The sequence below is a fragment of the Sebastes fasciatus genome, chromosome 10 (genome assembly GCF_043250625.1).
Source record: "Sebastes fasciatus isolate fSebFas1 chromosome 10, fSebFas1.pri, whole genome shotgun sequence".
Lineage (NCBI taxonomy): Eukaryota > Metazoa > Chordata > Actinopteri > Perciformes > Sebastidae > Sebastes > Sebastes fasciatus.
In genome coordinates, this window is record NC_133804.1 from 4,633,352 (window position 1) to 4,705,096 (window position 71,745).

A 71,745-nucleotide genomic window follows, 5' to 3' on the forward strand; every position below is an offset into this window, starting at 1 on the left:
CAAAGCTGATATTTGCCACAATGGCTGTCAAGTCGTATCCAGCTGTGATGTTTCTCAGTATGCTGCAATGTGTTACATCAGATCTGTCTGGAGCCATAGGTGTCTTTTGTTTCTTTTGGGAAGAGGTTGTGTTATTTTCTTTTATCTACTGTCATTGTCATTGAGGAGGATTCATCCCTGAAATTCTAAGAAACACTTAAGGTTTCAATGCTTCTACTGCTTTCAAGCAGCTCAGTTCAGATGTTCTCATTAGGACTGCAGGATTTCTGTTGTATTCTTTATAGCGTGCCACTTTTCAGGTGAGTGAGCTGAATTCACTCTGGGGAAACCACAGCAAAGCGACTTTGATACACAACCGGCATTTATCAAAATCCGCTCCCCGAGGCATGTATTTGAAAAGGTTCCCTTTGTGCGGGTGGACATATCAAATTCAATAATGCTCAGCAAAATGGCCGGCTATAATCATCCGACTGTGATTGTGTCTCCTCTCTTCCTCTCTCTTGACAATGTTTTGCCGAAGCAAAGGAGCTTTTTTAAAAAAAAAAAGAAAAAAAGAAAATAAAAGTCAGAAAATGCCAGAACCACTAACACTGGGATTGTGCCTCAGCTATGCTGACATTGAGTGGAGTCATTTAATTTCCATATCAAAGGGACTCCAGGAAAATCAGAAAACCTGCACAACCCGAGAAGCGCTGCTCTTTCGCTTTCAACGAAGCATCTGAAGAAAGAGAGAAAGGGGAAGGGAGAGAGTGGCAAAGAGTGATTAGAGAAGCTGGCGAGGCAAAGGGGGGAGACAGATATACAAGAAGAAAAATGAAGCGTTTTGTATCTCACATCCAAAAGGTGTCTCTTCCTCACACATGGTGTTTCTCTTTCATAAAAATGCTTCATTGCAGAGAGAGGGCCCAGGAGTAAATGAACTAGAGAGGAATCAGTGCTGGGACGCTGGGGTGTAAGGAGGAGGAGGTGTCTTGAGAGGGTTTTCTTGCTCATTTTTGTGATCCCATGTAGAGAGCGACAGGGGAATGTTGGTCATGTCACTTCCCTGTGGTCCTGACTGCATAGTAAGAAAGTGGGCTAATCCCAGTGCTGTGAGAGGTGTCAAGTGGCACACGTCAACCAGAGCTTTGTGACGTTAGAAGTATTAAGCATAAATATTAACAATATTAAAACTGCAACAGATTAGAGCATGATTGCTGATTTCTTTTTTTGTTTTTGTTTCTGACCAGCTGCAAAAAGTCAGCAAAATCTGCAATTAAAGGTTCTTTGCAAATTTAGAAATTGTACAATTTGTAAATTAATCAGAAGCAGTCATGTGTTCCAGGGTCACGCGGGCCACATTGGAGGCGTGAGCAGCGCGGCGCATGAGCAGCACGGAACGTCTTGCTTTTTATTTCGGCAGGGGCACAAGGCTTTTATTCTGAAATATTTGCAGGACAGTGTGGGAAATTGTGGGAAATGCAGTGACTTGCACAGCTCCATAAATTAATAGAGTACCGGCTTTTAATCGTGGATTATAACCATGATTTACAAATGAGAACACGCTTCTTAATCTTTTTCTGTCTAAAAATAAATATAAATTACATTTATAATGAAATGAAATGGCCATTATGAAAGGCAAACTCTATGTAGAAAGAAAGGGCTGACAGCAGCAGCAATGCTTTCAGTTTGGACGCCAAACGCGTGAGAGACGCAGCAGTTCAACGAGGTAGCCATCAAGCGCTGCTCACACATCCAGTGTGTTCTGCGAGGTTACTGTTGAATAGGTGCAGTTGGAAGAATCTTTCAATGTAGCCTTAATTAGTCGATACTCATACTGGCATTACAAAACCTAATTTGTCAAATTGTACTTCAAAGGGTAAAACGGTAATGAAAGGGTAATGAAAACTGAAATGAAATAACCAGTTTCTAGTGAAGGAAATACAAGAAGAGTAGTGTTGATGTGGTCGGTAAAGCCGAAGAGAATGTGTGACACCCATTCATTCAGTCAATCAGTGCCAGATCACACTCTCGTTAAAGTCACTCAGTTAATTTTAATTTGACAGTGATAGTTGGTAGTGTCATATGGTCAGAACAAATTAGGATTATCAGAGCTATTTTAGAGACCCCTGCATTGCAACAGACACGCTCAGGAACACTGAGACTCACCACAAAAATAAAAGCCAGAGTTATTTATTCAAATGCCTAGAATGGCTTATGGTTATGTACTCCTGACAAGTGACCTTTTGCGGCCATGCAGATAATGACAAAAATGGCAAAGTCGCCCAGCTATTTGTGGCTGAAACACATCAACGGCAATTTTGATCAACATATACATTCAAGGTCCCCAGAGGATGAATCCCAGTGACTTTGATGATCCACAGACATTTCATGTAGCACCACCAGCAGGTCAACGTTTTCACTCATCTGGTGTAATATCTAAAAAGGTAGATTAGGTAGATGGAAGATACATAGAAGGGACATTTTGTACAAATATTTATAGTAATTCTATCAGCTTTTATTGAGATGCTGACTTTTCATCTAGCGCACATCATTAAGTCAAAGTTTTATTTTTCTCAATATTTTGGTATATGAACACATATCTGCAAATCTAATGTCATTCCCATCAGCCTTAGCTGTACTTTGTGGTTAGTGCCAATTGAACTAAGCTAAGATGGTGGACATGGTTAATTGCCTGCAAAGCATCATCATGTTAGCATTGTCATTGCGAGCTTGCCAGCATGCAGACATTAGCCTTTAACTCAAATCACTCCTGTACTTAAATACAGCCTTGAAGAGCTGTTAGCTTGGCTGTAAACTCTTAGTCTTGTAAACGCTTTAGTTTCTTTCCTTTTCAGTCGAGGTGTGCGTTACACACCAGAGTCCATAGTTTGTGTGACATCTCCCACAAACAGTCAACAGTCACATTTTAACCATGACCCATGATCTTTCCCTGACATTAAAGGTCCCATATTATAAAAAAGTGAGATTTCATGTTTTTTTTATTATAAAGCAGGCTTAAGTCCTATATAAATACTGTGAAAGTATCGAAACACTCAATCCACAGGGAAATACACACAGCCTGTATTCAGAAACTGTGCGTTTGAAACAAGCTGTCAGGATTTCTGCCCATTTGTGATGACACAAATATAAAATATTTAGACCCCTTCACACAATTTTAAACATAAGCATTCTAAATGTGCCCCAGTTTATTCCTGGTTGCAGTTTATGTGAATGTCATCAGCTGACAGGAAGTACACACGGACCCAAGCTGTTGCCTAGCAACGCAATTCTGTTGCAATTCCGTCGCAATTCCTTCAAAATGCGCTAAAGCGGAGCATTTCAGACAGAGGGTAAATACAGGCATATTCAGGCCGACAGTATGAGAAAAATAAAGGTTTCTTTTTAACATTAAAGCATGTAAACATGTTCTAGTAGAAACACAAAATACAAGTATGAACCTGAAAATGAGCATGATATGGGACCTTTAACCAAGTAGTTTACGTTGCAAAAAGTTAAAGGTCTAATTGATAACATTTTTATGTAGACAACTTTTTTTAACAAAATAGTACATCCACAGAGCTTTTAGAAGGGTGCAAAAATAAATTTCCTAAAAAATATATCATGATTGTGAATTAACCATTTTTAAAAATGTTGACATGTCCAAAATGAATGTCTTGTTCATCTCTGGAAAATATACGACATTTGGTTCCCACTTAGAACAAGGCTTCTGAGATAATAGCATAACAACGTTGATATCACATGGTATCTATGTGTCATCAGCAATCAAGTTAGCCAGTTAGTGTGGGGGAAAAAAATGGCTAAGTTTCACATTAACTGCCTGGCAACCTCTTGTTGTGAAGTGAATGCAATGGAACAGGGGAGGAAATGTGGTCAATGCTGAATGTTATCAATAACACCTTAAATCAGACATTAACCAGGTAGCAAAACAGAAAGAAAAACTCATACTGTATGAGTAATTTTTTTGGAACGGTCATGCAGATAGTTGGGTAACACGCAAACAACTCAGTTTGTCGTGTAGGTTGTCGTTTAGATACGAGGACTCTGAGCACCATTTCACTTCCTATTTAAAGAGCCAACAAGAAAATGAGTCAACCGTTTTTCAGCTTGTGTAAATGTCGAAACTGAACCAAGAGGTCTCATAGCTACTCCAAAAGCCTCTGGAAACATCAAAATGCATACAACACATTGTCAGTTTCCCTTTGGTTCCTAAAAAGCAGGCATTTTTAAGGCAAAGAGGTCAGTCCTCTTCACATTCCAGTAGAGAGTCTGGCGGGTCTAACTGTCAAATCCCTTTGACTTCACCGCATGATGGAAAGTGGGTTAATCCCAGCACTGTGAAGAATCAAATGGCACTTTGACTCTAGTTTTGCAGAGGGGGAAAACTTTTTTTTTTTTTATACTTTCAGAAAAGGAAGGATTTTGGAGCTCTGGAGTTGTCCGGTAGCTATAACTGCAACTGTGTCACAACTCAAGTGTCTGGTTAATATCCCCTGGGTGAGTGTCAAATTGCACGTTGACTTCAGAAGCAGGCTTGTATAAAGTGGCTGTTTCACATGTCCCTGATGTCAGTTAAAATAAAAGGTTATATCAGGACTCGAGAAATAGTTCACAACATCTTTGGAAATGTCAAAATACACTGGCATTAATGCAAAGACTTGAGCGCTCACACTCACTGGAGAGACTCTGTTGGGTATTCCTGCTGTCAAATTCCAATGAGTTTACTGCGGTGGGATTGCAAGCGGGCTAATGTCACAAGAGTACAAAAGTGACTCTTAGTGACAATCAGATATCTGAGTTATAAAACGCAAACATATCTGTCAGCTCTATAGGAGGTAGATTTCAGCTCTATCACTTTTGACACTTTCAGCAATCAATTTTTTTCACAAAGTGCAGGCCAGGGTTCATGACACAGCTGAAAAAACATCGCAATTGTGTCAAGTCCTAAAATTCAAAACTATAAATCACCACAGGCAATGTTCTCCTGGTGACACTCATTCAAAAGGTCATGTGAAATGTCAACAGGGGCAACCGTAGCCTCGGGCCACGATCACATAGGAGACCTTTTTGAAAGTTTTCAGTAATAATTGGGTTGCAATGTTTGTCTCCTCAAAATGATGCATGTCATCTAAAAGATAAATCCAATTTATTACAACCACATTTGTGTAGTCTGGCCGTCATTCCCATCGGTAAAATTAGCATTACACCTTCCATGTTAATGTTGCTGAGATATGGGAACATGGCGACCTTGAACAGAAGAAGTCCAATTGGGGGATAAACATAAACTGCCAGACAATAATAGAGAAAATGAAGGTGAACTGTAAAACTATTGCTCAAACTATACTATTTATTTTATTTATTTTATTTATTTTATTTATTTTATTTATTTTATTTATTTTATTTATTTTATTTATTATTTTATTTAAAAGGGAGCATGTACAGTTTAAAACATAAATGTCACCATTTGATGCACCGTACCAGATTAATTCACATCTGTAGTCCCTAATACAAACATATACAAACATATACAAACATCCATCACAGTTTAACTCTGACCTAGGGTACTTGTCGTAGTTGTTAAGGAATTATTAGCATCGTTTTGGATCCTCTTGCTTTCGCTTTCACCAACGCTAAAGTTGGCCAGATAATCTGGCATGTTTGCAACTAAGAATGCATCACTCTGATCCATTTGATCTGCATCGACACCAATACTGACTTCATTAAGTGGCTCCAGTACCAGCCAGATGTGACAGGTCCACACTAAATGCTAAATGCAGTTTTCTGTTCTGCTTTGATTTTGACATATAAAACTACAACTAAGCGTTAGACCTTTACTGTGAAACTGCAAGGGTTGACAATGCCATTTGGGTTTAGCTGACATTACCAGTATTGATGTCATTTTTGTAACTAGATAGATACATTTGCTGCACTTAATACACAGGAAGTCGTTCTGATGCAATTCATATTAATACATGTTTAACAAGGTTTGATAAAAGAATGTAGCTCAGAAAACAATACTGACATTGCATCTCATTAACAACAAACTATTAGTAACTGGAGGACAGAGGAGCTAAATAATTAAGCTGGTAGGTTTTGGTTCATAAGGAAAAAGAAGCCACAATGTGATCACAACAGGTTAAAATCATGGCTTGGCCAGAGGTACGGAAATGAGATCCAAGCTGTAATAAACTGGAATCATTCTTTGAAGTTGCACAATTTCACGTTAAGTTAATTTGTATAGCCCAATATTACCATACAATGTCTCATTGGGATTTATATTTCCATATGAGCAACAGCCCAGCCCGGACTCTATATGAGGACAAGGAAAAGGAGAGGCAATTCAATTGGATATAACCCAACCAATACAATAAATCCAATATAATAATTCCAAAGAAATAAGTGCCGGGAAGTAGTTTCATGAAAAAGTACAGAAGCATTTCCTCACAACACAGGACAAGGGGGTAGGGAGTGGAGTTCAGCAAACTGCCCGACGACAGGTTATGTGTCGGGAAGGCTGTTAAATCGATTGATTTATTTAATCCCGATTAATTGCATTATTGTCCATGATTAATTGCGATGAATCGCAAATTAATTGCACATTTTTTTTATCTGTTCAAAATGTACCTTAAAGGGACATCAACATGGAATTGGGCAAACATGATTTTTCTATGGAAATGTATGTATATATTTATAGAGGTCTTAATGTTATGGCTGATCGGAATCCTTAAAAAAATTCCTGAATCTGGATCATGATCCGGATCGCCATCAAAATCGAATGGATTGTTCATTGTGCCACACCCCACCCCTCCAAAAAACTTCATTCAAATCCATTGTGGACATTTGGAGTTATCCTGTTCACAGACAAACAAACAAACCAACAAACCAACAACGGTGAAAACATAACCTCCTTCCTAGGCCTTCGGCCTTGGCGGAGGTAATGACAAATATTGTCCATAAACCCTCACAGGTACTGCATTTAGCATACAAAATATGCTCAAATCATAACATAGCAAACTGCAGCCCAACAGGCAACAACAGCTGTCAGTGTGTCAGTGTTCTGACTTGACTATGACTTTAACCAAAACTGCATGTGATTATCATAAAGTGGGCATGTCTGTAAAGGGGAGACTCGTGGGTTCCCATATAACCCATTTTCATTCACATATATTGAGGTCAGAGGTCAAGAGACCCCTTTGAAAATGGCGATGACAGTTTTTCCTTGCAAAAATTTAGCGCAAGTTTGGATCATTATTTGCGACAAGCTAATGTGACATGGTTGGTACCAATGGGTTCCTTAAGTTTATATGCTGTCAGTATCTTCACTCTAGCTTTAAAACTGAGCCTGAGCTACAACCTCTGAAAGATTGATTGTGTTAAAGAAATTAGTGGCATTAAAACAAATTTGCGTTAATTTGTTATTATCGTGTTAACTTTGACAGACCTAGTGTAGGGATTACCGTTTGGACTGTTGCCAAATTCAGCTGGGAAAGACATTTTGAGTTTACAGCTACATTAATTGGCTGATATTTGGAAAAAGTAAAGTTGATCTACCGATCATTAAGGAAGATAATGCATTGTTTTGAGATGCTATAGGCCTGGTCGTACATGCTGATAATTTACTGCAATGTGTGTATTGCCACTAAACCTATGGTTTATTGGCTAGTAGGAGTTATGTTTTGTGCTGGTGGGCCGCATTGTCGTAGGCTCTGTTGGTCTATTACCAATGTCAGATTAGATATTCTATGTGTGGGAAAGCCCTTCCAAAGCAAGCATATGACTTTGTTTTTTAGAGGAAATAACAAAAGATTTAAAAATAAATCTGAAAGACTGTCGCTCAGAAGTTAGAGCGGTTCGTCCACTAATCGGAAGATCTGCGGTTTGATCCCCAGCTCCTCCTCCAGTCTCCTGAAGGCTGTGCCATCTGTGTGCGAGTGTATGTGAATGATTAGATTAGATCCTGATGAGCACCTTGTAGAGCAGCTTCTGCGACCAGTGAATGAATGTGTGTGTGAATGGGTGAATATTGGCATGTAGTGTAAAGCACTTTGAGTTGGAAGACTAGAAAGGCACTATGTAAATGCAAGTCTATTTATCATTTACCAAAGGCGTGGGTATATGGGCCACGTTTGGGTCTTGGTTTTAGGGCCTGTGCAGTAAAGGAGGTGGAGCTAGATGGGACTAAGCCAACAGGAAAATGTTTGATACTAATAATTCAATTAAAATAATAATGTGCCCACCACAGGAACATTTCAGTGCATTCTATCCCTGAAATCCCCCCATGGTGCTGCTCAGTTGTCGACAGTAAAAGGGCAGTGGTTGTATTCTGCGACTCCCACGGGTGACCGTTTACAGCTGTATGAATGTGTTGAGGCACTGCTGGGAAAGAGCGTGCACGCTCAGCAGATCTTCTCAGAATAAAAAGAAATGTTTAAATAATGCATTTACCTTAATGAAAGAAGAGAAAGAAATTAAATTCACAACGATGAAAACTGGGCTAATCCCATCAGTGGAGACTTGCAGTTTGATTTCAAAGACATCAATACTATCATACTGTGTCAGTATTAAACTGCAGAGAAATATTGCTTTAATGGAAAACAAATAAAAAAGCATTGGGTAGATGCTTCGAATTAGGCTGGTTGATACTTTTTTCTGGATTGTCTGGGGAGCATTGCAGCAGCTGCGTGATGAGAACTGGGCTAATCTCATCAACAGGACGGGCTACCGTAGGTTTCATTAAACTTTGGAAGGCAGAATTAGAAAAAAAAAAAAGTACTCTTTGTTGATTAACCTCTATGATAACCTTCAAATTGACTGGTATCGAATCAAAGCAATTCTGCGTCTTTTGTGTAGAAGTGTGCCCTCACAGAGTATCATGTTTTATTAACTCTGCTACTTTTAAACTGCATATGTGGGCAAGAGTCTAAAAACATTCCTATTCATCATTGTTTTATCCACATCTTTTCAAATTTAGAGTATTGTGCTGCCGTCACACTCGTGGCCCAAGGCTTTCAACTAAAGAGAGAGCAAAATGTATCAGCAAAGCCCAACCTTGGCATTTCCAAGTACACTAATGAGAAACAAGTTATTTCTACACAATATGGTGCGTGTATATTGAGACAGTGTGGCAGACTTTGCCAGTGGAAAAATGATTACATCGCACAACAAGAGAGTTTCTTATTATGCATAGCCTCTGGTAAAAATTCCTCATATTTTCTGTTTAACCTATGCAGCGGAAAAGGTTTCATAGGATGTGTCAGAATATCTATGGAAATGCCTTCACTTGGTTGCAAACATGGTTGACCTTTTTGAGTTCTTTCTCTTTGCGGGAAGCACAAAATCAAATCATGTCCGATTTGACAAGGGGAAATTTGGGTTTGCATTGTTCCCGGTCATCATTTTCATTGGTCCAAACTTTTCTGCCTTTTGTGATCTGTTCTTGCAGTCTGTGCTTGTTCTTGGATCTTGCTCATGGTTAGTAAAAAATGGCAACTGTGCAGACGAGAGCTGGATTATGTGTCCAACTTTGCTTAAAGTACTCAGATTTAAAAATTCAGCCTCAGACATACAGACATTCACAACCCACACACTATATATCCTATTAGTATGGACAACATCAATCTCTCTGGGCATGTGAAGATGCTCCTATAGTGGATGCATTCATGCATCTCAGGTTGTTCTAGATGTATATGCCAACATAGAGTATAGTGATGCACAGCCAAAACTCTCCATTTTTGTAAAGCAGATAAAATTGGTTCAAACTGAAACTGGTTCATCTACAAATCCTCAGTGCAAATCAATTGAACTGCTTGATTAGATTTACACTTTAGATGTAATATGAGAAAAAGTTAAGGTCCCATATTATTCTAATTTTCAGGATCCTACTTGTATTTTGTGTTTCTACTAGAACATGTTTACATGCTGTAATGTTAAAAAAAAACTTTATTTTCCTCATGCTGTCGGCCTGAATATGCCTGTATCTACCCTCTGTCTGAAACGCTGTTTTAGTGCATTTCGACAGAATTGCGACAAAATTGCAACAGAATTGCATTGCTAGACAATGACTTGGGTCCATGTCTACTTCCTGACAGCTGATGACCTTCACATACACTGCAACCAGGAATAAACTGGGAAACATTTAGAATGTTTACATTTAAATCTGTGTAAAGGGTCTAAATATTGTATATTTGTGACATCACAAATGGACAGAAATCCTGACAGCTTGTTTCAAATGCAGAGTTCCTGAATACGGGCTGTCTGTATTTCCCTGTGGATTGAGCGTTTCGATACTTTCACAGTATTTCTATAGGACTTAAGCCTGCTTTATAATAAATAAAAAAAAGAAAGTCTCACTTTTTTATAATATGGGACCATTAAAATTTGAAGTAGTCAGTTGCCGCTCAGTTTAACTGGAATTGCAGCAAATGAAAAAATCTAAGTAAGTAATGCTATTTAATTCACATGCAGTGTTTTAACATGACAAAATAATCACTTTATAATATTACAATATCTGTAAGCAAATGAGGCCCTCATCAACAGGGTTGGTAGTTTGGTGGTGCTGAACATCAGGTCAGATTTTTGTCACTCCCAAATCTCAATTGTGCTGGAAATTGACTTGGTGGCTTTGTGGTACAGACATATTGCATCATGGCTCAAAATGAGGTCCTTTCTGAGAGGTCTTTTTTAAGGCAATTACAGCTAAAACTACACAGTTTCTGACAATATATTGTGAAATCCTCCTCAGTAGAGTGAAAGACAAAAAGTAGGGGGAGAGGAGACCAGATATGTTAGGTGACCTGTTGAGCAGGTAAAGCAGGTTGTCCACTGATCACAGGGTTGGTGGTTGGATGAACTGATAATTAATATCACAGTGGCATTGTTAGTCTCAACAATGGTGCCATTTTTTTTCCAATTAACCAATGACTAATTTGTCGCTCTTAGAAGTACATTTGAAATAGTAGTGAATTACTGGCTTTTTTAATGCTGTATGTAAACACACTGTGGGTCACTCTGGTGTTTCCTACCACTTGTAACTGTGACTAAATGTATCACACAGTTTCAGCACTGTTGTAAACATTTTGTCTGCAAAGTCCAGAGCTGTTGTATTTTATGTCATGTCTTTTCTTCATCTCATTTGATAGTGAATTGACTAAGCTATAGTACACAATTCCCTCCGGATACATAACACAAAGTTGGATCTCGAGTCTGGCAGATCAACTTTGCATTTTTGCAACACCGTCTACTGCTACTCACACATTATATACTATTATTCACTGCAACATATCCGCCATACCCTTGGGCAGTTTAAATAAGTAGACAGTGCTCTACTGCACTTGTTCTGGCATCCCTGCTGCTGTTTGGCTGACCTGAAAGTTCTGCTATAACTGCAGCTACCGCTACTACTGTTCATAAAGAATGTCATAAGCTTCCCCTTCCATCCCAGCATCCACTTGTAGGTTCCCATGTGGTTCCTATTGGGTGAAGTCGTATGGTCACTCCCCAATCTCTGCCGTGCTGAGTTCCGCGTATGCTGGCCGGGAGTGACGAGGTCAGAGTCTAGAAACAATAAAATATCAACTCTGCATTCACATAATAGTCCATTCCATTTGAATTGGCTCGGTATGTGGAAGTACAGTGGCTCCCAACAGGTGGGTCACGGTCCTAACTCTCCCCCTACCATTCTGAGTTTGTCACAAGGTTGTGTAAAAGAAAAGAAAAAAAAAATGAAAAAAGAAAGGAGCTAGTTTGTTTTAACACTACTTCTGATGTTTTTATTATTGTTATTTTCAAGCTCAAATTGCACTTTTATTGAGTTTTTAGCCGCAGTAGCTCTTTTACTGTCTCAAGCTGGGGACACACCAAGCCGACATCAAAGAACTAGCAGCGACGAAGGCCACCAGCTGCGTCGCCTCATGTCGGCTTTTGTCTTGGCCAAAAAAGCTGCACTCGAACACACCGCAAAGACTACAGCCGACGGTCAACAACGCCTGCATGAGATGCAGGTTATGACAATAGCAGGTTATCTGTCTGTATTTGTCATCCAAAAAGGGAAACCGGAAGACCGAGGACTGCGGATATACAAGCCGTTGTGATGAAATGTACATGAAATAAAGCGGCATCTGCTGCCGACCATTTTCGCACCACTCTCACTCACCACTTAGCTTCATTCCGGATTGCCGTATCGTTGTGAAAATATCTGTGTATTGGAATGATCAGATGAGATGAAGATGAAAAATGAGAAGAGCCTTCTGTGTTTTTCCTCGACTTTACTCGTTGGCTTGCTTTCCTCACATCCGTTTCTCTTCTTGTGCACTGATTTGTTCAAGCTGAACCGCCAATCGGAGTGTTTTCGCTCACCGACAGGCGCCGCCGACATGCTGAATCGGCCGAAAAGCTCTGACACTGGCAGACTAGAGGCTATGGTGCAAGACGTGACGAATGCTCACCGACGGCCCCAAACTGTCCGACGGCCGACCATCCGCCCGCTTGGTGTGCCGGGGCCTTAAGGGGAAATTTTGATGCTGAAGGAAGACCAGTTGGGAAGCATTGCCCTAGCAATACTAATGGGCATTGTTGTTTGCCAAAATTAAAAAGATAAAACCTAAAAATATTAAATCTGTTCAACAAAGTGCTATGGATTTCAGAGTGTTTTGAATCCAACAGACATATTGAAGATTTCATTTTTTTCATAGCACACCCAGTTTTCTGCTGTTCCTCTAAGCCTCTGTTCTCTCTCCATCTGCCAGACTCAACCCCTCTCACTTTTTGGTATGGACATATCAAATTGTCTTTACTCGACTCACAGTTACACTTATGTGCACATGTAAAAAAAAAAAGACTTGCAGACTCTGTCTCTCCCTCTCATCTCTACCTCTGCTTCCATCTGTCACCTCCTCCTCCCCTGTGATTACCTTAAAATAGTATTGGTGTGTAGAGCGTCAGATCCAAGACAAAGTGGATTTACTTACCTCCACTCTCTGTCTCTTCCTCTGCTCTCTGTATCATTCAGTCTTCCACTTTGCATCTTCATTCTGTAATTACCTTTTCTTTCATTAGTTGTCTCCTCAATTTGTCTTTTCCTTTTCTTTCATGTTCCTTTTCTTAAATCCTCCTCAATCTCTCTCTTTTTATTCACATTCTCCATATATACCTCCCACTTTTCCCTTTCCCTGTGGATCTAGTTTAAACCGAGCAGTACAAAAGGGAGAGAGCTTGTCTTTAAACGGACTATAACAATGTTTTTCTTTGTTACAGATGGGCATTACTCCTCCACTGATTTGATTCTACTTCATCCCATTTTCTCCCAGTTGCTCTTTCTCTAGAGGATGAAAAGACGGCAAAGAGCAAGGAGGGGGCAGGAAGGATCAAACCATGCCGTAGTTAAAGAGAAGCACTTGCCTTTTTTGTTGACTACTAAGTGATTAAATTATCTTTGTACAACAGAAATACAGTGTGGTTTTCACCTGTGCATTTGATATTTAATGTCATTCATTATTGTAATAGACAGAAGGTTAGGAGACCCTGACCACCAGCAATTACTACTGAAAATTAATACTGTCAGAAATGCACAGAGACCCTGTTGTCCTTCTATAACAGTATTTTTGAGGCAATTTTTGGTATGTCCAACATGAGACACGTCTGTCCCCACAGGAACTCAAATTTGAATTGCCTTACATCTTTTACAAGTGGATCTATAAGTATGAAGTGAAATTAAATGTGAGAGTCATCATTATACGATTTACCACCTCACCATCTGCCTCGCCAATTTCCCCCGCCTCAGTAATGAGGGTCAGGGTTTCCGTACCTTAGGAACGGATCAACTGTAATCTTTTCCCCAAGGAAAACAATCTTGGCATTACTTAAAGTGGCAGGAGGCAGTATATTTTTGGCATCATTGGGCAAAAATTCCATAATGACCTTTCAGCATATTGTAATTCAAGTGTTCTGAGAGATAACTAGACTTCTGCACCTCCTCATGGCTCTGTTTTCAGGATTTAGAAAATCTAGCTCGTGATGGGAGACTTTGACAAATCAAAGGTCATTTCATTGAAAGAGCGTTCCTATTGGTCATGTGACCAGAACTTGGCGTTCCTTCACCAGATTTCACAATGGCGGCGGCGGCGTCACAAACTTTCTAATTTTACAGCTAAACCATGCACTACAAGATGATTCTGAAAACATTTGAGGCGAGAAAATAAGCATTAACGTAACGTAATATTGATTCATATTTCATCAGCGCTGCCTAGTTTGACCGTTTGGTTGGAGTTTGCGATTGATTGACAGCTGGCTCTCATAGACAGCAGATGGACAGCAGACCTCAGATCAGTTTTACTGCTTCTTTTCCTCCGGTCGGTGAAATCTTGCAGATGCCGTTAGGAGCACCGGAGGCACATGATTTTTTTCAGGTTACCTGTTTCATGTACTACTGTCACGATATAGCGACCGTTTTATAAAAATAACTTTTTTTAATCATATTTTCTCCAACTACTACTTCAGCTTTAATCTGTTACTCAATAGGACACAGAAAAAAAAGACAGCAAACAAACGAAAAGATGTATGCTGTTTCACTACCTGGTAAAAGTGTAACATTTTTGTCATGTGACTGATTTAAGTTTAGTTTCAGCACTAATTCTATGTGAATACCATGCCTTTAAGATATGTGTAGCTTAAGTATAATAGTGAAGATACTTCAGGGAACTCAGACTTGTTCATTTAAACAGAATTGTACAAATTAATCTGCAGGCCTATACCCTGATGTAATCTGCTACTCTCAACCCTGCTACCCACTGGTTTTGTACTTTGAGTCCTTCAAATCTGGACTATTTTTAAGTGTTTATAACAGCACTATCCATTTATTTTCATCTCTAGAATTACTAGGATTGGTTTGCCTGTTCCAACAATTCATCTCTCCGCTATGTTTCAGTATGTTCAAAACTGGAATGCAAGGAACACTACAGCTGTCTGCAAGGTTTCAAAACAAGGTTTGCAACATATTGGCCCAGAGGGGAAGGACAGCCACTGCTGTCTTGTTTTCAGTCTCTCTTTGTCTTCATCCCAGCACCTTTTGTGTCTTTATTCTCTTTTTCTCTCTCTCTGTGAATCACTATCTTTTCTCTTTCACCATCTCACTGTCTCCTCTCACTACGTCTGTATATATACGGCAATCTTACATTAAAATGACTTTCTGCAGGCTATCTGAATATGCCGTGGATCTCATAGGAAGCTACTACGCTGCCTCTGTGAGCTACTGATATGCAATTCTCATGCAGATAGGATGCACAGGGGTAATGAGAATAAAGAGAGAGTGGCATAGACAGAGAGGAGAGGAAAAAAAGAGAGAATTTGCCCTCTAAACAAAATGAAACGCCACTTTAAATTTCTGCATACTGTATAGGCTTTTCTATCTAGGTTTTTATGTGCCTTGCTTAGAGGCTCATGAATAATGTGATGGAGTCAATATCCAGCCGGCATTTTCAATTGCAAAGAAAAACTGCGGATTATGAATGAAGGCACAGATACATGACTTTTCAAGCCTTATACATATACTGCTTTTGTAAAGAGGAGTTGGCAACATATGAAACACATGTTTGATAATGTTTGAGGCACCAAGAAGTGTATTCTAGAATGTTAACATGATGCAGGGCTGAAGACTAAAATTCAATATTTGATGTGGACAGTGTCGATTTTAAAATAGAGTCCATCTTTAAATCTTTTTTTCCAAGATGGCACTGCGAATGGCAGCCTCAGTGTGGCGCTCCCTTGCACTTTTTCTGTTTTTGTTTGTTTATTCAGTTTTCTGCTCTCCTTCTCTGGTCACATTCACCAGTGCCATGCCATTGTTCCGACAGCCTGTTATTCTGACAGCCCAATAGGCAGAAAAATGCACCATTGGACCGAAAGCCCATTATTCCGAAAACACCCAGTGTTTCAAAGTCCCATTGTTCTGAAAATACACACTCTCCGTGCATACTGCTGTCTTAATGAACAGGCTTCAAGCCCCTAGGCCCGAGGATGTGAAATAGCCCCTGAGGCTCTGGGGGAAAACTTATCAAAATACAGTAAGTCCTTACTGACTGAGAGAAGGGTGAGAGAAGACTGACGGTTGATAGAGACTATATGGCCGTCGAAGCTGGCTGGGATAACTGAATTAATGCCATGGCTTAGTTTGAAGGGAGGGAAGGGCTTTCCAAACTTTCATAGCGAGACTGCTTAAAGTAATATTAAGCAGAATCATAGCCCTAGACCAACAAGCCATGCAAAAGACCAATTGTTTGATGTCCCACCGACCAAATCCTGCTTAGGTCTGCGACTTCAATACAGTTTCCATTATTTGGCATGTGTCCTCCATAAGCATGGCTTGGCGATAAATTCAGGGTGGTCCTGCAAAAAAATCAAACATGGCTCATTTTTTGCTTCATTTCGACGAAGGTACCGGCAAGATACTGCATCGTTCAAATTGTAAGGTAGAACTTTCTTTTTCTGCTCAATAGAGTAAGCCGTTGCTACCACAGGAGTAAAGCTCATGGGCTCGTCCGGGATTTGAATCATTCCCCTAGACCAACGAGCCATGCAAAACACCAGTCAGGACTTATTTTGAAGTCTGCGACTTCAATATAATTTCCAATATTTGGCATGTTTCATCGATAGGCATGGCTTTGCAAAAAGTGCAGGATCGTCCTGCACAAAAGACGTAGGTGACTCAATTTTTGCTAGAACCCACAAAAATGTACCGGCAAGGCACTGTGCTGTCCAAATTGTTAAATGCACATTTATTTTTCAGTCACTAAAGTGAACTGTCAATACCACCGTACACATGCTGTTGGGCTCATCCGGGATTTGAACCCATGATCTCTCGCAACCTAAGCGAGAATCATACCCCTAGACCAACGAGCCACGCAAAACACTACTTGTTTGATGTCCGCGCGACCAAATCCTGCTTAGGTCTGCGAGTTCAATACATTTCCATTATTGGGCATATGTCTTTAATAGACATGGCTTGGCAAACAATGCAGGGTCTTCCTGCAAAAAAGGAGGATGTGTCCTCCATAAGCATTACTTTGGCGATAAATTCAGGGTTGTCCTGCAAAAAAATCAAACATGGCCCATTTTTTGCTTCATTTCAATACGATGGTACCGGCAAGATACTGCATCGTTCAAATTGTAAGGTACAACTTTCTTTTTTTGCTCAATAGAGAAAGCTGTTGCTACCACAGGAGTAAAGTTCATGGGCTCGTCCGGGATTTGAACCCAGGACCTCTCGCACCCGAAGCGAGAATCATACCCCTAGACCAACGAGCCATGCAAAACATCAATCATCTGATATCCACCCACCCAAATCCTGCTTAGGTCTGAGACTTCAATATAATTTCCATTATTGGGCATAATGGACTCACTAAAGCAAGCTTTTTCTACCACCGAACTGAAGCTTTGGGGCTCGTCCGGGATTTGAACCCGGGACCTCTCGCACCCGAAGCGAGAATCATACCCCTAGACCAACGAGCCATGCAAAAGACCACTTGTTTGATGTCCGCCCGACCAAATCCTGCTTAGGTCTGCGAGTTCAATACATTTCCATTATTGGGCATATGTCTTTAATAGACATGGCTTGGCAAAAAGTGCAAGATTGTCCTGAACCTAAGACGAACGTGACTCAATTTTTACTAGAACGCGCACGCTGGCAACGACAAGGCAAAGCATTGTCCAAATTGCAAGACGCACATTTCTTTTTTAGTCACTAAAGCAAGCTGTCTATAACATCGAACTGAAGCTTTGGGGCTCGTCCGAGAATCATACCCCTAGACCAACGAGCCACGCATAAGACCACTTGTTTGATGTCCGCCCGACCAAATCCTGCGTAGCTCTGAGACTTCAATACAATTTCCATTATGGCATTATGGTACCAGCAAGGTACTGCATCGTTGAAATTGCAGGACTCACATTTATTTTTCAGTCACTAAAGCCCTGTCCGCCCGACCAAATCCTGCTTAGGTCTGCGAGTTCAATACATTTCCATTATTGGGCATATGTCTTTAATAGACATGGCTTGGCAAAAAGTGCAAGATTGTCCTGAACCTAAGACGAACGTGACTCAATTTTTGCTAGAACGCGCACGCTGGCAACGACAAGGTAAAGCATTGTCCAAATTGCAATACGCACATTTCTTTTTTAGTCACTAAAGCAAGCCATCTCTAACATCAAACTGAAGCTTTGGGGCTCATCCAGGATTTGGACCCCGGACCTCTCGCATCCTAAGCGAGAATCCTACCCCTAGACCAACGAGCCAAGTGAATGACTAATTGATAGATGTCCGTCTCATCAAATTCTGCTTAGGTCTGAGACTTCAACACCATTTCCATTATATGGCATGTGTCTTTAATAGACATGGCTTGGCAAACAATGCACGGTCTTCCTGCAAAAAAGGATGATGTGTCCTCCATAAACATGGCTCGGCGATAAATCCAGGTTGCCCTGCAAAAAAACTGAAACATGGCTAATTTTTTGCTTCATTTCAACACGATGGTACCAGCCAGGTACTGCATCGTTGAAATTGCAGGACTCACATTTATTTTTCAGTCACTAAAGCCCTGTCTGCCCGACCAAATCCTGCTTAGGTCTGCGAGTTCAATACATTTCCATTATTGAGCATATGTCTTTAATAGACACGGCATGGCAAAAAGTGCAAGATTGTCCTGAACCTAAGACGAACGTGACTCACTTTTTGCTATAACGCGCACGCTGGTAACAACAAGGCACTGCATTGTCCAAATTGCAGGAGTCACATTTATTTTTTAGTCACTAAAGCAAGCTTTCTCTAACATCGAACTGAAGTTTTGGGGCTCGTCCGGGATTTGAACCCGGGACCTCTCGCACCCGAAGCGAGAATCATACCCCTAGACCAACGAGCCACGCAAAATACCACTTGTTTGATGTCCGCCCGACCAAATCCTGCTTAGGTCTGCGAGTTCAATACATTTCCATTATTGGGCATATGTCTTTAATAGACATGGCTTGGCAAAAAGTGCAAGATTGTCCTGAACCTAAGACGAACGTGACTCAATTTTTACTATAACGCGCACGCTGGTAACAACAAGGCACTGCATTGTCCAAATTGCAAGACTCACATTTCTTTTTTAGTCACTAAAAGAAGCTGTCTCTAACATCAAACTGAAGCTTTGGGGCTCGTCCGGGATTTGAACCCGGGACCTCTCGCACCCAAAGCGAGAATCATACCCCTAGACCAACGAGCCACGCAAAAGACCACTTGTTTGATGTCCGCCCGACCAAATCCTGCTTAGCTCTGAGACTTCAATACAATTTCCATAATTTGACATGTGTCTTTAATAGACATGGCTTGGCAAACAATGCACGGTCTTCCTGCAAAAAAGGATGATGTGTCCTCCATAAGCATGGCTCGGCGATAAATCCAGGTTGCCCTGCAAAAAAACTGAAACATTGCTCATTTTTTGCTTCATTTCAACACGATGGTACCGGCAAGGTACTGCATCATTGAAATTGCAGGACTCACATTTATTTTTCAATTACTAAAGCCCTGTCCGCCCGATCAAATCCTGCTTAGGTCTGCGAGTTCAATACATTTCCATTATTGGGCATATGTCTTTAATAGACATGGCTTGGCAAAAAGTGCAAGATTGTCCTGAACCTAAGACGAACGTGACTCAATTTTTGCTAGAACACGCACGCTGGCAATGACAAGGCAAAGCATTGTCCAAATTGCAAGACTCACATTTCTTTTTTAGTCACTAAAGCAAGCCGTCTCTAACATCAAACTGAAGCTTTGGGGCTCGTCCGGGATTTGAACCCGGGACCTCTCACACCCTAAGCGAGGATCCTACCCTTAGACCAACGAGCCGCGCAAAAGACCAGTTGTTTGATGTCCGCCCGACCAAATCCTGCTCAGGTCTGCGAGTTCAATACAATTTCCATTATTTGACATGTGTCTTTAATAGACATGGCTTGGCAAAAAGTGCAAGATTGTCCTGAACCTAAGACGAACGTGACTCAATTTTTGCTAGAACGCGCACGCTGGCAATGACAAGGCAAAGCATTGTCCAAATTGCAAGACTCACATTTCTTTTTTAGTCACTAAAGCAAGCCGTCTCTAACATCGAACTGAAGCTTTGGGGCTCGTCCGGGATTTGAACCCGGGACCTCTCTCACCCGAAGCGAGAATCATACCCCTAGACCAACGAGCCCGCAAAAGACCACTTGTTTGATGTCCGCCTGACCAAATCCTGCTTAGGTCTGCGAGTTCAATACATTTCCATTATTTGACATGTGTCTTTAATAGACATGGCTTGGCAAACAATGCACGGTCTTCCTGCAAAAAAGGATGATGTGTCCTCCATAAACATGGCTCGGCGATAAATCCAGGTTGCCCTGCAAAAAAACTGAAACATGGCAAATTTTTTGCTTCATTTCAACACGATGGTACCAGCCAGGTACTGCATCGTTGAAATTGCAGGACTCACATTTATTTTTCAGTCACTAAAGCAAGCTGTCTCTAACATAGAACTGGCATGGCTTGGCAAAATGTGCAAGATTGTCCTGAACCTTCGACGAACGTGACTCAATTTTTGCTATAACGCGCACGCTGGTAACAACAAGGCACTGCATTGTCCAAATTGCAAGACTCACATTTCTTTTTTAGTCACTAAAAGAAGCTGTCTCTAACATCAAACTGAAGCTTTGGGGCTCGTCCGGGATTTGAACCCGGGACCTCTCGCACCCAAAGCGAGAATCATACCCCTAGACCAACGAGCCACGCAAAAGACCACTTGTTTGATGTCCGCCCGACCAAATCCTGCTTAGCTCTGAGACTTCAATACAATTTCCATAATTTGACATGTGTCTTTAATAGACATGGCTTGGCAAACAATGCACGGTCTTCCTGCAAAAAAGGATGATGTGTCCTCCATAAACATGGCTCGGCGATAAATCCAGGTTGCCCTGCAAAAAAAATTAAACATGGCTAATTTTTTGCTTCATTTCAACACGATGGTACCAGCCAGGTACTGCATCGTTGAAATTGCAGGACTCACATTTATTTTTCAGTCACTAAAGCCCTGTCTGCCCGACCAAATCCTGCTTAGGTCTGCGAGTTCAATACATTTCCATTATTGAGCATATGTCTTTAATAGACACGGCATGGCAAAAAGTGCAAGATTGTCCTGAACCTAAGACGAACGTGACTCACTTTTTGCTATAACGCGCACGCTGGTAACAACAAGGCACTGCATTGTCCAAATTGCAGGAGTCACATTTATTTTTTAGTCACTAAAGCAAGCTTTCTCTAACATCGAACTGAAGTTTTGGGGCTCGTCCGGGATTTGAACCCGGGACCTCTCGCACCCGAAGCGAGAATCATACCCCTAGACCAACGAGCCACGCAAAATACCACTTGTTTGATGTCCGCCCGACCAAATCCTGCTTAGGTCTGCGAGTTCAATACATTTCCATTATTGGGCATATGTCTTTAATAGACATGGCTTGGCAAAAAGTGCAAGATTGTCCTGAACCTAAGACGAACGTGACTAAATTTTTACTATAACGCGCACGCTGGTAACAACAAGGCACTGCATTGTCCAAATTGCAAGACTCACATTTCTTTTTTAGTCACTAAAAGAAGCTGTCTCTAACATCAAACTGAAGCTTTGGGGCTCGTCCGGGATTTGAACCCGGGACCTCTCGCACCCAAAGCGAGAATCATACCCCTAGACCAACGAGCCACGCAAAAGACCACTTGTTTGATGTCCGCCAGACCAAATCCTGCTTAGCTCTGAGACTTCAATACAATTTCCATAATTTGACATGTGTCTTTAATAGACATGGCTTGGCAAACAATGCACGGTCTTCCTGCAAAAAAGGATGATGTGTCCTCCATAAACATGGCTCGGCGATAAATCCAGGTTGCCCTGCAAAAAAACTGAAACATGGCTAATTTTTTGCTACATTTCAACACGATGGTACCAGCCAGGTACTGCATCGTTGAAATTGCAGGACTCACATTTATTTTTCAGTCACTAAAGCCCTGTCTGCCCGACCAAATCCTGCTTAGGTCTGCGAGTTCAATACATTTCCATTATTGAGCATATGTCTTTAATAGACACGGCATGGCAAAAAGTGCAAGATTGTCCTGAACCTAAGACGAACGTGACTCACTTTTTGCTATAACGCGCACACTGGTAACAACAAGGCACTGCATTGTCCAAATTGCAGGACTCACATTTATTTTTTAGTCACTAAAGCAAGCTTTCTCTAACATCGAACTGAAGTTTTGGGGCTCGTCCGGGATTTGAACCCGGGACCTCTCGCACCCGAAGCGAGAATCATACCCCTAGACCAACGAGCCACGCGAAATACCACTTGTTTGATGTCCGCCCGACCAAATCCTGCTTAGGTCTGCGAGTTCAATACATTTCCATTATTGGGCATATGTCTTTAATAGACATGGCTTGGCAAAAAGTGCAAGATTGTCCTGAACCTAAGACGAACGTGACTCACTTTTTGCTATAACGCGCACGCTGGTAACAACAAGGCACTGCATTGTCCAAATTGCAAGACTCACATTTCTTTTTTAGTCACTAAAAGAAGCTGTCTCTAACATCAAACTGAAGCTTTGGGGCTCGTCCGGGATTTGAACCCGGGACCTCTCGCACCCAAAGCGAGAATCATACCCCTAGACCAACGAGCCCCGCAAAAGACCACTTGTTTGATGTCCACCCGACCAAATCCTGCTTAGCTCTGAGACTTCAATACAATTTCAATAATTTGACATGTGTCTTTAATAGACATGGCTTGGCAAACAATGCACGGTCTTCCTGCAAAAAAGGATGATGTGTCCTCCATAAGCATGGCTCGGCGATAAATCCAGGTTGCCCTGCAAAAAAACTGAAACATTGCTCATTTTTTGCTTCATTTCAACACGATGGTACCGGCAAGGTACTGCATCGTTGAAATTGCAGGACTCACATTTATTTTTCAATTACTAAAGCCCTGTCCGCCCGATCAAATCCTGCTTAGGTCTGCGAGTTCAATACATTTCCATTATTGGGCATATGTCTTTAATAGACATGGCTTGGCAAAAAGTGCAAGATTGTCCTGAACCTAAGACGAACGTGACTCAATTTTTGCTAGAACACGCACGCTGGCAATGACAAGGCAAAGCATTGTCCAAATTGCAAGACTCACATTTCTTTTTTAGTCACTAAAGCAAGCTGTCTTTAACATCGAACTGAAGCTTTGGGGCTCGTCCGGGATTTGAACCCGGGACCTCTCACACCCGAAGCGAGAATCATACCCCTAGACCAACGAGCCCCGCAAAAGACCACTTGTTTGATGTCCGCCTGACCAAATCCTGCTTAGGTCTGCGAGTTCAATACATTTCCATTATTTGACATGTGTCTTTAATAGACATGGCTTGGCAAACAATGCACGGTCTTCCTGCAAAAAAGGATGATGTGTCCTCCATAAACATGGCTCGGCGATAAATCCAGGTTGCCCTGCAAAAAAACTGAAACATGGCAAATTTTTTGCTTCATTTCAACACGATGGTACCAGCCAGGTACTGCATCGTTGAAATTGCAGGACTCACATTTATTTTTCAGTCACTAAAGCAAGCTGTCTCTAACATCGAACTGGCATGGCTTGGCAAAATGTGCAAGATTGTCCTGAACCTTCGACGAACGTGACTCAATTTTTGCTATAACGCGCACGCTGGTAACAACAAGGCACTGCATTGTCCAAATTGCAAGACTCGCATTTCTTTTTTAGTCACTAAAAGAAGCTGTCTCTAACATCAAACTGAAGCTTTGGGGCTCGTCCGGGATTTGAACCCGGGACCTCTCGCACCCAAAGCGAGAATCATACCCCTAGACCAACGAGCCACGCAAAAGACCACTTGTTTGATGTCCGCCCGACCAAATCCTGCTTAGCTCTGAGACTTCAATACAATTTCCATAATTTGACATGTGTCTTTAATAGACATGGCTTGGCAAACAATGCACGGTCTTCCTGCAAAAAAGGATGATGTGTCCTCCATAAACATGGCTCGGCGATAAATCCAGGTTGCCCTGCAAAAAAAATTAAACATGGCTAATTTTTTGCTTCATTTCAACACGATGGTACCAGCCAGGTACTGCATCGTTGAAATTGCAGGACTCACATTTATTTTTCAGTCACTAAAGCCCTGTCTGCCCGACCAAATCCTGCTTAGGTCTGCGAGTTCAATACATTTCCATTATTGAGCATATGTCTTTAATAGACACGGCATGGCAAAAAGTGCAAGATTGTCCTGAACCTAAGACGAACGTGACTCACTTTTTGCTATAACGCGCACGCTGGTAACAACAAGGCACTGCATTGTCCAAATTGCAGGAGTCACATTTATTTTTTAGTCACTAAAGCAAGCTTTCTCTAACATCGAACTGAAGTTTTGGGGCTCGTCCGGGATTTGAACCCGGGACCTCTCGCACCCGAAGCGAGAATCATACCCCTAGACCAACGAGCCACGCAAAATACCACTTGTTTGATGTCCGCCCGACCAAATCCTGCTTAGGTCTGCGAGTTCAATACATTTCCATTATTGGGCATATGTCTTTAATAGACATGGCTTGGCAAAAAGTGCAAGATTGTCCTGAACCTAAGACGAACGTGACTAAATTTTTACTATAACGCGCACGCTGGTAACAACAAGGCACTGCATTGTCCAAATTGCAAGACTCACATTTCTTTTTTAGTCACTAAAAGAAGCTGTCTCTAACATCAAACTGAAGCTTTGGGGCTCGTCCGGGATTTGAACCCGGGACCTCTCGCACCCAAAGCGAGAATCATACCCCTAGACCAACGAGCCACGCAAAAGACCACTTGTTTGATGTCCGCCAGACCAAATCCTGCTTAGCTCTGAGACTTCAATACAATTTCCATAATTTGACATGTGTCTTTAATAGACATGGCTTGGCAAACAATGCACGGTCTTCCTGCAAAAAAGGATGATGTGTCCTCCATAAACATGGCTCGGCGATAAATCCAGGTTGCCCTGCAAAAAAACTGAAACATGGCTAATTTTTTGCTACATTTCAACACGATGGTACCAGCCAGGTACTGCATCGTTGAAATTGCAGGACTCACATTTATTTTTCAGTCACTAAAGCCCTGTCTGCCCGACCAAATCCTGCTTAGGTCTGCGAGTTCAATACATTTCCATTATTGAGCATATGTCTTTAATAGACACGGCATGGCAAAAAGTGCAAGATTGTCCTGAACCTAAGACGAACGTGACTCACTTTTTGCTATAACGCGCACACTGGTAACAACAAGGCACTGCATTGTCCAAATTGCAGGACTCACATTTATTTTTTAGTCACTAAAGCAAGCTTTCTCTAACATCGAACTGAAGTTTTGGGGCTCGTCCGGGATTTGAACCTGGGACCTCTCGCACCCGAAGCGAGAATCATACCCCTAGACCAACGAGCCACGCGAAATACCACTTGTTTGATGTCCGCCCGACCAAATCCTGCTTAGGTCTGCGAGTTCAATACATTTCCATTATTGGGCATATGTCTTTAATAGACATGGCTTGGCAAAAAGTGCAAGATTGTCCTGAACCTAAGACGAACGTGACTCACTTTTTGCTATAACGCGCACGCTGGTAACAACAAGGCACTGCATTGTCCAAATTGCAAGACTCACATTTCTTTTTTAGTCACTAAAAGAAGCTGTCTCTAACATCAAACTGAAGCTTTGGGGCTCGTCCGGGATTTGAACCCGGGACCTCTCGCACCCAAAGCGAGAATCATACCCCTAGACCAACGAGCCCCGCAAAAGACCACTTGTTTGATGTCCACCCGACCAAATCCTGCTTAGCTCTGAGACTTCAATACAATTTCAATAATTTGACATGTGTCTTTAATAGACATGGCTTGGCAAACAATGCACGGTCTTCCTGCAAAAAAGGATGATGTGTCCTCCATAAGCATGGCTCGGCGATAAATCCAGGTTGCCCTGCAAAAAAACTGAAACATTGCTCATTTTTTGCTTCATTTCAACACGATGGTACCGGCAAGGTACTGCATCGTTGAAATTGCAGGACTCACATTTATTTTTCAATTACTAAAGCCCTGTCCGCCCGATCAAATCCTGCTTAGGTCTGCGAGTTCAATACATTTCCATTATTGGGCATATGTCTTTAATAGACATGGCTTGGCAAAAAGTGCAAGATTGTCCTGAACCTAAGACGAACGTGACTCAATTTTTGCTAGAACACGCACGCTGGCAATGACAAGGCAAAGCATTGTCCAAATTGCAAGACTCACATTTCTTTTTTAGTCACTAAAGCAAGCTGTCTTTAACATCGAACTGAAGCTTTGGGGCTCGTCCGGGATTTGAACCCGGGACCTCTCACACCCGAAGCGAGAATCATACCCCTAGACCAACGAGCCCCGCAAAAGACCACTTGTTTGATGTCCGCCTGACCAAATCCTGCTTAGGTCTGCGAGTTCAATACATTTCCATTATTTGACATGTGTCTTTAATAGACATGGCTTGGCAAACAATGCACGGTCTTCCTGCAAAAAAGGATGATGTGTCCTCCATAAGCATGGCTCGGCGATAAATCCAGGTTGCCCTGCAAAAAAACTGAAACATTGCTCATTTTTTGCTTCATTTCAACACGATGGTACCGGCAAGGTACTGCATCGTTGAAATTGCAGGACTCACATTTATTTTTCAATTACTAAAGCCCTGTCCGCCCGATCAAATCCTGCTTAGGTCTGCGAGTTCAATACATTTCCATTATTGGGCATATGTCTTTAATAGACATGGCTTGGCAAAAAGTGCAAGATTGTCCTGAACCTAAGACGAACGTGACTCAATTTTTGCTAGAACACGCACGCTGGCAATGACAAGGCAAAGCATTGTCCAAATTGCAAGACTCACATTTCTTTTTTAGTCACTAAAGCAAGCTGTCTTTAACATCGAACTGAAGCTTTGGGGCTCGTCCGGGATTTGAACCCGGGACCTCTCACACCCGAAGCGAGAATCATACCCCTAGACCAACGAGCCCCGCAAAAGACCACTTGTTTGATGTCCGCCTGACCAAATCCTGCTTAGGTCTGCGAGTTCAATACATTTCCATTATTTGACATGTGTCTTTAATAGACATGGCTTGGCAAACAATGCACGGTCTTCCTGCAAAAAAGGATGATGTGTCCTCCATAAACATGGCTCGGCGATAAATCCAGGTTGCCCTGCAAAAAAACTGAAACATGGCAAATTTTTTGCTTCATTTCAACACGATGGTACCAGCCAGGTACTGCATCGTTGAAATTGCAGGACTCACATTTATTTTTCAGTCACTAAAGCCCTGTCTGCCCGACCAAATCCTGCTTAGGTCTGCGAGTTCAATACATTTCCATTATTGAGCATATGTCTTTAATAGACACGGCATGGCAAAAAGTGCAAGATTGTCCTGAACCTAAGACGAACGTGACTCACTTTTTGCTATAACGCGCACACTGGTAACAACAAGGCACTGCATTGTCCAAATTGCAGGACTCACATTTATTTTTTAGTCACTAAAGCAAGCTTTCTCTAACATCGAACTGAAGTTTTGGGGCTCGTCCGGGATTTGAACCTGGGACCTCTCGCACCCGAAGCGAGAATCATACCCCTAGACCAACGAGCCACGCGAAATACCACTTGTTTGATGTCCGCCCGACCAAATCCTGCTTAGGTCTGCGAGTTCAATACATTTCCATTATTGGGCATATGTCTTTAATAGACATGGCTTGGCAAAAAGTGCAAGATTGTCCTGAACCTAAGACGAACGTGACTCACTTTTTGCTATAACGCGCACGCTGGTAACAACAAGGCACTGCATTGTCCAAATTGCAAGACTCACATTTCTTTTTTAGTCACTAAAAGAAGCTGTCTCTAACATCAAACTGAAGCTTTGGGGCTCGTCCGGGATTTGAACCCGGGACCTCTCGCACCCAAAGCGAGAATCATACCCCTAGACCAACGAGCCCCGCAAAAGACCACTTGTTTGATGTCCACCCGACCAAATCCTGCTTAGCTCTGAGACTTCAATACAATTTCAATAATTTGACATGTGTCTTTAATAGACATGGCTTGGCAAACAATGCACGGTCTTCCTGCAAAAAAGGATGATGTGTCCTCCATAAGCATGGCTCGGCGATAAATCCAGGTTGCCCTGCAAAAAAACTGAAACATTGCTCATTTTTTGCTTCATTTCAACACGATGGTACCGGCAAGGTACTGCATCGTTGAAATTGCAGGACTCACATTTATTTTTCAATTACTAAAGCCCTGTCCGCCCGATCAAATCCTGCTTAGGTCTGCGAGTTCAATACATTTCCATTATTGGGCATATGTCTTTAATAGACATGGCTTGGCAAAAAGTGCAAGATTGTCCTGAACCTAAGACGAACGTGACTCAATTTTTGCTAGAACACGCACGCTGGCAATGACAAGTCAAAGCATTGTCCAAATTGCAAGACTCACATTTCTTTTTTAGTCACTAAAGCAAGCTGTCTTTAACATCGAACTGAAGCTTTGGGGCTCGTCCGGGATTTGAACCCGGGACCTCTCACACCCGAAGCGAGAATCATACCCCTAGACCAACGAGCCCCGCAAAAGACCACTTGTTTGATGTCCGCCTGACCAAATCCTGCTTAGGTCTGCGAGTTCAATACATTTCCATTATTTGACATGTGTCTTTAATAGACATGGCTTGGCAAACAATGCACGGTCTTCCTGCAAAAAAGGATGATGTGTCCTCCATAAGCATGGCTCGGCGATAAATCCAGGTTGCCCTGCAAAAAAACTGAAACATTGCTCATTTTTTGCTTCATTTCAACACGATGGTACCGGCAAGGTACTGCATCGTTGAAATTGCAGGACTCACATTTATTTTTCAATTACTAAAGCCCTGTCCGCCCGATCAAATCCTGCTTAGGTCTGCGAGTTCAATACATTTCCATTATTGGGCATATGTCTTTAATAGACATGGCTTGGCAAAAAGTGCAAGATTGTCCTGAACCTAAGACGAACGTGACTCAATTTTTGCTAGAACACGCACGCTGGCAATGACAAGGCAAAGCATTGTCCAAATTGCAAGACTCACATTTCTTTTTTAGTCACTAAAGCAAGCTGTCTTTAACATCGAACTGAAGCTTTGGGGCTCGTCCGGGATTTGAACCCGGGACCTCTCACACCCGAAGCGAGAATCATACCCCTAGACCAACGAGCCCCGCAAAAGACCACTTGTTTGATGTCCGCCTGACCAAATCCTGCTTAGGTCTGCGAGTTCAATACATTTCCATTATTTGACATGTGTCTTTAATAGACATGGCTTGGCAAACAATGCACGGTCTTCCTGCAAAAAAGGATGATGTGTCCTCCATAAACATGGCTCGGCGATAAATCCAGGTTGCCCTGCAAAAAAACTGAAACATGGCAAATTTTTTGCTTCATTTCAACACGATGGTACCAGCCAGGTACTGCATCGTTGAAATTGCAGGACTCACATTTATTTTTCAGTCCCTAAAGCAAGCTGTCTCTAACATCGAACTGGCATGGCTTGGCAAAATGTGCAAGATTGTCCTGAACCTTCGACGAACGTGACTCAATTTTTGCTATAACAAGCACGCTGGTAACAACAAGGCACTGCATTGTCCAAATTGCAAGACTCACATTTATTTTTTAGTCACTAAAGCAAGCCGTCTCTAACATCGAACTGAAGCTTTGGGGCTCGTCCGGGATTTTAACACTTTACAGGCAAAACACTGCATCGACCAAATTTTAAAGAGCAAGAAAAACCTGCTTAGATCTGCAAGTTCTATAAAATTTCCATTATTTGGCATGTGTCTTCCATAAGACACGTGTCTTACTTTAGCATAGCCTTGAAAAAAATGCAGCAAATTTTGGCTACAAGGCAACACAATGTTACCTGCAAGGCACTGCATTGGCCAAATTGTAAAGCACACATTTTTTTTACTGCACTGTTTTTCGCTCACTTAGTGTCGCCATGACCCCACTCTAGATCTTGGGTTCGTCTGGGATTTTAACCCTTGATCTTTCACCCCCAAAATGAGGATCATAATCCTAGACCAACAAGACAGGCAAGTGGCATTTCATGTCCGCCCAACAAAATCCTGTTTAGATCTACAACTGCCATACGAGAATCATATGCATAAGATAATCATACCCCTAACAAATGAGCAAATTAAGCAACATTTGATGTCCACCCCACAAAATTCTGCTTCAACCTACAACTGCCATACCATTTCCATTATTTGGCATCTGTCTTAAAAGAGCATGGCTTGGCAAACAAAACGCGTGGTCATCCTGCATAAAAGTTGAACCTGGCTCAATTTCTTCTGCAACGCAAAACAATGTCACTGGGAAGCCACTGCATTTGCCAAATTGTAAAGCGCACGTTGTTTACAACCCTTTTTTTTTGGCTCACTAAAATTAAATGTTTCTATCTCTCCTCTCTAGTGCTTGGGCTTAGCATGAATCAATCCCTTAGATCAACTCTCCAAGCTAACAAAGCCCCATGGAATCATGTTTAGTCCAGTAACTGCCATATGAGAATAATACCTATATTAATGATATAATTGAACCTGAGTTTCTCAACAGTTCCCTTCGTAATTCTTTTCCTCCCGTCAAAAAGGAGTACAGGTGTTTTGTCCAACAATTTTGCATTGATGACATGCTGAAAAAACAGAATTATCACTTTCCCAAATGGTCCTGAGTTGAACAAAGAAAGAGAAACAAGAACCAGGGAGACACAGTATTTCTAGTCTCTCGCGCCACACAGTATTGATATACACAATTGTCTAATCACTAATTGAAAAAGGATTGGCCTGAGGGGAAAGAGCATTGTTGAGAGAGACGAGGAAAGCCCTTCTTTGTCTCCAATTGGATCACAATCTTTTTCATTTCTTATCTCATTTTGCTCCTTTTCGCACACTGATATGATATTTTACTCGGTCTTGCCTTTACTCTAATTGAATTCAATTAAAATCACTTTTTTTTCACATGACAAAGAAAGTTGGTTGTTTGCCAAAGCAACATTAGTGCAACAATACCGACTGTTTGACCCATCCAACCCCTGCACTTTATTGCTCTTTATACAATGTCAGTTCCTCTGACCGTCTAATAATGACATATATGGGTTTACATTGGGGTTAGTTGAAAGCCTGGTGCATTCCCGTAGTACGGACACTAAGAAGTGTGTCAGTATCAGATGCCGACCAAGACCAAGCGGTGGTATTTTGACGAGTTGTGACAGAGACCGGGTTGGAACAGGAGACAATCCCAGATGCTTCAGATTAAAAAGCTTGAGGTTTCACTTTCACTCTCCAATTTTTGGTTAACATATGACCATTACCAAGTCCGGTCACTTTTGAATCCAATTTTCAAAAATTTGCTCAAGGTTGCCATCATTTTTACTCATTTTATATACTCCCCAGAGGATGAATTCTTTCAGATTGGGACAACCCATGTATGCAAGATAACTCCCTTATAATATTTCCATTACATTTGCTGATCACATTCCTTCTCTTTTGTGGCTAAACCCTTTTGGTTTAATGACCCAGTGGATGTTCCACTGGTGCCACCCTTACTACTAGTGGTGAGGCTTTAAAAATACAAAATGTCAGTATGTTGCTTGTTCTGTCCAACACCTTTGTATTGTTGGCTGTAATGAACATTGCAGCCTGTAAGGGCCGCTAGCAGTGCTTTGGACTTTGAGTCTCACTTTTCAGCCATTCAATCATGTTGCCAATCAATTGCATCACCACCCTTTCTCCCTTCCTCTTTGCCACTCTCTTCTTCTGTCTTTCGCTCTCCCTTTCACACACACATAAACACACACACTCTGTCTTTTTCCTCAGTCCATATTGATGACCAGGGCATAATAACAGAGGTGACATGGTTGACTTGTTTCAAGCAATTATCGTCTGGCTCATTATTGGCAGGTAGGCATTGCATGTACAGCATGTGTGTGTGTGTGTGTGTGTGCTGGGGCTGTGTGGGTGTATCTACCAATGTATGGACATGTGTGCAAAATTCAACTTTGTGTGTGAAAGAGAGAGAGTCTGTGGGTATAAAGGCTAATGGTAATTAGCAGTATTAATGGTGTTAGCCAATTAGCTAACGTGCCCTGAAGAGCGCCGAGCATTGAAGTAAAGGGCAGGGGAGCTATTTGTCTTCCCAAGGCCAAACTAGCCAGGAAGGTGTATAATCCAGAGCACACGCACACATGCACAACACAGAGCAGGAGTAGCTAGTAGGTACAGAATCAAGAGATAGCTGATACACATACTAATGATACCAGCAAGTACATGACCATATACACATATACAGACAAAGAAGCAGAAAAAGGCATACGAACATGCACACACAAACAAACCCAGTAGCCATATTTTAAGCTAAAGCTAACACCCATTGATTAGGGGCATTTTGTAACATTTTTTTCATTTTTGCAAAACCCTGTTGAAAGAATAAAGAACCAGAAGAGAAAGAAGAGGAGGTAATATAGGCTTACTGCTATCAGGGTGCAAAATCAGAAAGAACAAAATCCAAGAAAACTGAAATTGAGGGTAAGAAAGACAAAATGAAAAGATGGAAAAAGTTGAAGTGTATAATCAAATACAAATTTAGTGTGATGATCTTTTTTTCCAAAACCTCAACCTCCCACAATTCAAATGACAGCATTTTCAAATGTCAGGCACAGTGTTTTCCTTAAATTCACACGGGACACGAACGGCTGCCTCCTGAGTGAATGACCTGTGTTGACCTATACCCGTCCACCCCGACCTCCTCCCTACTTTTGCTGACTATATCAAATGTGATACGTATAAAAAACACAACGTAAATCACAATGCAGTTTCGTAGTATGGGAATGTAGTTTGTAGGAGACCAGGCAGGTATGTGTGTGTGTGTGTCTGTGTGTGTGTGTGTGCGTGTGTGTGTGTGTGTGTGTGTGTGTGTGTGTGTGTGTGTGTGTGTGTGTGTGTGTGTGTCAGTGGTAGCTGGTGACTAAAAAAATTGGGGAGGACGGGAGGAAAACCAACCCACTGTGGCGTCATGTTATTTTATTAAGTTATTTCTCGTATTTTGCACTTCCACCTCCATTTTCTGAATAGACTCAGTGCTGCTAGATATATGTGCTCTCATGTTGCTCATTTTATCTTATGGGGGGCTTCCATGGGATTTAGATTTTTTGTAAATCTTTTAATCTGGAAAGGACTTTGTACTTAAATTTGACAAGTGTTGTATAAATTATTATTATTACTACACTAGTTGCCTAGGTGACTTATCTTTACTTTCTTATGTAAAATGAACAATTAAGCAGTAAAACAAGTTTGTCACTTACAATACAGAGGTAGAGACTGAAGACGACATTTGGACATCACCATTGGACCAACGAGCTGTCAATCATGTATTCTGCTGTTGTTGATTTGTAACTAGCTAAGGGAGGAGCAGCCTCATTTGACGTGTTTTGGCCAATCACAGACAAGCATGTAAAAAAGTGAAATGCATTGAGTTGATATAAGATGTCCCGCCCTAACGGAGGACAGAGGGTTCTCGTTCTCCCTGACCTCCCAAGCTGCCACAACCACTTCACACACACACACAGGCTGTCCTTTCCCCTCTGCCCTGCAGGGTCGCTGTTGAGGCATTTTAATCAGAATTTAAATCAATACAATTTTTATTCCAAAGAAGAAAGACAAATTATTTTATAAATGATTCTGAGATTTGGTAATGGTTTATTTCAACCAATTACTCTTTTTTGAACTACTACTTTTTTCCAACAACTCTCTTGCCTCTCAAATCTATGGACCAGCCTCCACTGGTGTGTGTATGTGTATGTGTATGTGTATGTGTATGTGTATGTGTATACATTCCTGCCTCTCCTTGTGTGTGTGTAAAGGCCTGTTGGGCAGTGGGCTGCTCCAGAGAGGTAACCTTTGCTTGTATAGAAGTAAGAAACGTACTCCGTCTGCCTGAGGTAGAACTCCCTGGAAACCTGTATTCACACACACAATGATGGCTTACACTGTACACAAAATGAGGCACATGGTGTCACACACAAACACACACACACACACACACACACACACACACACACGCACACACAGACATACACAGACAAAATTTACCTGAGCTGCTAAAGGGGGGGAAAAAGCTATTTGACCGTTCAGACTGAGGAAAAACAGCTTGGCATCAGGGCCATGCACTTTGTCACAAACACACACAAAAACACACACACACAAACACACAAACATACTGTAATACACTTTAATTCAGCTTGGTTTTGTTGTACTTTTTTTTTACATTTAATTACTTTTTAACTTATCCGTGCACTATGGACACTAAACCCGTTGAGTTTGCCAAAACTGATGCGGTCTGTGATGTCATCCACTCAGCTACAAGCAGGCTGCAGACACAAAACCCACCTTCTTATTCTGCCCACATTCACTCAGTATGTTACATGCCACACCAGAGACAATAAAACACTGTATTAATTTTATGCCTACAACAAGGAAGCGTTGCAACTCCTCACCTCTCTCTCCCCTGGGATGATCTAATCACAACTCGGTGCACCTCCTGCCTGTATACAAAACCTCTCATACACAGGCAGCCAGCTGTCACTCTCCCAGTGAAAAGATGGTCCGAAGAGACTGACGAGGCTACGAAGGACTGTTTTGATTCAACAATGCGGGTAGCTTTTAGTGAAGCTCATGGGGAGGACATTGATGGTCTCACACACACTGTATAACGGACTATATCAACTTCTGTGTGGAGAATGATGTAGGGTTGTACAGTGTTTTTCTCCAACACCAAACTGTGGATTTCTCCTGACATAAACGCTCTCCCCAAGGAGAAAAAAAGGGCTTTAAGGTCAGGAAATAAGGAGGAGCTGGAGAATGAGCAGAGAGAGCTGAGGAGGAGGATCAGGGTGGGGAAAAAAACAGCTACAGGTAGGAAAATAAAGAATCAGTTGCAGCAGAACAACATCAATGGAGTCTGGAGGGGGTCTTAAAACCATCTCAGGTTACAAGGACCCCAACTCCCAGCCTTGTGGGTGAATGATCTGAAACTATTCCTCAATAGATTTGATCAGCCTTTTGTCCCTCTGTACCTGAGCTTGAAGGTGGGGAGAGTGCCACAGCTGTGGAAAACCTCCTGCGTGGTACCAGTGCCGACAGCTATAGGCCGGTGGCACTGACATCTCACCTGATGAAGTCACTGGAGAGGCTGGTCCTTGTCCATCTCTTCCTGCTGTTGAGATCATCAATGGACCCGCTACAGTTCGCCTATCAACCTGGCATCGGGGGTGGATAACGCTGTCATGTACCTCCTACATAGATCCCTCTCTCACCTGGAAAAAAGGCTGGGAGCACTGTGAGAATCATGTTTTTCGATAATACCATACAGCCCGAGCTTCTGAGGGACAAGTTGGAGTGCACGGGGGGTGGACCACCACTTCACAGCATGGATCCTGGACATCCTCCCCAACCGACCACAGCGTGTGAGTATACAGGACTGTCAGTCCGACATGCTTATCTGCATTTCCGGCCCGCGGGAAACACTTCTGGTTCCCTTCCTCCTCACCATTTACACTGCTGACTTCACACACAACATAGCTAACTGCCACCTGCAAAAGTTCTCTGACGTCTCTGCAATCATCGGCCTGATCACAGACGGGGACGACAGGGAATACATAGAACTGATCCAGGACTTTGTGAGTTGTGTAACAATAGGATTGTTTGTTCCTAGTTGATGTTGTTTCAGGGAACTGTTAGAGTGTGACACAGACCAAAGTAATGCTATCCAGAGCTGAGTTATTGTGTGGACTGTCTGTGTAACGACAGCTCGCCGTTACTGGAGGTTAATTATAGTAACTTTAACTATAACTATAATTACAATGCATAAATGGTTATTGAACGCACTTATTGACACATTTTGTTAACAGGGTAAATAAACACACAGATGTATTTATTGATCAATTAATTTATTGTCGATATATTTCAGTACAGTGAGGCTGGTGTGCGGGGTATTATACAGTGGGGAAGCGGGGCGATTCCTCCTCGTCGTTTTCTCCTGTAAAATACCAAAATATTTATTAAAATGCACATTGATTTATACCCCAGTAGTGGAAGAAGGTAATGTGGGATAAGGAAGTAGATTGAAGATTGTAGATTGACTTGTATTAACATTAAAACGGTCATGTCAATATCATGCATAGATTTACCTCTGCCTGTTTCCGTCTCCCAGGGTGTTCCGGCGAAAGAGATCCCCAGGGGCTTGCGCACCCATAAATAGTTTCAGGAGGGTAAAACCAGTGGGAAGTGGGTAGAAGGGAGTTTGGTGGGACTGTTTTAAATGTATTTATTAAGGTGAAATATTTATTGGTATTTAGTAAAGATATTTAGGTGTGTATTTATTAAGAGTATTTATATTTTGGGTAATGGTTTTATGTAAATAGATTTTTTTATTTTTGTATATTTGTGTGTTGTAATTAATATGAGGAATTGTATGTGCCAATTGAATGGGCTATATAAGGCTGGTGAATCTAAGTCGAGTGGGCAATACTTATGTGGAGGCCAACATGTGTGTACGGTGCGGGGAAAGAAAAATAAAATGTTTTCATGCTGAAACGTCATCGGTTGTGGACTTCTCCTCATTGCCTCCAAGACTGTTCGGGCATTCTAACAGTCTGATTGAATAAAGTCACAAGTAAGCAAGTACAATGCTTTAACCGTCCATTCTGTATGGTTTATGAAGAACGGAACAGAATGAAACAGATTGGTGCCAGCAGAACCGCCTTCAGATCAACGCAGGGAGAACCAATGAGGTGGTGGTGGTGGACTTCCGCAGGTGCAAACACTCTCCTCCTGTACCAGTGAACATCCAGGGAATGGACAGATGGTGAAATCTTACAAGTACCTGGGTGTTTCACCTGAACAATAAACTGGACTGGACAGACAACACAAACGCACTTTACAAAAAGAGATGGAAAATCAGGTCTTTTGGAGTGCAGGGAACACTCCCGATGAACTTTTTTGACTCGTTGGTGGCATCAGCCATCTTCTACGGAGTGGTCTGCTGGGGGCAGCAGCATCTCGACCGCTGACAGGAAGAGACTTAACAGACTGGTTAAGAAGGCCGGCTCTGTCCCCCCCCCCCCCCGCGATCCAGTGGAAGTGGCGGGAGACAGGAGAATGATGGCTAAGCTATTATCCCTGATGGAGAACTGTTCCATCCCATGCAGGACACTCTGACAGCACTGGGCAGCTCCTTCACTAACAGTGTGTGAAGGAGAGATACTACAGGTCATTCCTTCCTGCTGCTGTCAGACTCTACAATCACCGCTGCTCCCAGTAGACTGTACACACCAAAACTGACATTGCATTCATTGTAAAATATAAATGTATACCACTGTACAACTTTATACTGATGCATCTCGCTGTTTGCTCTGTCCCCTTTACTGCGGTGACACTGCAAATCTCCCCTCTGTGGGATTAATAAAGGATTATCTTATTTTATTTGATCTCACTGTGAACATTTAGACACTTCATTTATTCAATGATTTGATCTTGGTTTATTGATTCATGATGGTGGTCATACAGACAGAATGACAGGACAGTGATCTGACATGCTTAGACGCCATGTAATCAAGGTAAGTAATGATTCAAATTTGAGCATTGTATTCTCTGTGGTAAGATTAAAATAAATCCTTTTTTAATCCCTAGAGGGGAAATTCGACAACAGGTTAAATCTTGGAATATAGAATAATTCTGAAATTGCACTTTAATGTCTGCTTTTAATTTATCAAAAGGAGAGAAAAAACAGAGAAAAAAAAACATTGTAATTCAACCCAAAATATATAATATTGTTGGGTAATGTTGAGAAACTAGCAAGAAGAAGCTAGATTTAAAAAAATGATCCAACCAAAAAACCCAGCCAAGTGCTGCCAACTCTTTTCCAATGAAAGTAGCTAACAGCATTAGCCCCAAAACTCGCTAAATCTAGAGAGAAAGTCGCCAAGTTGGCAACACTGACAGTCCATCGCATCAGGCCTCCCGTCAAAGCCACTCCCCCAAAATGATCAACATGAAGCTACACATATCATAATGAATGTCTAAGCACAAACATGACTAGCAGCTTGTGGAATACTACAGTGACGCGCAATGAGAAATGCAGGCAGGTATGTAGATAGGCATTTAGCCCATCCAATCAATGTATTCGGGTCGAATGAGATGACTGGACGGTCTTCTTACAGTCCTGTGACAGCCACAGATGCCGTATTTTTCTTCTTTCTTTTTTTTTTGTCAGAGCATTTGATTTATTGATTGCTGTCAGGATGTAATGAGTAATTTTAACAAATATAACAAATGTATTTGAACATCATAACCAACCCATAGCTTTAAATTGTGGTTAGCTAGTAGGTATACAGTATGCAAAAAGAGAAACATCAGCTAATCACACACCACACACAAAACCACACACACACACACACACACACACACACACGCGCACACACACACACACACACACACACACACACACACATGCATGCACTGAACTGACAGAAATAAAGGCATTTCTCAAAACTGCACACGCACACTCCCACTGTCGCTCACCCTCATGCATGACTGCACACACAGACAATAATACTTGCAGGTAAGCAGCTGCTCGGATATGGTACACACTCACTCAGGGCTATGCAGAGAATCACGTTTTAAAATGCACACACACATGAGCCACACAATCACACACATACACACACACACACACACACATTTGAGGTTCCTGCCAGAGTGTGACTGATTGAATTTCAACCTTCTCCATGTCTGCAGGCCAAAGGCAGCAGCAACCGCTGAGCAATGCACATTTTACTGCTCTCTCTGCCTGCATCAGAGACTGTGTGTGTGTTTGTGTGTATCACTGATTTTGCCATTTCACCTGTCCATATGTAAAGGTCACAGAAATAGTGTAATTTTGGAGGTCTTTAATTCTGAGAAAAAAGCTCACGATGCTTCCAGTACCCTGAAAACAGCCTCTTCCTGACATATTCCGCATGTCTTTTACTTCTTTGTTTCATGCAATTTATGCAACTATTCAAACATCTTGGGTCATTTGTAATATGTGCTGCTTTTAATACCACTTTTGATGTATGCAAATTAAACTTTTGATTGAAGCAAAAGCCTCATCAGTGTGAGATAATGAGTAATCATGAGTCCCATCTCAAAAGGCCAAAACTGGATGGAAAAAGACTTTAAAGCTGTGTTTAAATAATCAGACACTGTACTACTGCACACTGACAATTAATCAAATCAAATCAGACAGCGAAACTTCATTTCCATGTGTTAGCAGCAAGCACCCACCACCATGGCCACCAAGTTGTGAAGCCAGTACAGATGTGCTTTAAAATATTCAACACATTGAACAGCTGGTATATGGTGTCCCAAAAATGCAGGATTCATAAAGTCCCTACTTAATACCTAAAAGTTATAAGTTCCTCACACAAGTGGTTAGGCTCTTAACAGCTAATTTAGCTACCAACGCCTTGATGACAGTTGTGACAGTTGTTTTACCATTAGGAAGATATTAAAACCTAAAGAGAAGTCTCTTATGGGGGCACTTTTCGTTGAACGACGTGGCTCTCAGCCTATTAGAATCATTGGCGTGGTTACTTCTCCCTTGTTCTTCCCCAGATTCACTGAGGCTTCCTGCACTTTTCCAAAGTGTTTATTCTCTGGCTCCAGTACCTTCAGAATAGTAACTCCAAACACACTACACAAATCCTTGTGTTTTGGGCGATGTGGTCAGCAGAGTGATCATCAACATTACTTAATCCATACTTTTATTATGCTGGCAGTTGTCAACTCTGACCAGTAAAGGCAGAGGATCAGATAAAAGGAAGGCCACTCCTGACCCCTCTACAACTTCATACAGAGATTCATAGTGAGCAGTAGTGTCACACAAGCAGTGTATAAAGCTATTAAAAAAAAAAGAATGAACCCTCCTTTTCCAACATGTAATTTTGGAAAGATAATTACAAAAGTGGTCAGAATGGGTGAATGTTTTGTCATCATGACTTCAAGTGACAGAGTCAATTCTTAGCCTTTTGTCTAATGATTCAGTTCCCGGTCTGTTTTTTACTTTAAAGACATTGGAAGGCAACTTAACTCATTTTCACTTATCAGGAATGTATTTATTCCATGGCAGCAAAATATCTTTCACAAAAATTCCTGTAAGTTAAACTGGGCTAACTAAACATATTTAGGGCTTATTAATTAAAATATATATAAACAACCATGAAAAAACATAAAATAAAATAAATAATACAATAATTAATTAAAAAAAGAAAATCTGCTGATGTTAATAGATTCATGTCTAATCATCAATATAATAACAATCCCCACATTTTCAAGAGTAATTCCAGAATTTTAAATAGTTTTGTATTGAAGTCAATACAGTATCGATCATATTGGAGGAGTTTATTATTCTACAGAAAGTGATTTGATAAGTCTCTAGGACATTTTGATATGTTTTTGAAAAGTTTTCACTATTGCAATTCAAACCAACCAGATAGAAAATGGCCAAACAATTATCTTGACAGAAAACAATTGCATCACGTAGCTAATACACTTTAAATGATTCAAGGCTAAAAGTTACAAAACAACGACCACAAAACAAAACAGAATTAAAGCTGCAAGCAGCGATGAACGGGCCCTTGCACCTTCCCGCGCGTCGGCGGAACTAGGAGGCGTTCGTTAAAGTACGTGGTCTATAAAACGCAAAAAATGGGCGAAAATCGCACATTAAATTCAAAATGGCTGACTTCCTGTTCAGTTTTGGGCATACCTTCAAGAGGTTTTTTTGTGCGTCTCAGATGTTACATCTGTCTGCCAAATTTCATACATGTAGGTGAAACCAGAGGTAGGGGCTCAATTTCTCAAACTTTCTAGGGGGCGCTAGCGAGACATTTTGCAACACCTAAGCCCAAGACCCTTAAAATATCAAATTTTTCATCGCGTCTGATAAGTGTGCCAAGTTTTTTGGCCCTCAAAAAGGCGATTCATTTGCCTGAAAAAGAAAAAGAAAAAGAATTCCTACAGTTTCAATAGGGCCTTCACTGGCTGATGTTGTCGGTGCTCGTGCCCTAAATATTACCTCTTTGTCTGAGAGCTAATTAACTAACTAATCAGAACCATTTATGTACTTAGGATCATACGGTGTAACCTCAGTTTCAGGCAAACAGCTGATTAAGAACAGTAGGCCTACAGTATACAGTGTTAGATCACACACAATGAAAGAAAAAACATCTGTATTAGGAAGAAGTTGTCCCTCAACTCATTCAGTATCAACAGTACTGAATAGCAACTACAAGCAGACTACAAAAGGGCAAAAACACAGCTGCTGGAACCACTTTGGCCACCAGACTCTGCACCGCTCCTGAAAGTAATACATTGGTCTATAACCCTTTTGTGCGTCCTCATTCACAGGCAGATGGGTCATCAGCTTTTGTTGCCTTCGCTGCATCAGTCAGCTAGAGGGGCACAGGGACAGTAATTCAGAAGACAGCCACTGAATGAATGAATGCCCCCACCTTTCTCATCATGACCTCTAGCTTGTTTTCAGATTCAATCCATTACAGATTATGTTTGGTCCCATTTACCAATCCCCATTCCAGCCGAAAGCAATAGTGACCACTGACCACTTCAGCCGTAGATTGATTTGCAGGACGCCTGGGGGACAAAAAAGACACAAGAAGACTGATGACTCAATATCCATAATAACCGAGGCCCCAGTTTAATTTGCTTTTCAATTCAATCAGCTTCTTCACTTCCAAGTCGATCGTTTTTCTACAAAAAATTCAAAACGCCCATATGCTTGAGCAGGTTGTCACATCTGAGCCAATTTAGACATAACTGTGAATGAATGCTGTGTCAAAAGCAAATGACTTTTAGGGTCAAACCAAATAATATGGATGAAGAGAGTGGACGGAGATGACAGAAATCTTGTCAGTCCAGTCCGGTTTTGTTTCATAGGTCTTTTTGGTGAAGCTGATTGGGGTTGAGAGGACTACTCAATCAGCAGCTTAGTCTCTAGTTTTAGATTGAGAAGTACTTGCCTAAAACTGTAACCTTCTCTGACCTCTCTGGAGGTTAACTGAGCAAAGCAGTAATATTTTGGTGGATTCTGCTGCTCATGCTATCTGCTAACTTGTGCTTATTATTCTGTTTTCCCACAATTTTGGAAGAATGGGAAAAATTAGAAAAAATATACACTTATTCTAATAAGAAAATAAAACTGTGGCAGTCAAGTCACATATGCCCTACTCCTCCAATCCACCATACACAAGATTGATCTGTACATTGCCTGAAGGACATAGGGGAGATAAAGGCAGGGACTAGATTATATGACCCATCTCCATCACAATGACCTGAAGGGTCAAACTACTGACCCTAAAAGTCCCATTACTTATTTGGATGGATTTAGCCAGAATCTGTCTTGGCTTTGGATCTCAAGTCACACTACCGAAGCTAAGTGTGTAAACCTCCAAACTATTGATTTGTATGAAGCCTGGGGGGACAGAGGAGACAGTAATTGAATACTTGCAGGAAAAAAGGGCTTATTTCCATCAACTGAATCTGATGGGTCAAACTACAGAGCTAAAAGAAATATAGAACAGCAGAAATTCCCATGAAGCTCTATCCTAAATGTCTCATATATCTAACAGTGCCCAGAAACATGTAAAGCCTTATGCTTAGGCAAACAAAATACCAGTTTCCAATTTTGTGCCGGTGTCTCAGGGAACAGATAAACATTATAGTAGATAAATCCTTTGATCGCCTTCCCTGTTATGTGATCACAACATTCTCTGTAATTGCATCTCATGTGCATTTGGCTGTTTGTCTAATTGTCATTGTCTATACGAGAAGAGAATAGAACTGCAGAGAATTGCTTTGATTTGAATCAATTAACATAAAGTAAAGACAGTTTTAAAATTAGTTTTGGGTTACCTTAAAATGTCATTGAAATGAACCATTATCCATCATAACAGTAGTAAAAAAATATCTTTGGAGAGAGACAAAAAAAAATTCAAACCACAAATGAAAATGTCAATGAAAAGGATCCACTTAAAAATAAATTAACTTCTTGGAACAGCTAGAAGTTACTGCTCTGTGAAGGCCGCGAACAGCGGCATAACTGAAAATGTTGAGTTTCCTGTTAACTCTATTATTTCCAAAGGTTCAATGTGTAGAATTTTAAAATGTTGGATTCGGAGGGTAACATCCTGGAGTTTGCTGGTAGTTTGGCACCATGTGCCCAGCCAAAACGAACCAAGCACATAAACCTTGGTAAAAGGTTCAATTGTTTTTTAACCATTTCTCCGTACTTGCCCAACAACCAGCAGAGATTCTAAGAAGTTATTGGTCCCGACCAAGAATGAACCCCCTGTAACGCTGAAAATATTCTTCTGTGAAGATATACATGTTTACTTCCTGTCAGCTGATGTTATTTACATACACTGCAAAAGGAAATAAACTAGGACACATTTAGAATGTTTATGTTTAAAACCGTGTAGTGATCTATATATTGTATATTTGTGACATCACAAATGGACAGAAATCCTAACGGCTTGTTTCAAACACACAATTACTGAATACGGGCTGTGTGTATTACTCCATATCTTGAGCGTTTTGATAGTTTGTTATAATTATTATAATTTATATTGCACTTAAACCTGCTTTATAATATAAAATACTTGAAAATCTGAACTTTATACAATATGGGACCTTTAAGTTTCGGAACAGTTTAAACAAACAAGATATATTGTGTTAAATAGTGAGCTTTTCTCCGACAAGTCTATTACACCTCAGAGTGTATAAGCCACAATGTCATGGCCACTTTCCAAAGCAAAACAAGTTACACTGTGTTGAATAATAATCCATTTCTCTCTAACAGTTGAATTCATGGTTAGGTCTGTTTCAGTGACAGTTATTCATATATAAAATAGTTGCGTGACATCAAGTAAAAAATATTGTTGTCACAGTTTAATATACCCTGTTCAATTATTCAGACAAGATATCGGTTTTAGGTGTGTTCTTTTACACTTTCTTTTATATGTTAATGGACACCTGCAAGTTAATAAGAGATGAGTATTTGTGTGGCCATAATTAATTTACTGTCTGAGCAGTGCATTTTTCATATAACACACAATATTACCATCAAGACAGATTTTGTTTTGAATATATTTGTAGCTTTGCATCGTCTTAGTGGCACATCAGTACTTAATACTAATGACACAAAGGTAGAACTGTTACCAATCATATCATCGCACAATGATAATTTGATCAAAGAGCTTGTTTGCCAAAAAGTCAGGGTATTCCTTTAATCAAGTAGACATTAAGCAAGATGGCTCACATCCAACGTCTCTAATGGACAGGCGGTTGGCATAATTTCAGTGATCTCTGACAGTGGAGCTAATGTTTATTCAGGCAAAGGAAAAGAGCATGGAAAGACTGAGAAAGCTCTCGATGTGAGGGAACACTTCTAAAGTGTTTGGAAAAATCTTAATCTCAGTCTAATTTAGTAAAGAAGACAGTATGAGTTGATATTGACCAGGAAGACCACTGGCTGACACCCAGGGCAGCTAAAATGATGAATGAGGAGCAATCATTGTGTCTTTGGATGACAACAGTGCTATATTCTTAAAAGTGAGACCAACCATCTAAAGTGTTAGTTTTGTCATGTTGTTCTCTGCAATTCTCTGATGGAGAAATATCAAATACAAGTTAACTGGTGCTGTTGGCTTTGTCGGTCAAGTGACCCTTACCTTGCAGGTCATAATGTTCCTCCCAAAATAGTTTAGGGGAAAAAAGCATAATGGTGCACCTCCCTTTTTGGATGTCCAGTCTGAACACCAATGCTATCGGCATGGCTCTAGGGATGGCAATATCAGTCTATTGGTCAGTTTGGTCCAGACTGAAATATCTCGACAACTACAAGATTGCTATGAAATTAAAGGTGTTCGACAGGATATCCAGAGCATAAATGTAGCGTCAAACAACTATTTGCAATGTAAAGATATAGTGGAGCAATGTCTACCTGAGCAGAGAAGGAAGTCACATTCCCTCTGTGTGTATTCCAACATTCTCTGTGCTTTGTTGACATAGCCAGGCCGGCTGCCCATGCTTTTAGGGCATGTTAATGCATATGAGCGTGCCCCACTGGCTAGCTCTCGGCCGCTGCTCTGCACTGCTCTCATACAGCAGTTACAGTTGCCAACACCATCCCGACCGACAGCATCATAATGGAAACATAGCACCAATACTCCGGTCCCCCCCCCCAACCTAATACCGTTATCTCTGTCAGCACTGTTGCCGTTGTTTTCACTGTTAGCACCGTTAGCTACGAGCCGCTGGCTCAGCCGTTGCCATGGTGAGAGCAATGCGGGGGCAATACAAAATGCTCCAATCTTGCATTTAGCAACTTTAAGTACAGATATTCATGGTCCCCAGAGGATGCATCATACTCATGTTGGTAATCCTCTGACTTCACCTCTAGCACCATCAGGAGATTGATATTTGTGGTTCAAATTAAAATATTGTGACAATCCAATCCAATCCAATCCAAATTTATTTATAAAGCACATTTAAAAACAACAAAAGTTGACCAAAGTGCTGTACAATTATACATAAGAACATAAAAACAACACAATAAAACAACTAAGGCCAACTTAAAACCAAAAGGACATTAAAATAATAAAAGCGTTAAGACCAATAGGAAAGGAGAAAGGATTAAAATAGTCAACTCTAATGCCGTGCCAAAAGTATGAGAAAAATTACCATGAAATTTGTTTCAGATATTCAGGTTCCCTCTAACATACAATCGAATTACTTTGGTGATCCTCATTTCCTTTTAGTGCCACCAGTGGGGCTAAGTTTTCACATCATTAAAATATGTCCACTTCTACACAATGGACGCATGTTAATAATTCTGGTGATTCCATAAATGTTTTTTGCTCAGAGTGAAATGCCTGGAAAACAAATGGATTTTCCATTAAAATTTGGCGCACATTTGGTACAGACATTCATGGTCCCCGGAGAATATTTTTTTAATAACTTAATGGCATTCCCATTAGCCTCAGCTGTACTATATGTTTAGTGTTAACATATATTAGCATAACATGCTCAACTAAGATGGGGAACCTTATACCTGCTAAACAACAACATGCTAGTATTATCATTGTGAGCATGTTGGCTTGCTGCATTTCTCTCAAAGCACCACTGTGTCTACATACAGCCTCACAGAGCAACTAGCATGGCTGTACACTTTTAGTCTTGTTAGAATCCAGATTTTTGTAATATTGTTTGTTTATTTTTTTAAACCAATTTTCACTTTTTTTTCTTTAAAAAGAAAATCCCAATAACTACAGATTATATGTTATTAAATGACCAAAAACTATGAGTATTACACATTGGTTACTTGGACTTCTCCATGCTCAGGCCTGTAAGACATATCAGCCTTTGGCCAGTTGAAGACATTAATAAATTATCTTAAAGTCTTCACCCTTTACCATCCACATACAGTAACTCCTCCTCCGTTTACATCCTCCTCTCCATTCTTCTTCTTCTCATTCTCGTGGCCAAGGTCACACGACCCTCTAACAATTATCCTGCTCTCAGATTAGCACTTCATGTGTGTCCTTTCCGTATGCTTACGCCCCAATAAGCACCTCTTCCACTAAACCCGATACAGGCGGCTCCTTCGTGCATTTCCACCTTTTCTACTTTCACCTCGATCCAACCTGATCCTGCTATAGCGAGCGCTCTCTGCATTGAGAAAAAGACAGAGGCCAGCCAATAAGCTGGCTGGCTCTCCCTGCATTATAAAAGGACAGAACCCCAGTGCTAATTGGTTTTCATTTTGATCTCGCCAGCCTTTGAATATGTCTCCCACCCCTCGGGTAATGGAATGGCCCTGACCACTTTAATTACCCACCACTGTGGAGAGAGAGCACAAGTCAGAGAAGGAGAATGAGATAGAATAAAAGAAGAGATGATGGCATGATGGCAGAACAATCCAGTAGCTGGAGGCTGAGTGAGTGACAGAAAGAAAGAGAGAAGGAGGGAGTTGAGGAGGGAATTATGGGGTATGTAGAGGAATTTGACCAGTGTGCATGACCATGACCATAACCTTGTTTTCAGTGTGTGGCATGACCAATACATTGATGATTGTTTAGAAGTTCAAAATAAAAAATTATTAAAATAAAATTGGTGCTGGACGAAAAGTCAGACAATTATCAAAGTGATTAAAATTCATCCTGAAGGGGCACATTTATATGGATACAAATTTCCTGGCATACCATCCAATACTTGTCAAGACATTTCACTTTGAGCCAAAAATGTCAACTTGATAGTGCCGCCAGAGGTAAAAGTCAGGTGGGTCTTGAACAAAATATTGAGCCAATCCATCCATTTGTTGTAAAGATATTTCACTAAAAGTCGAAATTGTCAAATCTCCTGATAGCGAGGATCGCCAAAGTCATTTGGATTCAGTGGGTCAAACAAACACTTTCAGCCAGGAGTCCGCTGTTCATGTCAAACTAAAAGTAACATTGACTTATTTTGTCACGTCAGTCGTTAGTCATGAGACTCATTAGTATTGTCAGTCCTGTGAGTCACTAGTCAGTGAAGTTAACATCAACCACGACCATTTCCTAACCCTACCCAAGCGGTTGTGTTGCCTAAACCTAACTTCCGGTAAAAAAATTAATTTTGAAAGGACACTATGCATGCATTGAGTGTCTATTGACACGCTGTCTCTGGTCCGTCTAAAAGTAAAGCATGAGGGGTACCCCGTGCTTCGGTCTCCGATGCCGAGGGGTACTGACCAAGCGGCGGTATTTGACAAGTTGGGAGTGAGAATGTGTCATTTCTGCCAATTCTAGCTGTGTAACCATTCCCTAACTGATTTTTAAGTTTTAGTTGTTGTAATCTCCCAGTTAAACTTTGATACATATAGCATATCAATAATTTAAGCTTCAACTTAATGTTTCTGAAACAGGGATCTTAAGTAGCTTGTAAAAAAGGCTACATGTTTATTCAATGTATTATGTATGTACTGTATGTAACATTTAATTTATGATGCTGCTCATTGCATGTTGAGGTTGGAGCTAGAGTTAATATGAAAGAGACTCCACCATTAAATTTGGGGAGATATGGGGTCCGTTCTTCCAATTCGTTAAGAGGATTAAACTTCCCACTCATTACTGATTGAGGCAACTTTTATGGTTTGGAGGGGTATCAATATTGTGTTTACTGTGGCGTGGGTGATATGCGGCTGTACTGATCATTAATGTCTATTATGGACACGGTTTACAATTAGCTGACTGACTATTTTTGCAGTTGTCCTTTTTTTTTGTTTTGGGGTTTTATGTGGGGTGGTTGTTGTTGTTTTTTTTGTTTCTTGTCTTTATGGTTGTGTAAATTTAGTTTTCTTAGTCGTGCAAGTTGTTTTATGTTAAGCAATATGTCAATTGTCACTTTTATAATGACCTTGTATAAAGGGCATATATACCTTATTCACTTTTTATAAATTATCTGTATGTACATGCAAAACACATTAAACAAGTAGTTTTACAGCCAACAAAAGCTGATTCCAGAGCTGTATTAAATCTTTGTTTTAGATATTCATAAGTGACTTGAAGAAGATTCAGATTTGATAAAGCGGTATCACACCCCAACCCTATTTATAGGGGTATATGCCTGTATTTATGATTGTGAGTGGGTCTTCTCCACCTGTGTGTGTATATATCAGCCTTGAATGCTGATATTGGTGGCTTTGAGGCAAGGTCAATGGGCCATGGTGACTGCCTGAATGTCTACTATCTTGGGCTAGGACCAATAGATCATTTCGAGAGAGAGAGAGAGAGAGAGTGCCAGGGAGTGTGTAGGGAGAGAATATTACATTTTGATCTTGAGGGTCAAAAGGGCACTGCTCTGAGGTCTTTTCTTATGCCGAGACCTACAGCAAATGCAGGAGAAAAAAAATGATGCCATGCGAGTACCGTCAGTTATGTTCAAGCCTGTGAGTGACTCATTCAAGGTCCCAAGCCACACGTAGGATTTCCACCAACTGAATCAATGTCAAATGAAATGTCGAAATGATGAGTGATGCTACATGCTGTGGATCCCCGTGAGCCGTGTGGAACGGCAGATTTCATTTTCTCTTCCTCTTGTGGCTTTTTGAAGTGTCACTTACCAGTTGAATGGCCACTGAAATTATGCCGGTAACTGACACTTCAAAGATGGACTAACCCCGGCCCGCCTCCCAGATTGTCCCAAATCAACGAACGACGGTTGTACCACAATACTGCAGAATAAAAACATTTAAATCTTTTCCAAATTTCAGCACTTAATTCAGATACCTTATGTAGAGATTTGAAATTTTTTTCTCGTGCTTGAGGCATCTGGAAGTATGCTCTACCTTTTAGTTCAAGTACAAACAAATCACCAGATTTGTCGACTAATTTGCATTTTTGCAGCATCATGTGTCAATCAGCCTCGAGAAAGCACAGAGAAGTCAGTCTAATCAGTTCTGCAACACGCTGCTGTCATCTCCAATCTACCCCATGGTGGTGTAAAGAGGAAAATAAAGCCAACTTTTTGTTTGCTAATCTATTGAGAATGCAGTACTACCAAGAGCTTCGAGTTGCTCTAATCTATCACAGTCACACCCACTCATCTCATGAGAAACACTGAGTGGGTGAATCGAGGTAAATGCTACAATCTCCTTGATTTAATTCCTCTTTTAGTGATGACAGGGAGTTGTAGATGAAGAATAGGAGAAAAGTCCTTGGATACTGGCAGTTGTTCCTGGCAGGACAGCTAAATAAAGTGTTGTCTCTTTTGTGTTTTTACCACGACTCCCTACTGTGTCACACATCTCCCCTTCTCTCTTTATTTATGTTTCCCCAGTGGGTGACTCTGGTCTCTGGAAAGTGAAGTGGATATTGAAGTGTCTTAGACTTGCATTCTTTCTAATAGCCTGCAGGGGGCGACTCCTCTGGTTGCAAAAACAAGAAGTTGGATTGTCTAGAAGTCAGTGAGAAAATGAGCCTACATCTCACTTGATTTATTACCTCTGTAAACATTGTAAACATGAGTTTATGGTCTCAATCGCTAGTTTCATGTCTTCTTCAATACACCATGATGTTCATTCAGTAAATTATGGTTCCATTTAGAGTCAAATAGACCATAAAGCAGGGGATGCTTTAGGGCAGGGCTCAGCAACTTTTTAGCTCCTCTCCTCTTAAAAATGGAAATGAATAACTATTTTTTGATTACATTTTCATTTTGATATATCATTGTTGTATGTTTACGGTATGACGGAGTAATAGGGCCACATTGAGGGAAAAATATAAATCTGAGATTTGAAGAATACAGTCATAATATTACAAGAATAAAGTCATAGGTTTACGACAAAAAACGTTGAAATAGTATGAGAATAAAGTCATAATATTATAAATAAGTAATTTTATGTTATTTTCTTTTTTTCTCGTAAAGTTATGTCTTTATTCTCTTAATATTATGACTTTTTCTCTTGTAAAGTTATGACTTTATTCTCGTAATATTACGACTTTTTCTCTTGTAAAGTTATGACTTTATTCTCGTAAAATTACGACTTTTTTCTCGTAAAGTTATGACTTTATTCTCGTAAAATTACAACTTTTTTCTCGTAAAGTTATGACTTTATTCTCAGATTTTTTTCCCTCAATGTGGCTCTAATACTCCGTAGTACATTTGCACTTTGGCCCTCACTGCATTAGACTTATATACTATATACTTAGATTATAAACTGTTTTACCTTCATCACAATGCTCAAATGTTTTGCGGCTCCAGACCGTTTTTTTTTGCCTAAAAGTTTTTTTTGATAGTAATGGTTACTGACCCATGCTTTAGGGCGTGGCTGCTAAATATGTTTCTAAATGTTACGCTAGCATCAGTTTCAGCAGAGCACTTTCTTTTGATTTTTGTTCATACCACACTATACAATGTTGGAACAATCTGTGTGGGTCAGCATTGACTTTGGTCATATGGTGCACATTGCCATTTGTGAAATGCTCACTGTATCTCATGGGGAGGAAGATGCAACTTTTATTCACGGAGTCACTGCTGTCTGTTTCTTCGCCGTCCTCTTCAGTTGCTTCCTCTTCTTTCACATCCTCCTTCCCCTTTCCCACTCTTCTCACTCATTTTCCATTCCACTTTTCTGCTCCTCTGCTATTTCCTCTCAATACATCTTCCTCTCCTCTGTGTCCTATTTGCGGAGGGTCTGCTGGCTTAGTAAACTAAAACTGAAACTTCTGAGGCGTCTACGGTTATGTGTGTGTGTGTGTGTGTGTGTGTGTTCTCAGAGGGGTGTCTTTAGTTTGAAGTGAAATATTTCTACAAGGCTTGTGACCTTAGAATCTCAATTGCACTCACAGCAGGTTCACACGCACACACACATTCTCTGCTCTGTCAAACATAGTCAGTGTCCCGTTTTCATGCCTGTGCATTACTCCTCCCCGTACTTTGTGTTCTGGTTTTGTTTATGCCAGCAGCACTTTTCACTGAGGAGTGTGTGTGTGTGTGTGTGTGTGTGTGTGTGTGTGTGTGTGTGTGTTGATGCATGTGGTCCTTTATATATTCATGTTTGTCTCGCTGTGTTTGCGTGTGAATAAGTTCTTCTGTGATTGTGTCTTTTTGTAAAGAGTGTGTGAGAGTCAGTGTACCTGCTTCCGTTGCTTTGAGGGTGTTCCTCCATGTTTGTGCCGCTTTTTGCACGTCTCCATAATGCGATGTACACTTCATGAGAATCGAGACGATTTTGGGCCCGATTCCCCCCCTCTCCCACAAATCGTCAACAAAGCCCCGATTTTTTAATGGTTCTAAAGATTATCCCTCCAGATGTTCCTGTTCCTGTGTGAGGTATGTTAAGAGTGTTTTTTTACATCCCCCTAATGGCTCGGAAGTCCATCCTTCTCAACCACCGATCTCAAATCGTAAATATTAAACATGTTCAATATTTACAATGGGATATCCTGTTGTGTGTGGGGATCCCCGAGGACAGCCGATGATGCAGTCACGTGGGAAAAAACGATAGCCAATAGAACCAAGCTGACTGAAGAAGGAAGGACAACCATCGCCGTCATGGCGGCCGTGGCTGATGCATGAGCTAATGCAAAACGCGAAGCATAAAGTAGTAGTAAGACAGAGCTCAGAGATGGAGGACCTACTTGTTGATTTGTGGCAACAACGCAAGTGTTTGTTTAACGTGTCTCCATGATTTCATCCATCATGAATTTTCAATACAAAGTAGTGCAAAAACTAACATCGCTAAGTCTTCCTGCAAGTCGTCCGCTATGTTTGTTTACACTAAAGTCACGTTTGATCAAGAGAGAATTTGCAAGATTTCCGTTTTTTGTAATCTTTTTGTTCATGAATGGAATGTGTTAGGTGTGGTGTTCTGTCTTGGCTAAATCGTTGCTCACTACACACTATAAGAACAAAACTGTTAAATTTAAAATAACATGTTATGTGTGGGGTCTCTCACATTTTCAAAATCTGTTACGTTTTGAAAAATCTTTTAGTGTGGGCCAGCCTTGAGGCATTCGCTTGTGTAATTGCATCAGGTTTCACACACATTCAGCCTTTACCAAAACACACATATACTGTATATATACATATATATATATATATATATATATATATATATATATATATATATATATATATATACATATATATATATATATATATATGTATATAAAGTAATTGTAATCGATCCACAGATAATCATCACCTAACTCTGCAGTTTCCGTCTGCTCCACAGAGAGTTTTAGTCTCTTTTTTTGTTTTTATGGCATGCAACATAACTGTTTAGGTTCACTATCACCGTTCTCCTCAATCTTATTTCCAGCCACAGCAGGCAGCTGTTTTCAGGGAAAAAAAGCTTGATAAACCCTCTTTACACTACCTGCCCAGCACCTAACGACAAAGTTAGCAATTAGCTGGTGAAACTATGGAGCATTTAGCAGCTAAAGAGACAGATATTTCCATTTGTAGTTGGTGGGGACCAAAACAGAGCTAACAGGAGATTGAATATGGCAACTGTATGAGTTTAAAAGGTGACATTTCAGTGTTGTGTACACAGCTTGTTTCCGCTGCCCCGAAGTGGCCAAAAAGAAGTTATATATATATAGATATAGATATATATATATATCTATATATATATATACTGTATATTTATATATATATATTTATATATATAGATATTTATATATCTATATATATATCTATATATAGATATATATAGATATATTGCTCTCTACAAGTAAAAAAGTAGTTAACCAGAACTAAGCCAGTGCTATTTCTTTGCATTACAACTGTCTGATTTACGGGAAATTATGGTACATTATGAGCAATAATGAGACATTACATGCAGGGCCGGTTCTAACCTGCTAAATTACGGTGGGCTGGTAGAAGTAATAGGTGGGCAACTTAGACGGTTGTCTAGAGGTTAGAGAAGCGGACATGTAGCCAAAGGTTACCGTTTCAAATCCCTGGCCAGATGGCAAAATAACAGCTGGCAAAATAACAGCTGGCAACCAGAGAGGGTTGACAGGGTCAAGATCTGATGCAAGCTTCTGCCATTGTGCCCTTAGGCCTCTCCAGCTTACGGCCATGTGCTTGTGAATGGGGTGTTTGGATGGGTTAAATGCACAACATTAATTCCTCTACGGGGATTAATAAAGTGATATTCTATTCTAATTTATAAACAGGGGCTAAAAAATAGGATAGAGGGAAGTTTGGCTGGACTGTTTTAAATGTATTTATTCATGTACAATATTTATTGGTATTGATTAAATATATTTAGGTGTGTATATATTTATTAAGATTATTTATGTTTTGGGTAATGGTTTTATGTAAATATTTTTGTGTTGTATTTAACATAGTGAATGGTATGTGCCAAGTGAACAGGCTGTATAAGGCAGGTAAATCTCAGTCTCGTGGGCAAAATAAAAGGTTTTCATGCTGGAACGCCATCCTGTCTTGGGCTTCTCCTCATTTGCCTCCTGGACTGCTCAGGCATTCAAACATCGACTCTTATTACAGTATATTGCATTATACTCAAACTATTTTCTATTATATTACTACAGACACTTAATCATATCATAAAACAGCCTGGTGTACACTGTCTACGTAGACTTGTTGACTGAATCACACCACTGACACTTTACCAGGTCATTTGTCTCCAAATTGTCTTGTATAGTTTCTATTTTTATCATATTCTTATTTTAGCTGATGTACCTTCTATTATGTATTTGTGTTACGTTCTACACTTATCTGTGTCTTTGTGCTGCTGCAACAAACACATTTCTCCCCTGGAGATCAATAAAGTTGTATATCTTATCAGTTATCAGGGCATTTAATTTAGGTCAAACAATGAGCTTTCACAAGCAGCACATTCACAAACTGAGAGACAACAATTTCCCTCAGGATAAATAAATCGGTATCTTATCTTAAACCACATACAACACTTAAAAGGACCACCTGTATGTGAATATATTGGAGTTTAATTTTGCTCCAGGACCCCCTGAGCAGATGAATCCTGCCCTGTTCCAAGTGGGAGATACAAGAACATGTCCCCAGCTATTCCACTTACTCAGTACAAAGAAAGAAAAATGTCTTCTTGTCATTCGCAGTTGGACTATTCAATGTGTTGATGTGGACCACCTTTGAAGGACACATTAAGAAGTGCTTCCATCAGCTCTGCACCAGGGACACGGTTGAACAATTTGAAAGCCAAAACCAACTCAACACCTACCAGCAAAGAACTCTTCATCTCCACTGTAGGCTTGATGCCAGAATACTCCTTGTCAAAGTGCTCAAACAAAGAATTTCAGACGCTGCGCAATAACTTGGAATTTAGCCAAGAGCGAGTCGCATCACTGATGAGAAAACACAATGTCACTACTCTTAGAATGCTCTCACGATCAACACCTGCAAAAGAAAACAAATAAATGATGGAGACAATACTAGATTTTGAGTGCAGACCATCTTGTGATTGATTGATTTGCAGCCTATATATATCACGATCAGTAATGTGCTTGTCCCTCAAGTCTTTTACACGAGTCTGCAGAGGAATTGATGTGTTTGCCTCCTGCTGATGGCACTCAACCGTCCAGAAGTACACATTCTCAGCGGTATTTTACTGCCGGTCGAAGATTAATCTTTTCTTCCTGTAAGTGCTGTGGCATAAATATGTTCATGATACATAATTGGTAATTGATTCCATATAATGCAATAAATAAATAAATTATTTGATGTAAAATAAACATTTAAATATGATGTGATTAAAATTATTTGACTCATACAGTACAAAAATGTGTAACAGGTAGAAGGGTTGTAGCCAACAGTACATTAGTCCATTGTGTCCAATGTTCTCTGTGTAGTACCCCTAGGACGGAATTTGTTGAGGCACTGTAAACAACCCAACGTGGAGAAGGAGTGGATGCCTCTCGCGGGGCTCTGTAATGTGTTCAAAGTCATAATTAACGACGTCTGAAGCTAAAAGCAGACAGTCAAAGAGACTTTTAAGGGACTTTCATGGACTCAAGAACCTCTTTTCATGACAGGCGGAGAACGAGGTATTTTGTTTTGCCTGTAAAATGCACTTTATTTCATGTTCGCGCCAATTTTGTATTTTCTTTTGTTTTCATGCAATGTACTGTGTATTTTGATGATATATCTTGTGCTATTTTCATTCATAGTTCTCACTGTGTGACTAAGGCGTGTAAGCATCCGAGAAAACACGTGCCAAAGCAATAAACGCCCATTTCAAAGAACTTGAACTGTGTCTGTGTATTTGTGAAGAGAGCTACACTTCCTTTGTAGGTATGTATTAGGTAAACTCAAATCCCCGAATACAGAACTTTTATTCAGCTCTTTCTCCAATAACTAGTAAGCTGTGCTGGTCAGAGACATTATGACCCCAACCTGAAACCCAAAGTCCAGAGAATAAGGCGGTCAACAAGCAAAACCAGACAATAGTTTGGTGGAAGAGGCTGGACATTTATTGGAGGTGAGGGATTTATCTATTTTTTTCTTTGAACCATGGAAACTCTTCATAGGGACAAATCCATGCTGGAACAATGAAACAAGAGGAGACTGATCTTGGGTGTGTGTCCTAAGACAACAGCATGTTTGAATTCCACAAGGGTCTCACCAATGGATAGGTCCCTTACTTAACCAAGAATCTTAAGGATTTAGGGTTGTTTCCTTAATCTTTATGTCACATCATAAAGATAATCCTTAAAGGTGCTAAATATGGGATTTGGGAGCATTTCTATTGCCTCTCAATGGCTCTCCACATGGCGACAGTGAGCCACAGCTCGCAGCTAACGGTGCTAACAGCGCTAAGTGGTGCAAACAACGGTGAAATTGATGACAGAGACAACAGCGTTTACCTGAGGGGGAACCTGGGGTGGGTGGGTCCTACGCTTCCGTGACGACGGCAACGGTCGGGGTGGCGTTATTAGCTATAACCGCAGTATGAGAGCAGAGCAGCGGCCGTGAGCTAGCCAGTGGGGCACACTCACATGCGCGAACATGAACTAAAAACATGCAGCTATGTCAACAACAGAGATATTTGAAGGTTAAAGGCTTTTGGTCCACCTCGCAATGTTGACCAAAACAGCGGGGACCACAGAAAATGGGGAACACTTGGGGGGACTGGCTAAAGACAGAGGTAGACTGTGATGTCTGGGTACAAACTGAAAGGTCCCATATCATGCTCATTTTCAGGTTTATACTTGTATTTTGTGTTTCTACTAGAACATGTTTACGTGCTGTAATGTTAAAAAAAACTTTATTTTCCTCATGCTATCGGCCTGAATATGCCTGTATTTACCCTCTGTCTGAAACGCTCCGTTTTAGTACATTTTGATGGAATTGCAACAGAATTGCGTTGCTAGGCAACAGCTTGGGTCCATGTGTACTTCCTGTCAGCTGAGGACATTCACATACACTGCAACCAGGAATAAACTGGGACATATTTAGAATGTTTACGTTTAAATCTGTGTAAAGGGTCCAAATATTGTATATTTGTGACATCACAAATGGACAGAAATCCTGAAAGCTTGTTTCAAATGCAGAGTTTCTGAATACGAGCTGTGTGTATTTCCCTGTGGATTGAGTGTTTCGATACTTTCACAGTATGTATATAGGACTTAAGCCTGCTTTATAATAAAAAAACATGAAAACCTCACTTTTTTATAATATGGGACTTTAATCAAATCCAGTTGAAACACGTTTACAGCCCCCCCACCCCTCGTATTCTGGGAAATCACGAATGAGAGCAGAAGATTACATAGCAGGTTGAGAAAAGGTGACAATATAAATTGAATACATTGAACGGCATGCAGAGATGACATCTACCACAAAGAACATTAAACCTTTCACCGTTACAAAATGCGACTGAATGCGATCATAATGACCAAATGACCTTATTTCACAGGTGTCATCCATTCACAATTCAGCCATTTGCCCTTGTTTTGGAAAAAAAAACTCTCCCACATTCACGTACCTACCCTTTTATTCAAAAAAACTGAGATAGACATTGGTTTTATTCAAACAGCAGTATTCAGTCACTGTGAATGGCAGGTAAATGGACATTGATTGTCGATAATTGTCACGGCGCTCTATGGATTTGTGCCGGCCTCTAGAAAGGGCAGATGCTATCTTGGTCTCCACCATGGCTAAAGCTAAATGGAGAGATGCCGATATCTCACTCAGCTACAATCAGAAAGGGGACAGATAGATGAATGTCTCGTCTCAGGCGCTTTGTGCTCTGCTTTTGTGTGTGCCGGTGAATGTGTCCATCTCGCTCAGCCACACACATATAATACGTAGCATCTGTCACTGTGTGTTTTTGTGTCTCTTTCTTTATTCTCCCGCCTCACTATATCCATTTCTCTTCGTTACTCATCCTCAGCTAGTCTGTCTTTTGCTCTCTCAATGTTTGAATGTCCCTCTCCCTTTTTTTCCTGTAATTAATGCATCAAACAACATTTCCAAGAAACACATCTTACCGCCTATTACCATAGTTGAAGCGCTGTAACCCTACAGATAAACATGCAGAGATAGGACTAAGTGGGTAAACCATGCCTGCAGGGTAAAACTCTCATCCGTGCCTCAGACTCCTATCTGCATCATATATTTTTAGGTCATTAATGAACCACATCTAAACAATATTTTTTCTGTATGTTTCCTGACCTTATAAAATAATGCAATTATCAGCTATTACATACATACAGTATGTAAAAAATGACCACTATGAGACTATGAAACTGTATATAAGAAGTGGACGTAGTCACCCTGACGGCACCCATTGGTTTATGGACTGCAGTTTTGAAGCCTCAAGTTTGGCATTTTGGCCGTCGCCATCTTGGTTTTTGGCTGTCGCCTTGTGGGTTTTTTACAACAACAAATGACATGAGAGGGTGGAGCTAAGCGCAACCGAACTCTGAATAAGACGTTTTCAGGCAAACAAAAAGGTTGTAATTAACTCTCATGAACTTAAAACACAATGTGAAAGGGTTAAAGTCGTAAGACAAAATCACAGACAACAACCGCACCGGACAACGCCGTGGTAGCGACCTGTCAATCACAAGGTAGCCATGCCCTAAAGCATCCCCTGCTTTATGGTCTATTTGACTCTAAATGGGACCATAATTTACTAAATGAACATCATGCTGTGTTGAAGAAGACTTGAAACTAACGATTGAGACCATAAACTCATGTTTACAATGTTTACTGAGGTAATAAATCAAGTGAGAAGTAGGCTCATTTTCTCATTGATTTATATACAATCAGAATTCTTTTTGCAACGAAATCTCACATATTATCAGAAACTCCAATTCTTTCTGTTATATATTTATTTTCTTTTGTCTCTGTTGAAACATCAACGTGAGTGTTGTGTATCTTCAAGTCAATTCACAATAACTAGAACAAATTAGCATCAGTTTGCAACCACGTGTCTTTGCATTGACTTAAATGCAAATGCGCCTCCTGCCTCCAGTTTGCTTTCAGTCTTCCGAGTAAAGGTCAAGGAGTCTACAAAATATTAGGGTTCATCTTCTCACAACCATGAATATCCACAGCTACTTTGATGGAACTGTGGCCACTGGTTAACACTATCTTGTACTTTATATCAATGTGACAGTTTGACTTGACGGTGGCACTAGAGAAAGGCTCATGGGATATTTTCATTGATAAATTGCCATTTTGGGCTGATGGTGGCATAACAGGAAGGTTATGTGTCCAAAAACAGAATAATCTTCTGGGAAGCAAAAATTCACTCAACAAATGTCACAGTGATCTGCTGATTAGATTTTTTTTTTTTTTTTTGGTGGAATTTTGGCCTTTGATGCTTGAGAGAAGTTTAGGTGGTCGCTTCAAATGTAAGTATCCTCTGGGAACCATGAATATCCACAGAACACTTAATGGAATTCCAGCCATTAGTTTTGACAATTCATTGTCATGGGCTTAAAGCTGCACTCGGTAGAAATGGAGCAAATATGATTAAAACAATTTCACAGACCCAAGGAAAACAACCAGTCAGAGCTGATCTGGAGTCTGCCGTCCAGCATTCGTCTATGAGAGCCGGCTGTCAATCTCGCGAACTCCAACCAAACCGTCAAACTAGGCAAATCAAATATGAATCAATATTCTGTTACGTTAATGCCTATTTCAAAGTCTTCCGTCACAGGCTAGATTTTTTTAAAGCCTGAAAACAGAGCGATGAGGAGGTGCTGAAGTCTAGTTATCTCTCAGAACACTTGAATTACAATATGAATATGATTACAATGATGCCAAAACATTTTGCCCACTGAAGCTTTAAGCGTAAATTTTGACCAGATGATTAAATGTCAGTGGGTCACCGATAATCATTTTGAGTTATCCTCTGGGGACCATGATTATCCATACCAAAATTAATTCATGACTGGCAAGTAGCTGTTGTGGCATGTTGTTCTGGGCCAAACTTTTGGACAGTTTTCATCCTTCAGGCTGACTTCTTACAAATACAGTACGAAAAAAAAAACTAGAACATTTTAAAGTAAACAAACCAAACTGCCCTTCAAGAGGATAATATAAAATCCAGTCAGTGTTTGAATGTAGCAGCAGCATTCTGCATTTTGGTCTGTGTCCCCTAGACGTCCATAGAAAAAAGAATAAAATATAGCGTGAAAAGCAATTATGGTGTTTTGTTGAGGTTTTTTTTTTGCATATAAATGATCAAATGGTCCACCTGTCTTCTTCCTCTGCATGAGCGAAACGCTGCAGTTTAACTGAAATATTTAGCCATCAGCAGCACACCTGCGAAAATATTCCCTAAATAGAGTCAAAGCAGCCACTCTGCTCGCAAAACTGCCTGATGCCGGTTGTCAACATACCAAGTTTTATGTAGCAGAAAAGTGACTAACTCTAGCTGTGAAATGTAATTACTCGTGCAAACGAAGGGAAAAGGGCGACAATACAGAAAGAAGAATGACACTGTGTATAGATAATCTGTACGTAATTGATTGCCATTGTTCTGTAGTGAGTGTAATTCATTCTGTCACCCACTGCCATGGCAGTATATGGGAACGCAGTGTCATAATAACAATAATGCACCAACTGAACTGAGCTGAACTTAATTATTTCAGCCTCGACTGAGAGACAAACACAAAAGCTGGATGGCAACAGTAAACTATGAATATGTCACTGAAGCAAATACCATATCTGACTGGCCAATACGCTGATAAATGCCATAGCCCGAGGGACAATGTGTGACCGAGACACTCGCCACACAAACACTCACTATCCCATTTGGCCCATTTATTTCAAGATGGCATGAATACAAACTCTAATTTGTTGGATTTTTTTTTCTCCGTCTCACCTGCATTGAAACTGAAAAGAATGACCAAAAAAAAAATCAGAGAGTGGACCAGACGACGTGTGAGCGAGAGAGAGACCTTGAGATTGATTTTGTTGTTTTCTCTTCGTGTGAAAGTGGAAGAGGTAGAAAGGCCAAGAGAAAGATAGTGTGATGTGGACAGACAAGGAAATGGAAGACAGAGCACGGTAGATAGAGATATAAAGTGACAGATGGGGAGAAAAAAGACTTTTCTCTCTTAGAGAAGAAAAGTGAGATGGTGTGATGATAACAGCAATGAGTTCTAAAGTGAGAGTATAGTAGAGTATAGAAAAAAGAAGAATGACAAAAATGAAGAGGGAAAGCAAAGTGACCTCAGGAAAAATGAGAGAAAGGTAGGTAAGGTAGGGATCACTAAAACACATGGAAGCAGAATCATACTCAACCAGACTTTGGACATTATTATTTAAAGCTGCTATAATCAATATTTTTATATCAACAATGGATCACATGACTACTTGTGAAACAAGTCGCTTGTAATAACGAATTCACAGAGAATTAGCTCACAACTCTTCAGTTCCTCTCAGCACTATAAGGTATTTAAGCACCTTTCGGCCCATTGTTTTGGTTTTCCAGCCCACCATTTTACTGTTTTAATTCAGTCTCACTGTTCTCATCAACCTTTTTTTTCAACAGTAGGCAGCTGTTAGCAAAAAGAGCTCTGACAAAATCTGCCGGTACACTACATGCCCAACACAAAGTTAGAAATTAGCTGATGAACATAATGGAGCAGCTAAAGAACCAGTTTTCACTCTGCAGTTGGTTGGGACTAAAAAAAGAGCAAAAAGGAGAGAACATATTGGGTGGACACAAACACTCAAAATTAATGATAATGATCCGTATCTGATGGATGTGTAAAGCCATTTGTTTGCTTCTATGTTTGCCATACCTTAAAGTGATGCTATAATCAGGTATTGCAGGTTTAACACACAACTAGCCTTCAATATTGGTAAGTGTAATCACCAATCCGAAGTTCATACTTATTATTTTGACCAATACAGTTAACAAATGCAATGCATACAGACTGACTGTGAAGTGAATTATAGAGGTGGTGGGGATGCACATAAAAGTCAATGGAAAGATGTGAGTGGATGCCATTTGCTATGTTAAGATATAGTGGAGTAATGTCTACCTGAGCAGAGAATGAAGTCACTCTCCCTCTGTGTGTGTTGTAATCAAAGCTTCTCTGTGCTTTGTTGACATAGCCGGGCCGGCGGGGCGTGCCTCTTAATGCATGTGAGCGTGCCCGACTGGCTAGCTCACAGCTGCGATTAACGCCTTCCTGACCCACGGCGTTGTCGCGGAAGTGCATCGCCCACCCTTTGGTCCCCCCTGGTTAACACTGTTGAGCTCTCAGCTGTCGCCATGTTGAGAGCCGTGTGGAAGCAATACGGATGCTCTAAATTTTGTATTGAGCAGCTTTAAAAAAATGTACGCTTATCACATCTCGCTGCGCTGATTTGGTATCTTTTTAATCATTAGGTTCATCTTTACTGTATGCTTATGATGATGTTTGAAAAAAAAGGCTGTACACTGAAGAGTGCTTACTGTTATCGCTATTGGTTGTTCATACCTGCTGGCATTAGTTGTGATGTTATTTCCATCTGCTTCCTACATTTAGCCGACCATAGTGTTGAAAAGAAGTGAAAGACAAAATGAAAGTCAGTGCAACCAATCAAAGTGTAATGGAAAGTGGCTAGAGGTTGAAGTTGACGTGTGTCATGTTATCACCTGGGCAGTCTAGTAGTTTCCCTGTGTTCCTCTGTTTCCCTGTCCTTTTGTCTCCTGTGTGTTTTACCCTGTCAGTCTGGTCTGTCTGTCGGTAAGGAGGTGTGGCCATCTCCTCCTCCCTCTCCTGGGCGGTGGTTGCTGGAGCAGCTGACACCAATCATCAATCAAGACACACTCTGCAGTATATCAACCCTGGTCTTCCTGCCATTCATCGCCACATCGTTTTCGTCGCCACAGTGGTAGTTACACATTCAAGCTCTCTAACCTTGCTTGTTAGCTTTTTGACTTTGTATCTGCTCACTTTGTACCTTTTTGTGCTCATCCTATTTTTGTCCTTTTTGTCCTAGTGTGGTATACTTACCTGCCAGCTGCCTCCACTTCCTGCGATACCTTACCTGCTCACTCTCCAACATCATTGCTTCCCCTCGGATCACAAGTGGACTGGAAACACCATCTGGAGGAACACTGGAACCCCATTCCCCATGCTCCTCGCTCCCTTGAGGACTTTCAGTCTTAATCCCAGCCACGTTGGACTCTGAGAAACCCTGCCCTGTCCACCGTTTAAATGTATTATTATTAATAAATTCTTACTGTTACAACTTTAACCTTGACTAGTGTGTGCTGCTTTTAGGTACACGTTTTGTTTAACCAGAACATAACAACGTGACCTTTTGTCTCTCGCTGTGCTGTTTGTGAACAGTGCTTCCAAAGGTTATAAACAGACTCAAAGCAAGGCATGACCCCTTTGGTTGAATTCCATTGCTTTTAAAAGAAAGTCTTTGAATCCATCTTCTTCCTGCCTTTAGCATTGACAGATCTGTAAAGCCACACCTTCCCTGTGGGGTTTACATTGCACACTTACGAGGCCTTATTGCTTTTCTTCACCCAGGTTGAGTATTTTTTTCCCAGATGGATTTTCTCTTACAAGAGGGAAGCTGAACAATTTCCAGTTATTGCAAATACATCATGCATCCCTGAGCATGGACATACAGTGCTCCAGCATATACTGACATATGCATGGTGATGCTGACATACGGTCGGCTCTCTTGCAATATGCTCACTATTTTACATAAGCAAATGATAGATGTAGCTGTTCTCTGCTCCACAACAACCCCTCGGGCATTATGTTTTTGATATAAACGCAGGCCAAAGCTGAGTTCTATGATAGCACTGCAGTTATTGCTGCTTGACAAAGAGTCACATAGTAGTACATGGCTGGCTGGGCCTCATTTAGACCATGTTATCTATCTGCTATCTTAAGATGTGCTCCGAGGCGGGCAGCAATCTCAGAGGCATCCAAGGGCTCAAGAAATGATTCTTGTTTTCTTGGAAATCACCAGAATACATGGCAGTATCCTGCATTTGTGTACATTTGTAGGAGATGTTCATGGCTTGTAACTTCCCTCTGGACAAACTCAAATTCTTACCCTGTCTGTGGTGCTGTTGCAGACTTACAGATGAGAAAGGCATCAAAGAATGTGTAGTAAAATTTTGCCTAAACAATGTATATATGTAGTGGGTGAAAGGCAGAGTACACCCTGGACAGGCCACCAATCTATCACAGAGTTAACATGAACACTCACGACAAAACAGCTTCAACCAGCAGGATTGGGTTCAAACCCACAGGATCTTCTCACTGTTATGCGACAGTACTAAGTAACTACTGAGCCACTGTGCTGCCCTATTCCCATTCAACCAAGTACAATTATATTTCCATATACACCTTTTTGTGTTATGTGTTCTTGTTTTCACTAATAGATTTGTTTTCAAAGTTAAGTCCAACAAGTCCCAAATTAAGACCAAAAAGTCCCATGTCAAGACCAACAAATCCCTGTTTAGTCCCAAATTAAGACCAACAAGTCCCAAGTTAAGACCATATAGTCCCATGTCGAGTCCCAAGTTAGGACCATCAAGTCCCATGTCAGGACCAACAAGTCCCATGTTAAGTCCCAAGTTAAGACCAACAAGTCCTATGTCAAGTGCCAAGTTAAGACCAACTAGTCTCACGTCAGGTCCCAAGTTAAGACCATCAAGTCCCACGTCAAGACCAACAAGTTCAATGTCAGGTCCCACGTCAAGACCAACAAGACTTGGGACTTGTTGTTAATACCAACAAGTCCCAAGTCAAGACCAACAACTCCCACGTCAAGACCAATAAACCCCTTTGTGGTCCCAAATTAAGACCATCTAGTCCCATGTCCAGTCCCAGGTTAGGACCATCAAGTCCCTCATCAGGACCAACAAGTCCCAAGTTAAGAGCATCAAGTCCCACATTAAGACCAACAAGTCCAATGTCAAGTCCCACATCAGGACCAACAAGTCCCATGTCAAGTCCAGAGTTAAGACCAACTATTCCCATGTCAAGTCCCAAGATAAGACCATCAAGTCCCACGTCAAGACCAACAAGTCCAATGTCAAGTCCCACGTCAAGACCAACAAGTCCCAGGTCAAGCCCCAAGTTAAGACCAGCAAGTCCCATGTCATGTTCCAAGTTAAGACCATCAAGTTCAACATCAAGACTGACAAGTCCAATTTCAAGTCCCATGTCAACACCACCAAGTTCCATGTCAAGTCCCAAATTAAGACCAACAAGTCCCAAGTCAGGCCAAGACCTAAACTTTGTGTTCAAGTTCTAAATCGTTGTATTATTATTGGTTGACTTCTGGTCTGCACTGCCAAACACACCTTCTCCTCCTGCTTGAGCAACATGGCTGGCTTGGATTGATTTATTAAAGTATGAAAATGAAACAGTTGATTAACTACATACTTTTTAGGGCACAATAAAGCGACAGGCCATCTGTGTTTATATCAAAGGCTCATTAACTTTACAATTTGCAAGATTCCCTGTAGTTATGCTAATTTTTGAAATCTTACAAAGTTATTTCTTCATTCATATCAATGTATTTATTCATTAATTTATGTCTGTACTACATGTATTAACGTTTTTCCGGTGCAGACTGATGTAAATCAAATTATGGCTGCCATGAAAGGAAAGTGACAAATAAAGAGGGAAACGGATGAAAGAATGTAAGTTTCAGGTTTAACATTCACTGTATTGTACATTTATATGTTTCCATACAAATACAAACTTCCTCTGGTGCCATACACAATTATTCCCCTAAGGGGGCATGTTAACACACAGGGGGGAGATTTACACAGACGTCCCCTGTGTTTTTCTATGCATTAATATTTCAAGACACACACAAGCACGCACACACAGTTGGATGTGGCTCATCTTTAAAACATGATTTTTTTTACTCACCTGAAGCAGAGCTTTGGTGGTCACATGGCATTACATTGTACATCTGTTTGCACAATTAACATATTCATATTGTAAAAGCAAGTGCATACGCTCATGCACACAAAACACATGCAAACACACTCACACACACCTATACAGTAGTACACACACACACTCTACCACTCTGTTTCCAACTCACCCAGGACATGCTGTATTTAACTTATGCATAAAACATGATATTTAGGGCCGCCAGAGACGGACTCTCAGAGGACACTTTTCTGAGTTTTATTACTTTGTACTGTTTAGACCAAAACAGAGAGAAAGAGGTGAAGAGTGAGATCCATAGACTAAATATAAATATATAGAATAAAATTGATATAATATATAAATATTCAAGACATCAGTTGACCACCCAAGCAGACACAAGTTGACAGAAGACTGACATCTAAAGAGGTGACATTATTGATGTGAAGATAAGAGTGTGGACTTGAGGAAACAATCATAATTAAATGTAGTTCACTGAAATCTTGTGCAGAAATTGTAACTAACATTACCTGTATATTCAACACATTCTCATCCCAACTCGTCACATACTGCGACTTTGTCACACCCCTTGGCGTCACCTTAGGTTTAAAAAACTACATGTTTGGGCTTAAAACTACTACCTTTGTAAAGTGAAAATGAAACTGAACGTTGTAAACACTGGATACAAATGACTAAGGCTAGATGCTATTTGCACCCAGTAATACTAAGGTTCATTCCCTCTCTATTAACACCCCTTGAATGTGTTGGTATTGAGATTGTGGATACATAATAATACAAACTGTAACTAAGAAACTCAATATCAGACTGGGTTTCTTATATAGATTAAAGTTATGTTTATCTCCTTCCTCATGTAAACATCTGGTTACAGGCCTATTCCTGTCTCAGCTAGACAATAGTGATAACCAGCCCGTTCGCACGAAACGGCGTATACTTGCCACGATAACGCGCAAGATGTTTAGCATGCAATAAGTACACCTTTCTTGATTTCCGCATCTTTTGTACGCCATGTATCCTGTACCGACTGCAATGTCAACGTATCTGCATATAAATAGTACGGTAAGAGTTAGTGACCACCCAGAAAGACCAGGAGACCCGTGTTCGAGACCGTCGTTGACCAGTGTTTTGTTTTGTAGGTTACATTAGTGACGTTTGTTACGTGACGTTTGGCACATATTTTTTGTTGACATTTGTGACGTGTTTTCTGAAGTTGTTTCCGTACGTGTTTTACTTAGTTTACTTACTTGTTTTAAGCCCAACCATGATGTTTTCCCTTACCCCTCACTATGTGGTTTTCTTGCCTGAACCTAACTGCGGACATTTGCATGGCGTACAAATGACATGCGAAAACGCTAAAATGCGTACTCGTGACACGCGGAATGTCTGTGTAATGTCTTGATATTTATACGCCTTCCCGTGAGACCCTGGTTGTGATACCAATTTCAGATTAGCTTGTCTCACCGCTTTGGCCTTATTTGGCCCGAATTTACCATGCTGCTTTGAGATATACTGTATATTTAAACTCAGTCCATAGGACTCATCACTGCACATTGTACAATTTGGTCAGATGGTCTTCGCTTGCTATGCGCAGGATACAGCATTGGTATATTTGAATGTACAAGGCCATTCTAGGCAGGTTACCCATGTACGTATGCTCTAATTTTGTATTTGTCCAAAATACCTCCAATCTTTGGTCCAATAATTGGCTCGGCCTTAAGGTGCCGTGCCACCTGCGTGGACTGAGACTGGAAAAAGGAGAACAAAAGTTGTCGGAGCTTTTTGGCACATGCTACAAAGCATGACAATTATGTCATGTCTTGATGCCTTTTTGTCTGTATGTATTATACACATATTTGACCTGTTGTTGTGTGGACTTTAGTTTTTATTCTGTGATGTGTTGATTTGTATTTTATTATTGTATGTATGAAATCAACATGTACTCAACGTGTGCAGCTATACCTCAGATCTGGAAAAGGAAGCTATCATTATGTGCAAAACAAAATGGCATGTTGCCCCTACATTAAGGACACAACATGGATGAATAAGAGAAAAATAAACAAGAAAATATATCAGTTATACGTGCATCTTAAAAACATGTCTGCTGCACCACTAGTCAAAATGGGAAGATTTGTTAGACAAATGTATCCCATGGAGGAAAGTATATGCATGTATTTACACAACTTCTTTTGATGTCTCCATTAGAATTTTACAACTAAAACAAATCTACAAATTATTGCCTACTAAGAGAATGCTAAAAAAATAGGGCATCCAACAATGTGACTTATTTAGATTCTGTGAGGAGGAAGAGGAGTCAGACATTCATTTATTTTGGTATTGTAAGGAAGTTGCATTATTTTGGATTAAAGTTGAAAAGTGGATCTCAGTTTACAAATCAAATTTCTATTGTTGTCCTTTATCCATTATGTTTGGTGATTTAAGGGATGACGAAGAAGGAAAAGACCTGAACAACATCATCATTATGATGATGGGGAAAGCATAGATATTTAAAGCTATAAAAAGACAGCAATTAAACACCGAACGTTTCAAAATGTTTTTGAAACATCAGTGGGTTCTAGAGAAGGATGTTAATAGAAATAAAGAACAGAATATCATTTTTGAGCGTGGGTGGGATACTTTAAGTCAGGGTGAAGATTGGAGTTAAACAAAAATGTATAAATAAATAATGTTGATAAAGGTCAACTAAAGGGATGTAAATATGTCCTTTTTTGTCTGTATAATAGAATAGATAATTCTGTAAGCAAATGTGCCTAAGTTGATATCTATATGAATGTGTGTGTAGATATATACATATGTATATACTGTATGTATATGTATCTATATATGAGGTTTGTTGTATGTATATGAATATGAACACTGTAAAGGAGATTTTATCTCAATTGGTTTTATCTGGTTAAATAAATCAAAACAAAATGAATAAATAAAGGTATAGTCATTTATTTTTTTATCTGTAGTGTTGTGATGATGAACATCATGCGTTTAGATGGGAAGACAGGATTTAATAATGCTTAAAAATCTGCAGTAACCCAAGGCCCATCAAGGAGCACACAAATTAGTCTTTCTGGAAACAGTGTCCGACAGTTCTTACCGAAACTGAAAGTGGATGTCATTTTCTAATGAGCACTCATTCCCATTATGCAAAGAGGTTGATGAAGAAAATTAATTATCTGGATTGCCAGACTTCAGATTGAATTGATCCAGCACCAAGGTCTCATGATAAATGGTGATTTGATCACACTGCAGCGTATGAAAAGTTCACGTAGAGTAAGATTGTTAATTGTAATTTTCACTGACTGATTAGATGTGTATTGGTGTGCTTGTTCACATTCCATGCTGGTTCATTTCAAAGAATTTTTTGAAAAAAAGAATAAAGATTAAGGAAATAAATAAAATAGAATAAAATATAAAAATATGCAGCTGTAATCTCATCTCTTCTGAATCTAAAAGTGATTGCCAATATTTAGTCTACCCTCATTGATGTAAGTGGAGGAACAAAAAGGAGAGTCACGGCTTTCGTCTCTGCTGTGATAGCCATGACACCCGAGACGACATTATGGATGCGTGCAAGAAGTCAAAACTGGCAGGACAGAACCGTAATTGGGACATTCACTGATAAAGAATGGCTGGCTAATCTCTGCATGCGACGTTGCACATTTGATTTCCTATGTGGGAAACTGCGACCGCTGCTCCACAACATATGCGCGTGGCCATTCGACTGGAGAAGAGGGTTGCGGTGGCCATTTGGTACCTCGCATCGGGCACAGACTTCATAACACCATCCGAGTTTTTTGGTATTGGCAAATAAACAGTGTCCAATTGTGTTTGGGAGGTTTGTCCCGCTATACGCGCACTTCAACTCCAATTCATTAGTCTTCCTCGAGGGGACAGACTGCGAGAGATTGTGGATGGTTTCGAGGAGAGATGGGGGTTCCCCCAATGCCCAGGAGCAATAGATGGCTCTCATATCCCCATCACTGCCCCCCTCCAACAACACAAAGGATTACTTCAATCACAAAGGAAGTCATTACATCATCTTACAAGCTGTAAGCTGTTCCTTTTTCTTCTATCAACAGATTTACCAACCTCAACGTCGGATGGGCTGGCAGTGTGCACGACGCAAGAGTGACAACCTCTTCCCACCGGTGAGGCATACTCTTGTAATGTTCTATAGATGGCCTGCTCATTTGTTTATAGTCCTATGCCTTAACTGGGGATGAATCTAATTATTAACCCCAAGACGGATTTTGTTTTTCACTTTTTTCCATTTAAGACACACGGTGAAATTGGAGGCATGAATGTGCCCATCATGCTCTTGGCAGACTCTGCATACCCTCTCTCTTGAGCTGGCTGATGAAGGGATACCCTGACAATGGACGTCTCCCAAGAGAACAGAGGCAGTTCAACTACAGACTGAGTCGTGCACGCATGACTGTTGAATGTGCTTTTGGAAGGGGAGATGTTGCTGGTGTCTGCTGAAGAAGATGGAAGTCAGCAGCTGCTGTGTCTTGCACAACTTATGCACGTCACAAAGAGAACATTCAAATGGTGAACACATCAAAGCATCAATAATGATAATAAAATATAACATTCTCAAATGGACCATTCTGCATGAGTACTTTTACTTGAATAACATTTTAAATGCAGGACTTTTAGTTGTAAAAGTATTTCTACACTGTGCCATTATTACTTTTACTTAAGTAAATCAGAGATCAGAGTACCACTTCCACCACCGAGACCACCGGGAAGCTATAAGGCTACTTTTGCTGAAGTAATACTAAATAATCATGTTTGTGGAGGGTAGGTTCGAAATGCAACAGGTAATATGAGCACTTTCATTCGCTCTGTTGTTTAGTTTTATGTTGGAAACCTAGGAAGAAATGTGCATACAAAGAAAGGTTTTTAAGCATTTTTATTAGAAATGCTGTAGAGCACACATACAAAAATTATTTACTAAATAAGAATAAATTGTTAAACAGTAACAGTGCTGCAGCAGCGCCCCGTATTTATTGGCGTCTTAAGGAAAAACAATACATTTAGAAAAAATAAGGTGCATTAATGTCAGAATAACAAATATGACATTGTAACAACCAGGAGGCGGGATTTATTGCAGGACTGTTGAATTTGACTGCATTAGTCTGGTTGACCTCAGCTGCTAATGTAAAGGGTAACTTTGGCTCGAGAACAACCACATTAATATAGGACTGGGGTCAGACTATTGGATGCATTTTAATACAATTCAAGTTTGTTTCTCAAACCAGGAAATGTTACATACCGTCAACATGGCCATCGTTGCTTCCTGCAGACGTTGTGTTCCTCAACGTGGCTGCTCCGTCGGTTATGGCATCCATGGTTGAGTTACAAAGCGACTCTTGGTTGTCGAGCTCGGAGTCTAAAACGTCTCCTTCGCCAGGACAGAAGGACGGTCGGTCTCCCAACACCCTGTCCAACTCTTCGTAAAATGGGCAGCTTACCCTGTCCCTACCGGACACACTGTTACAGTCCTTTGCTTTCCAGTAAGCATTCTTAATGTGTTTTATTTTTCTTTGGCATTGCTGCCGACTTTGATTGAAGCAATTCGCCTCCATCTTCAACGATATACAGTATATTCGTAAAGCGCCTGGTTG

The 71,745-nt window shown here is 40.7% G+C and overlaps 23 non-coding genes across 23 annotated transcripts; all 23 read right to left on the reverse strand.

Moving 5' to 3' along the window:
• Nucleotides 1-17,223: 17,223 nt before the first annotated feature.
• trnap-cgg (transfer RNA proline (anticodon CGG)) lies at nt 17,224-17,295 on the reverse strand. The gene has a single exon. It is a non-coding gene; the product is annotated as a tRNA-Pro (tRNA).
• Nucleotides 17,296-17,427: 132 nt separating this feature from the next.
• Nucleotides 17,428-17,499, reverse strand: trnap-cgg (transfer RNA proline (anticodon CGG)). Its single transcript has one exon. It is a non-coding gene; the product is annotated as a tRNA-Pro (tRNA).
• A 1,331-nt stretch (nt 17,500-18,830) lies between these two features.
• Nucleotides 18,831-18,902, reverse strand: trnap-cgg (transfer RNA proline (anticodon CGG)). The gene has a single exon. It is a non-coding gene; the product is annotated as a tRNA-Pro (tRNA).
• Nucleotides 18,903-19,172: 270 nt separating this feature from the next.
• On the reverse strand, nt 19,173-19,244 carry trnap-ugg (transfer RNA proline (anticodon UGG)). Its single transcript has one exon. It is a non-coding gene; the product is annotated as a tRNA-Pro (tRNA).
• Nucleotides 19,245-19,795: 551 nt separating this feature from the next.
• On the reverse strand, nt 19,796-19,867 carry trnap-agg (transfer RNA proline (anticodon AGG)). Its single transcript has one exon. It is a non-coding gene; the product is annotated as a tRNA-Pro (tRNA).
• A 271-nt stretch (nt 19,868-20,138) lies between these two features.
• Nucleotides 20,139-20,210, reverse strand: trnap-cgg (transfer RNA proline (anticodon CGG)). The gene has a single exon. It is a non-coding gene; the product is annotated as a tRNA-Pro (tRNA).
• Nucleotides 20,211-20,706: 496 nt separating this feature from the next.
• On the reverse strand, nt 20,707-20,778 carry trnap-ugg (transfer RNA proline (anticodon UGG)). Its single transcript has one exon. It is a non-coding gene; the product is annotated as a tRNA-Pro (tRNA).
• A 551-nt stretch (nt 20,779-21,329) lies between these two features.
• trnap-cgg (transfer RNA proline (anticodon CGG)) lies at nt 21,330-21,401 on the reverse strand. Its single transcript has one exon. It is a non-coding gene; the product is annotated as a tRNA-Pro (tRNA).
• A 270-nt stretch (nt 21,402-21,671) lies between these two features.
• On the reverse strand, nt 21,672-21,743 carry trnap-ugg (transfer RNA proline (anticodon UGG)). The gene has a single exon. It is a non-coding gene; the product is annotated as a tRNA-Pro (tRNA).
• A 551-nt stretch (nt 21,744-22,294) lies between these two features.
• Nucleotides 22,295-22,366, reverse strand: trnap-cgg (transfer RNA proline (anticodon CGG)). The gene has a single exon. It is a non-coding gene; the product is annotated as a tRNA-Pro (tRNA).
• Nucleotides 22,367-22,636: 270 nt separating this feature from the next.
• On the reverse strand, nt 22,637-22,708 carry trnap-ugg (transfer RNA proline (anticodon UGG)). Its single transcript has one exon. It is a non-coding gene; the product is annotated as a tRNA-Pro (tRNA).
• A 551-nt stretch (nt 22,709-23,259) lies between these two features.
• trnap-cgg (transfer RNA proline (anticodon CGG)) lies at nt 23,260-23,331 on the reverse strand. Its single transcript has one exon. It is a non-coding gene; the product is annotated as a tRNA-Pro (tRNA).
• A 497-nt stretch (nt 23,332-23,828) lies between these two features.
• On the reverse strand, nt 23,829-23,900 carry trnap-ugg (transfer RNA proline (anticodon UGG)). Its single transcript has one exon. It is a non-coding gene; the product is annotated as a tRNA-Pro (tRNA).
• Nucleotides 23,901-24,451: 551 nt separating this feature from the next.
• Nucleotides 24,452-24,523, reverse strand: trnap-cgg (transfer RNA proline (anticodon CGG)). The gene has a single exon. It is a non-coding gene; the product is annotated as a tRNA-Pro (tRNA).
• Nucleotides 24,524-24,793: 270 nt separating this feature from the next.
• trnap-ugg (transfer RNA proline (anticodon UGG)) lies at nt 24,794-24,865 on the reverse strand. Its single transcript has one exon. It is a non-coding gene; the product is annotated as a tRNA-Pro (tRNA).
• A 551-nt stretch (nt 24,866-25,416) lies between these two features.
• Nucleotides 25,417-25,488, reverse strand: trnap-cgg (transfer RNA proline (anticodon CGG)). Its single transcript has one exon. It is a non-coding gene; the product is annotated as a tRNA-Pro (tRNA).
• Nucleotides 25,489-25,758: 270 nt separating this feature from the next.
• trnap-ugg (transfer RNA proline (anticodon UGG)) lies at nt 25,759-25,830 on the reverse strand. Its single transcript has one exon. It is a non-coding gene; the product is annotated as a tRNA-Pro (tRNA).
• Nucleotides 25,831-26,381: 551 nt separating this feature from the next.
• On the reverse strand, nt 26,382-26,453 carry trnap-cgg (transfer RNA proline (anticodon CGG)). The gene has a single exon. It is a non-coding gene; the product is annotated as a tRNA-Pro (tRNA).
• Nucleotides 26,454-27,003: 550 nt separating this feature from the next.
• On the reverse strand, nt 27,004-27,075 carry trnap-cgg (transfer RNA proline (anticodon CGG)). The gene has a single exon. It is a non-coding gene; the product is annotated as a tRNA-Pro (tRNA).
• Nucleotides 27,076-27,625: 550 nt separating this feature from the next.
• On the reverse strand, nt 27,626-27,697 carry trnap-cgg (transfer RNA proline (anticodon CGG)). Its single transcript has one exon. It is a non-coding gene; the product is annotated as a tRNA-Pro (tRNA).
• A 270-nt stretch (nt 27,698-27,967) lies between these two features.
• trnap-ugg (transfer RNA proline (anticodon UGG)) lies at nt 27,968-28,039 on the reverse strand. Its single transcript has one exon. It is a non-coding gene; the product is annotated as a tRNA-Pro (tRNA).
• Nucleotides 28,040-28,590: 551 nt separating this feature from the next.
• trnap-cgg (transfer RNA proline (anticodon CGG)) lies at nt 28,591-28,662 on the reverse strand. The gene has a single exon. It is a non-coding gene; the product is annotated as a tRNA-Pro (tRNA).
• Nucleotides 28,663-29,212: 550 nt separating this feature from the next.
• Nucleotides 29,213-29,284, reverse strand: trnap-cgg (transfer RNA proline (anticodon CGG)). Its single transcript has one exon. It is a non-coding gene; the product is annotated as a tRNA-Pro (tRNA).
• Between the last annotated feature and the right edge of the window lie 42,461 nt (nt 29,285-71,745).